Genomic DNA, 72,089 nt, shown 5'->3' on the forward strand with positions numbered 1-72,089 from the left:
TACTGCATTTTTACGTGTAAGTCCTCCTTTTGCTTGGTCTTTGTTCCGATGCTTGTTTTCTGTGTTATATGTTTTACATTCAAGTGGCTTCGGGTTACATGCAAGCTAGCAGATGCCCGCTCATATCCTTTGACTTTAGTCTCTGCATACTTTGTTTCACCTTGCGATGGACTGCTGCAGATGCTTCGAGTCACCCCAGGCAATCCAGCACCGTGAGCTTAATACGATCAGTGTTTTTTTTAGGCATTTGCGTTTATGCGTTTGATAATGTCAGCTTTATGCTGCTTATGCCGAAAACATTGCACAATATAGCTGTCAAGTGCCAATTTTTATGTTTAGGAATTAGAGGAATGGAATGGAACGATTGAGCCATTCCAGGAGTGAGAATGGGGACAGTGTCCCCATTCCTAGGAGTCGAAAGGAATTGAATTATCGGAAACTCTAAATCCCAGAATGGAATTCGAATGGAAGGGGGGTGCCCATTCCGCAACACTGGTGTCAACTGCCTTGTGCTTGCCGCTTCTGAGAAAGCGCATGCAGCGCGTCTTTTGAGTGCTCGCGGAAATTCCTATAGACACGTTCAGATCTCTGTGTTGTACTTCACGATGCTCTCCTCCTAGACGAACCCGACAGAGAAGCAGGGGGTTCAGCGCTATATTGAAAGCGCAGTCGTTGTTTCTTGGCGCATAACTCTGAATATATCATTTTGATATTCGTGATCTCGGAGACCCATTGAAACGATTTAAGTGTGTTTGTTTTTATTAACTACAAAATAGCTTTAGTTTTACTATAAAGGAGCTGTGCAACAGTTTCATTGCTTTGCTTAAATAATTTAAGAGTCAGTGTCTCGACCTTTCCGAAGTAAAGAACAAAAAAAAAAAAACGCTTTTGCCTACATGTTCTAGTTTTTATTTTAAAAATGGACAAATGTTGGGGTTTTTGGTACCTCTCAACTCCTTCGCCACCTTCCGAATCACGCGCGCTGTGACGTTGCAGTGCTATTGCATTGAAGGTGTTCCTTATTTTTTAATGACACGCAATGATGAGAATTTGTGCGTCAATACTGCATGTTAGAAAAACTGCAGGCTCTGAGTTGTACTGCATTAGCTAAATTTTATGATAGAATATGTTGATGACTGGATTTCACACGAAAAGTGCAGCGCTCATGTATGACGGAAAAGAGTTACCGGCCAAAACAACATAAATAATGCGCAGCTCTCAGAATAAGGTAATACATAAGCATCCGATGCATGTAAAGGGAGTATTAAGTTCTAATAATTTATGTGTAATCATTATCGAGCTGAATTAATCGTAACCAGTGAGATACGCCCACGGGCTCGGCGGGAATCTAACAACTTATCATGCGATCCGCAGTGTGACGCCTGTCCTCGGGTGTGTTTTTTTATTTTTATTAAATAAGTTTATATTGGTACACACCAGCCACATGACCCGGTTAGTGGTTGCATGCTACACTACTTAGGCAAGCGCGCAACTAAAGATAAAAAAACACGAAAAAACTTGCACCCACCCTAATTCTAACATTTCTGGAGCCAGGGCCGCCTCGTGTTGCGGGACACGACGTTTTTGTTTTTAAATTGTTGTATTATCTTGAGGCAGGCCTGGTTGACATTATCCGAGTGTCCACTCTCCTCTATCCCGAAATATCTGCCACGCTGTTTTTCGCACAGTAGCCGCCTCCAAATGCAGTGTCGGGCACAACCTTGGCGCGTGGAGAACCATCGCAACCAACAACTCAAACTACTCTGTCCAATCCTCGTCAAAATAAAAAAATAAAAACTTCAAAGATTACCAGCTTGGCGTAATGTTACACAAAAAAATGTAGCGAAAATCTGACCAGAAACAGAAGGCGCCCTTATAGTCCAGAAGTACATGATTGTCACGCGCTCACCACGGAAACTGCAGTTGGTTCCGCGATTGGATGGTAGAAACCCTTGTTTTTAATTAAGTTTTCACTAGCATGGTTTTGTGTAAACAATGATAAAGGAGTTTTTGGTTTTGAAAAAGACAGGGAGGCTGGGCAATATCCTGAGGACATCTTTTCCGTCGTTTATTCAAACTATTTTTGTACAAAGGAGTTGCAAACATGCTGCTAACGGTGTCCCAGTAGAATTTTTCGATATTCCCACGAGAACCATTGATTCTAAAAATGTTATTGCCTAGCCAATTTTATTGTAGAACCGTAAGCACATAGCTACTCTCGATAGCCCCAATGTGCCAATTACCCAGTGGCTAAGGTGCGCGCCCCCAAGGCTCTGGAATGACCACCGCGTAATTTTATCCTTTAAGCTTCAGAAGAAGATAGACAAACTTACTCATTTCACTTTGAGGGCCAAATTTACCAAAGAAAACCCCGCAGCCTTGATGTTACGAAGATCTGTGCGCTTCGTTTTCTTCATTGGCGACTACCAAACAAATGTTGCGAAGAGCTGATGTTCTTAGGAAACTGTGCTGGCATCGATTGGAATAGCCTGGGCCGCGTGAATCAAACCAGGAAAGGAAAGTGACGAAAATAATCCCTGGACAGCCAAGAACCATCGTCGGACCCTGACAACAGCGAGTACCTGTGGTGCACGGCATTTATTTTTGTGTTGGCGTTCGTTTTATAAAGTCGGTTCTATGAGGCATGTGTTCAATTTCCATTATTTTACCCATGCGGAAGAATCGTCCACTATATACGTTTTGAATATCTGAAAGCTAAACCTGCCTGCGAGTTAGAATCGGGGGCGTTTTAGAATCGTGAAAACACTGTAAAACCTGTTTTACTATGACACAGGATCACATAGTAAAATGTATCGTGCTTATCGCACCATAAAAAGCCAAGTTGCCGTGTCCGCAATCCGCGGTATTAATTCCCGTTTTATCTGGGTTGTAGCGGATAGCTCAGTGTCTTGCCTCCTTTTTTTATAAATATTTGCTGCCGAATCTTCAAAGATGGCCCACCTCATTGTTTTCCCAATTTATATCCTTATTTTGGGTTGGCGTCCTTACAGGATTTTACGGAAGTTGGTTCGCAGATGACCGTCCGGGCCAAGTCATGTTTAGTCCAGCGGTGCTCAGAGGCGAGGCTGCACCACACACCATGCCAGGTTTTATGTTGATTATGTCACGGGGGTGGCATATGAAATCCCCCTTACGTGCGGAAAGTCCCATGTAGGACAAGAAAGAAGATCTGCGAATGGGGATTGAGTAAGGGAGCACTCGCAAGCTCTAAAGACGAACAATGGGGCCCACTTGTCTAAGCACTGCAGGAAATATACGCTTGAGCCCCGTCTTTCTGAGACAACGATCCTGGATAAGGGAAAGTACCAAAAAGCGCGCGAGGGTTTGGAAGCATACTTTACCAGGAAAAGGACACGTATTGCGTAAGCCACACCTCTATTACAATGGCGCCTGTATGTGTGTCTTCGTTATGTGTCCGTTGTCTTTTGCGCCTGACAGCGTTCTTTAAAACGTACACCAACTAGACCAATTACAAGTTATTTTTAGTCCAGCATACTTAGTCCGCAAGTCACCGTCGGTGCCCGCAGCTGACACCCGAATGACAACGTGTAGCTCTTTATGGGGACTCGCGACATCACGGGGTGGGTCATAACGCTGGGTCATAACGCTGACACTGGATGCCATTAAATATGCTGACATTGTACGAAATCATTTTAGAGCTTTTGTGTATTGTAAAACTAAGACTGTAATGACGCATAATTATTAACTGTGGCTAGTACAATTTCATTCAAATACAAGGCACGAGAGAGACATCTTCGCTGTATTTGTTGTCCAGCTGCGTAGAAAAAAAAACTCTTTGCCATATTTAAATTCGTGGTAAATTCGTAATTTTATCGAACATTTATTTTCCTAATGAATCGCTCATATCCTTTTTTTTAGTTTTTGATACAATGATGCAAGTCATGTGTTTTGATCAGAGTATATTTATTTACGAGTGCCGCTTTAAAGAGTAATATGTGTATGTACATACAACTAGGTTTTATTTAATTATCCAAAGACAAACGATGAACCGAAACTCATTTTCTCAATCTGTTGAAAGTGCTGCGTAGAATAAACAAGGAATATCAATCCGCGACGATTCAAGTATTGAACGAGATGAAAATTTGAGAAAAAAATGGTCTCGTGAAAGATAGGAATAAAAATTTTTCGCTAAGTGAGACATGAATATTTGAGGATCAGTGCTTAAATCAAAAATATGAGAATGAAGAAGTTTATAACGGAAGGAATATTTCCGCGTATGCACCTAGCTAGGTAGGGAGCGCGCTTGGCTCCCGCGCAGATGGCCGGGGTTCGTATCCCGCCTCCGTTTGTGGTTTTTCTTTTCTTTACGTTAGTAAAATACTTCAGAACAATCAGAACCGTGTTTATACTTAGACTGTATACTTCCAAAACAAACGAGGTAGAATGTTTTAAGCCCTCAGAGGAGGATCAAATGAAGCCGCGCCGCTCCGAACGAAGTGTCTTTCGCTAGCGCTCCATCCTACCGCTACGCCGACATCGACGCCCGCGACGCCGTTATTTCATCTTTTGTTTGACACAAATGGGCCACATTAAACCTTTAGTTTCTTCATTTCATCCCTGCCTGGTCGTGTGTCGTTCGTGACATTCTGGAGGCGATGCGGGATAACGCACCCTTTGTACGGCCTCTCTCGTACACCACCGAACAGTCCTTAGCCAAGTCCCACCCCAAGCCCGGCGAGAAGATCGCTCTTTAGTAACCCGAATATTCATACACATCCTACCTACTCTCAGCCTTCGGCATGGTGTCTTTTTCGAGGAAGAGCTTTAAGGCCGTCAAGGGGCCGTGGCTCCTGGTTGTGCGACAAGATCTACGTGAAGAAATCTTCGAGGACTGCCTCGATGATCCCACTTCTGGACACCTCGGCTACAGTCGGACGCTCGCACGCATTCGCGAGAAGTGCTACTGGCCGAGGCTCCCGAAGTTCGTCCGCCATTACACCCGGACCTGTCAAGAGAGCCAACGTGGAAAGGCACCGCCCACACAACCTGCGGGACTCCTTCAGTCAATGGCACCACAAGAGGCTCCACCCCAGCAGATTGGCATGGATTTACTCCGTTTCCTCCCTACTTCGACGTCGGGGAACCGGCGGATTATCGTTGCGACAGACTATCTGACACGAAACGCCGAGATGAAGGTCCTTCCTTTCGGGGCTGCTGTGGAACTGGCCAAGTTCTTCATCGAATCTAATGATTTCCGGCACGGCGCTCAAAAAGTTATGATAACCGACCGCGGTTCCGCTTTTCTGGCTCAGCTAATTCAAGAGATCCTTTGTTTAAGCCACTCTAGACGTCGCAGGACGACTGCATATCATCCACAGACAAATGCCTTGACTGAAAAACTCAACAAGCCGATCGCTGACATAATTTGTATTTACGTAGACATGAAGCACATAATTTAGGGTGAAGTACTACAGTATTTTGGGTTTGCTACAATACGACGGTTCTAGAAACAGCGGGAATTACGTTGTCCAAACTGGTACACAGCCGAAGGGTTACCACGATGCTCGGCGCCATGCTACCTCGCATGTCAACCGACTAGGGCAATGACAACGCTGAACTGTGCCATGTTTACCAATAGGCAGTTTTAGAATTGCGTAACCGCAGGCTCCCATACGGTGCGGCATTGCAACCGGAAGCTGGCGCTGCACCTTTCAGCACACGGCAGGAAATTTGCCGTGCCTCTCGGTATTCTGCGGCAACGCTATTCTAAAACTGTCTATTAACGCCATCGGCATGTTTGGGGGTTCTATTCATTTTTGATTACAAAAAAAGTATTCAAATATACAGTATATACCGTGTTTTTCCCAGCATTGTGAGCATGCGGGTTAAATGCGGGTTTAATGCGGGTTTAATACTAATTAAACAAGAAAAAAAAACGCTGGATTGTTCTACCTTTTTGTAACACACAGCTTACAGGTAAGGCGTTCTGAATACGTGCCCGATAAATATAAATACTTAATTAAAAAAAATTAATTTAATGTTTTTCGAATGATTATGCTATAGATTGAACTGCTCGATTAAAGAGGCACCAGTCATTGGTGGGGAATGTAAATCATGAATGGAGGCAATACTTTTTATAAGACGGACGACTGACGCATCTTCAAAGATTAAATGCATACTTAACTTTTCTTGTTTCTTAAGAAACGTTAAACTACCTTTATATGTGCAAAATCATAATGGTTTAATTTGCAGATTAAGATATTTATGATTATCATGTTTCGCTTACCTTGAAATAAAAAAAAAACATCGCAGATATGTACGATGTTCCACTAAGATAAGTAGATGGATTAAGCAAAAAATTTATTTGGGTAATGCCTTCCACGCCATCCGCAGAGAATGGAAGTCCTCCATAACCCTGACAACGCACAAATTTTATTTCACGAAAGTTTGAATGAAACACAAATTATAACTGTGTCGTTATTTTTTTTTTAAATTCTACTATATACTTTATATTTCCTACACCTGAATCACTCAACTTTCCTTCTCCACTGTTCATACTTCGGTATAATTAAAGAAAATAATACAAGCCACAATTTTCTAAGGGCGCTAGCTGGACTGTCATTCATCATCGTGACCTTATGACGCCGACACCGGTCACAAACTTGTGCCCAGTTCAAAGTACAGGGTCTCACAAAAGAAAATTACACATTCTTTCTTGTCGGAAAAATAAACTAGCCATCGCCGAACGCTCATTCTCCGCCCAAAGGTAGCGCTAGAAGTCATAACCAGATGCCAAAGTTTCAGCCCGATCCGATACCTTAATAAAAAGTTATAAGTGATTTTCTAAAAATTTCAATGGGAAAATGGCGGCCGACAGAGTTTTTGAATACACGGGGCTCTATGGGCACCAGAAACCGCAAACGAGCGAAAGTGGGCTCCATTTTTCTATTGAAATTTTCAGAAAATCACTGATAACTTTAAAATAAGCTATCGGATCGGGCCGAAACTTTGGCATCTGGTTGTGACCATTAGCGCTACCTTTGGGCGGAGAATGGGTGTTCGGCGATGCCTAGTTTAAATTGAGGTAAAAAAGAATGCGTACATTTTTTTTTGTGACAGCCTGTATGTTGCGCATTTATCTGTCACATGTAAGCATAGCTTATCAAGTATGCACTGGGAAAACTAATTACTCCGGGGCTTATGGCCCGGTCACCACACCCTGTTCGCGCAAATTGCTACCGTGCCCCCGTCGGTCGACCCATCAAGGTCCCGAAAGCGGTTAGCGAGCGTCCAAGTCATCTTCAGGCAGGCGCAAATCTGTGCGACGCCTGGAACGAGAGTGTTAAGGGACTCGCTCAATGAAGCCTCATTACGCTTTCGGAGGTGGTCGACGACGAAGAATGCCAAGTGAGAGGCCTGAGCGAGCAACTTATCTTAAGTATAGTAATGTCAACTAAAACTCGCTTTCTCTCCCTCTCTACGACTATAGTTACTTCTCTCTTAATAGACGCTGCAGAGGCAGACATAAAAATATATGAAATTTAATACCTTTTTGTGTGTAAGTGAAGCGGAACGAAATCAGGCAGCGCGTACCAGCGAGGAGTGCCTGGAAGATGGCTTCTCTTATTAAGTCGCGGTGTAAGCGGAGAAGCTAGCTTTCAGTGGTGTCATGGCTGCTTGGGTGTAGTCTCCGATTTCATGGAGCAGCAGATGTGATTGGGCACAAATTACCAGCTGGGGCCCAGTGATTTTAGTAGAAAACCGAAGCCTGAAAATTGTACGAAACGCTTATGCTAATTTATTGCGTCAAAATTGAAACTAGTAACACTTCATAAATTGAGTTCCAACGAAAGCGAAGCTAAATGTTACCTTTTAAAAAGTAACACTTTATCGAAACCTAACTTGAGATCCCACTTATTGACAAATCTTTTGGTTGTTTGAATTTTGTTGTAAAACCTTCTAGTTTTTACTTTTTCGCTGAACAAAGACAGTGGAGATATCAAATGTTCTCGACCTAGGCAATATGGTGTTCATATGATGCTTGAATATAAGAACCTTTCCAGCACTTTAATTTTATTTCCACGTCATTCACAGGCGTACTGCAAATATTAAAACGAATACGTTCACGCCTTACTACAAGAATAAAAGCGGAAATGTTTCTAGCGTTCTAAGCTCCGACAATGTTGATGATGAAGACCCAATGATGCGACGCCCAAATAAAGAAATAAAATTTAAAAAGTAAAAACGAAGGCGAAACATTTTATTTTCTTACAAACACTTCTAGCTTAAGAAGTTGCGAAGACAATAATATAAATCTTGCATGCCATTAGTTTCTGCTGCCCTTTGATGATCCATAGCAGCACAAACGCCCACTGTCATTGACAAAAACAATTTCTTTTTTTACTTTTTTTCAGACACCTTCGCCAAGAACATAGGCGGATGAAGAAGCGTTAATGGACTACGATTCAGGTAAACAAAGTTTCATAACCACAGACTGTCTTTGTATTTATTTCATGGACAGTGTTAAAACCTCCACATAGCAAAACTAAAAAAGAAAAAACAGAAATTTTTATGTTAGAAAGCTCTCAAATTTAGCCATCTTTTCACGTTAATGTAAAGAAACGAGTTCGTACATTCGACGTTACTTTTATACGTATATATTTTTATAATAGCCATCAGCAAGGGCCCTTAGTGTTTGTTAGAGGTATGGATTTGTAAATTATGTATCCGAAATACAAAGAAAAATGCAAAGACACTTAAGGTGAAGCAAAGAAAACATAAGAGCCTTAAAAATGCGATAATGCGAAGCTATAATGTCCTGTAGGATGTTACTTACATTGGCACTGAACAACATGTAAAATTATCAATTGCTTTTATATAAAAATTTAGCTTCTCTGGCCTAGTTACATCTCCAGAGAGTTCCGTTGTGGAGACGGAATATAACAATTTTAATTCGTGTAAACATGTACTAATATATTCAGAGTGTTTCTCTTTGAGCTTAACGCATTTCTTAAAAAAAATGGAAGGCCGCGAAAGCTGCACTAATGCGGTTTGTGCAGGTGTGTTTACGGCCAGGCGGACGTGGTATAGGGAGCTAATTGTAACGACCAGTCAGCTAAGTGACTAAAATATGTTAATTAATATTTTAATTAATAAAAATAAACTTATGTTTCTAATTAGAAATTTGCTGAGTTTTCAAGGACCACTCAATTAGTAAATATTAGAAAGACTTGGAGCACGTGGGAACGACGATGGAGTGCTACAGTTACCCCTCGAGCAGCAGGAGCAAGGCTACGAGTGCGATAACACACTGGTAGCCTTACAAGGTTAATGATACTGCTAGTGCATTAGCTACACTTAGCGAAATTAAAACAAAAAACACGTAAATAATTGAGCAAGCATTTGGAGCCTATTTCATTGCTAGAAGTTTCTGTTATGGCAATATATATAATAATAAAAAATGTATTCATCAGGCTCGAATTTTTACCTCTTATTCTTTTAAGCCTGCTGTATTTATTTTTCTTACCTAAAAATAGGGATGGCGCGGTTACATGAACTACATAAAACAACAACTTAAAATGACAAAAGCACGCTTGTCGTTCCCTAATTCTGCGACTATGTGCAACAATACTTTTTACACTGACGTCAAAATATATCCCATCTTCCGTAAGCTTCACGTTTCTTAAAGGGATGGTGAACCGAAATTCGGATTTCGAAAAAACGAGGCAGGGATGTAGGCGGGACGCTACAATCCTTACAACACTACTCGTAAGGTGATATCTCGAATGGACGGCCCTATTTTCGGAAAAAAAGGTCGAGATTGAACCAGGCCGATTAGGCGCGTGACGTCAAGACACCTTGTTTCCTCCTCTCTTCGCTTCGCTCCCTCAAGGCGGCGAAGCGGGGAAGACGCGAGGCCGTTCCCTCTCCTTCTCGGAGAAACATGACGTCAACGTTTCTGCCCAATGAGCCTCCGTTTTTGAAAAATACGGTCATCCGTTCGAGAAATCGCTGTATGAGTGATGCTTTCGTGTTTGTAGCATCCCGTCGCACGCTTTTGCTGCTTGCTTTGGGGAATGCAGATTTCGGTTCAGCGTCCCTTTAAAGCATGAGTGGTAATAACCTTTCTCAATATTTAAGGTCACTAAAAACAAAGGTTATATTGAAATTAAAAATAAGCTGTTACGGAAATGATTTTGCATTGTTTATTTCATGATCTATGCTGGGACAAGTCGGTACTTCTGATCTGTATTGCTTACAAAATGATAATCACTACACACGCAGATATCACAGGCGTTTGTGATTCAGGCAAGGTTTTCCTAATAGAACCGAAAAACGAATAACATTGAAGAATACCTAGTTTCGCCCCATACCCAGAGAGACCAGCAATTGGAGAGGAGCAATACGAATACTAATAGAACACATGTAAGAGTATTTGGATGTCACCCGCAGCGCAGTTTGCATTCGAAGAATTGTTAAAACAGTTTGTGCAATGGTTGTTTTCACCTGCGGTGTAACGCAGATAATGTTTGAAGCTCCCAGACACAGGCAAAACGCTTGCCATAAAAAGAAAAAAAAACGGTTTCTGCTTCACTTTCAAATCACGGCGGAACCGTTGCGATCTTATAGGTGAAGTAGTAAACGTAGACGCATTCGTTGTATTTAAGATCAAATGTTTTAGAAGTTGTGTATCTAAGAGTTTCAAATGAACAGGTAATAGGTCTCATGGCAGTCAAACGACCGCTTATTGTATTTTATTTTTGATAGAGCTATAATTTTTTTTCTGTGGCCTAATCTATCTTACTCATTTTGATTTGGTGCTGTAACCATTAAGAGGTGTTTCTCCAATTTGAACACAAGCAATGTTGCTCATATTGAAACAAAAGTGTCACCCGAAAACCGGAAACAAATACTTTTATTCCGCACATATCCTGGCAATAAGGATCCAAAATACGATAGCACTATCTTTAGCTCATGGCTTTTTCGTAAATTTGAGAAAGAAGTCTAAGGACAAAATTAGTTTGCTAACTTCTTGTCTGGACGCAATTTCCAAGAAAAAGAAAAGAAGAAAATGTAAAAGTGTTAGAAAAGCACATAATAAAATCAAAATGCCAGGTTTAGGACAGGGAAAGTAAGCGTGGGGAAGGTATGGCAGGATTAGCCGTTGCGTTGCAGTGCCAAGATGATCAATCATCCTCGATTATTTATGTTATGGAGATCGGACCTCGCTCCGCGTGAACCTGTTAGGTGATCTCGACACATCTCAAGTGACAGTCCCTGATACATATTTAACAGCAGTCAACGATCCTTATGGGATGCGATATCGATCGATCCCCTTGTACTCGAAAGCAAAATAAAGGATAACATTGTAAAGCACGAGACATTAAGGCTCCGTTGCTTCGGAAATTGGGGCTTTAGAGTTGACATTACCACGAATTATTCTCATTGAAAGCCCTTGCGGTTGCCTTGTGCTGCAGTTAGTGCGGTTGTGTCCAAAGGGACCAGTCGTTAACTTGTCAATACCGGGCGCACGATGCCTACATTTTTTTAAACATAATTATAAAAGGATTATGTTTTCGTCTAATTTAAAATATTATGAAAATGAAGGTACCGCATCAATGGAGCTGAATTATAAGTTTCGTTGAACATTCAACAGAGACTTCGGCATTAATATTTGGCCGTAACATTCTCAACAGAATATTAACGGTGATAGAAAACCGTGCTTATCTTATGTTACAGATTCACGCCTGTGCATTTACGATGCCGGGTCTTCTTGGGTGGTCTGTACATTGTTTCTAGCGGATGCCCTTTCTCGCTCGTTTTGCCTTTACTTTTGAAGCCTCCTACGTTTTCCGTCGATTCCCCTTTTCTGTTAGGGTCAATATAATAAAATCAAAATCCTGAGTTTTATTTTTTTTTTCTTCTGACGCGAGGCAATGCCCTTCTGTACGTCAGACACTTTGACAAAACACAACTTGGTTCACAGCAAAATAAATAAATAAATAGTATAACTATAAGACACAACATTTTTTTCGAAAGAAAAGAAATCAATATTTGAAGTGGGTAGGGCAATCCGCAGATTTCGGAAGCCGTTTTGCTTTTGTTTTGTTTTCTTTCATACGATCAATGCTGCAGGCTCCCGCGCTGCTTGCACCAGCGGCACCCTACTAACCCAGGTCGAATCGATCGTTTCAAAATTTATTTTCTAAGCTCTTTTAGAAAAACTTTGCCTGGAGATTGCTTTTTCTGAAGAATGCGAATATTGACGGGAATGACCCCCACCCTTCCTTGCACTAACTTGAAAAAGAACGACGTCTGCCATTACTCCGTTTAACTAATATTCACGTAGAGTAGAAGTCGTTGTATACATTTCGGGGGCTTGGCGAGGAAGGACACAAGACGTCGGCCCTTTCCGCGTTTTATAAAATAGAAAACACCGTAAGAATGTTATTTGGAAACAATTCTAAAAGCGCTATTTTATGTAGGGGCTCTAAAAAGACGCTGTCGTACATTCTCCACGCAAAAGAAAATATGTACATGCACTTAAAAGCGTAAATGTTTCGCAAAAACATGCATTACCAAAGGGTTAGGACAGCATCGCTCTAGGCAACGTTAAAATTCTTACACTCCGAAACTCCACTGTAATAAGTTGCTACACGTGGTATGAAATATCAGCAGCACAAATTATGGTTTGTTTCCTTAGAAACGAAGCCCACAATTTGCAGTAAGACTGGTTCAGTGGGGTTTATTACACTAAAAATATAGCGCTTACAACAAATCGCCATATCAGTGCGCAAAAAAAAAAGAAGCTATTTAAGAGTTAAAAGCAAAAAACAGTGGCAGAGACGACAAAAACCCTCTCTGAACTCAACCCTCAACAAGGGGGACAAAGGACAAACACAGATCTCCAACACAGCTAGGGGACTGCAGTGGTGGGAGACTTCAAAAATCTGTCTGTTCCTGCTGCTGAACCATAAACCTCTCGTTATTCTTGTCCAACTCGCTTGCGCGTTTGAATTAATTGCATCATCATGAAAATGGTAGCAGTTTAAAAGCTACGTCTCACCTCTGTTAAACTCATGTAAAAAACCACACAAAAAAAACTCGTTTTTTCAGAACAAAAACACGTGAAATATCTCTTTACTTACCTTGCAGTTCATAAAGTTCCTTTTTTTACAGTCTTGAACATTTTTAAAATAAGACAAAAAAACGGTTTTTAATTTTTAGTTTCTTTGTTTAAAATAGGCGATTTATTTTATACGGAAAGTGCTAAGTAGAGACATCGGGCGCTGTCAAAACGGGTTAGAAATCACGGCGATGCGACCAAGTATTTTGTTTTGTGAAAGTAGTTACAGCATTAAAAAATTATAAAGAGAGAGAAACCAGATGATGCGAAAGGGCAGCCTTACATAAACTAACTTTGACATAGTTGAAGTGAGATCATTTGTGGCAGCAAATCCTGGTGACATAAAATATATACGCAAAAAATACAAAGAAAACGAAAAGAACGAACACAATTTTGGCCCAACCGTATTTGAAGAATTCCATTCATTGCACAATGAAAAAAGTGATAAGCATCAGAATGCATGTCCTCTGCGTCACAAAGATTTGTAATCAGTTGCGGCTTCGTAGCTTTCTGTGACCATGCAATACTAAATACGATTATTTACATGGCATAACACGGTTAGGGCAAAGAAGCGATCACCTTATCTTTTCATGAATCAAAAGGTTGTTATTAAAATGAATATTGCTCGTTTCCAACATTGAATGAATGAATGTTCGTTTCCAACATTAACGTAAGCTGTAAATATTTCCGCAAGTCAATACACTTCTGAGAAAATATCTGAAAAAAACGCCTATTACATGGTGTGCTAGCACTGTTGCGCAGCGTACGCAATAGTTGAAGCAGATTAGAGAGTAGTTTAATTAAAACACATGAAGCAAATAGAACTCCTCGAAAAGTGTCTCATAAACCACGTTTTAGAGGCGAGAATTGGTAAGGTTAAACGTATTTCGTAGTCAGAACATCGAACAGCCTTCCGTGTTGGTTGTTTCTGTTGATCCAGGTATTCCTGCCTCAGCGGTGACCATGAGGTGAAACACGTATCCCGCAGTGGTCGCTTTCAATGCGGACTGAGTTAGATATTTAGGTAGTCTACGGTGGTGTCTGAAATGATGAAAAATTAATCTTGGTTTTTTAAACTCGGAAATCGCCGTTTAGGTTACAGGGAAATCCACAATCTGTTGTGTTCTCAAACAGGGTTAGTATTGATCTATCTAAATATTGATTTACCCTAAGCACATAGGGGCGTTGTAGAGAAGTGTGAGTATATTAAATTTATATAAATTATCACAAGCCAAAAATTATTACTGGGATGCAATTAATTCGCCAACTAACGTATTTTATGAAATTCATATAAAAAATCGCCCTTTTCCCGTGCTTTCGTGGGAAAGGCAGTAAAAACACAGAACGTGACGTGTTAATGAGGATGTGGTGTGAGGGGCCGACAAAGAGAGAGAGAAAACGGAAGAAGTAAACGGTTGAAGATTATCGTGTGCAACGCCGCACGCGGACCTTGATGGGAAATCTGGAGGTGCCGGGAAAGTGCAGTTTTACTTGTAGAGAGTCGTCTGCTTGGTTGAGGACCTAGGGGCACACATCGAAGGCTCAGTGCCCACGGCTGACCTCGCAACCGTTGCTGTTTTACTTGTTAACGTCATCTCTCAAAGCCTGCTTCAGTGTGAGACGCAGAAAACGGATCCTGCGGAAAATGGAACAGTTCGAACACGGCAGCACCGTAGAGAGCCCAGTTTACACAAAATTTCCTACTGCTCGATCGGTGTCAAGTTAATTATGCGCCCCATTTGCAACACGAGCCGCGAGGAAGTGGCAAAGGAATTGGTCATCTGCGAGCCCTCTCCGCCTTTCCGCCTCCCGCTAGCGACCAATCTCCGCAAGAGGAGGCCACATTGGTAGGGGGCTTTCGCCATTTCGTTGCAAACGCTCCCGATAGGTTTGTGATGGAGCATCTGTTCAATCTAAATTTTCTAGGGCACCGAGCAGATCCCTGGCGCCTGCTCGCGGCAAAAGAGAACAAAACATTCGAACTATCTCACCCCGTTAGGCCAAAGGGAGCAGGAGCACGTCTTCTGTAGTGTAGGCTTTTCTTTCTCTGCTTTTCTGTCTCTCTCTCTCTCTCTCTATTTTGCCCTTTCTCTGGAGAAGCCTGGAGCACGGTAGTTTGACGGAGCAGAGCGCCACTGTGTCTGAGCACGTGACGTTTCAGTCCCTCCGGTAGTGACACGGAGGCACTCGAGTAAAGTGTTCGACGGCACTGGAGTGCAATGAAACGTGCGCTGTGTCAGCGATCGCCTGGCAGTCAACCTGTCAACTTCCGTTGCATGGCGCTCAACCGGATATGTTTAAATGCCAGCCATTCCACACATTCTGTGTTAAAACAATTAGTATAAACATGTTCATAAGGGGTGCTGGAAGGTAATCTCTATTCTGAGAGGTGTTCAGACTGAACAAGTATGATGTTTTGAAATGGCATAATAACCATTTTCTGTGGTCATTGAGCACTGTTATATATAGAGGCTGTCTAGCAATCATTGCGTAAGGAATGTAGCAATATTTTATTTTACTCAAGCTGAGGTGAGAGGCATATATTTGCGTATGTAATATTTACAAAATGATGCATGGGTGTTTATTGATTGACTTAAGGTGTCGTTGTCATTACAAACACAAAAATGCCAGGGTCAATTTTACAGAAATAATAAAATTATATTTTATTAAAAAAGGTATCTTCGACGATTTCAGAGCCAAATGATTTTCCTCAAGGTAACCCATCCTACTATAATCTGTGTAGTTGAATTTCACCATTATTATATAATATATATATATATTGTTGAAGAATCAGTTCTCAATTCATGAAACTCCATTTTGGGAGAGTCTTAGCATGCTCTCTTTAGACAGAAAAAATATTTAGCATATGAGCAAATAGTTCAAATTCATGGTACATTAAACAAAAGCCAATAGTGGTGAACGAAGTTCTGCTACCGAGACTCAGAACTATAAAGACTGCTGCCTCTTACCCACGTTCTCGCCATACACTCATCGCAAGAGCTTGCCCCTGATTTTGACCACTGGTGCAAATGTTAAATTTTCTTGCGTGCTATTGAACAAAGCGGAACATCTAAGGCAAGGATGGTGATTTTTTTTGCGAGAAATGCCGCTTTGTTAGAAATTCCGATATTTTTTCTAAAAAAGACACTAGCTTAAACAATATTTACTCTAACTTGTATTTAGGTTGGTTTTACAAAACACCGCGGAGCCGCAGTTCATTAGCCCGATGTTTTACTTAGAGATATTTTGAATGGAAAATTGCTAACTTTTAATCTATCAAGATAAGCAATTACAATACGTGTGTTTTATCCCAAGGCAACGTGCCGTAGTCTTTTCAATGTCTTTACGAATAAGAAACAAATTGAGTTCAAATATTCTAGGTTGATTAAGCACAAAATAAATGAACGGGAAATGAAAAAGTGCTATTATTTGTGTTTCTTTTTGGTTTTGTGTGTGGGGGGGGGGGTTGTTTTGCTCATTAACGAAACAAGCAGGAAAATAGCTTAACGTTGGGCTGCCACTTAAAGCACGACAGGAGGTTACTTTCTGAGTTCTTCCTTCCTAGCTTCCACCACCTTCTCTACCTGTTTGAGATAACCGCTAAGGCTTGTGGGCAAGAGGTTGTCGAGCAAGCAATGCTATATAGTCACTTACAAGAATAGAGGGAACGTTAAAGCATCCAAAGTGTACTACAAACTCAAGTTCAGATGCGTTTTGCCTTATGCCGACTTCATAATTAACTTATGAGGACGTTGACTCTGCGATAAAGGAACTAGCTCTATATATTTTGTAAGGTGGAATTCCTTCATTCCTAGTTAAAGGGTGCTGCGACATTTTGCTTTCAGCGTAAGAACATATCTTTAACTTATCTCTAAACCTAGTACTTTTCCTTTGGCATGGAAGAATGCCTTGATTGTGTCTGTACGTAGGACTGTACGCGCCATAAATGCTGGCAATTACGGATTTTTTTTTTTTTTTTGTTTTCTGCCTTTTCTAAAGTCTCGAAACTTTTTTTTAAGCATCTCATTTTTTATTTTAAGATTGTGCTCAATCCGAGTTAGCATGAATTCTGTCGTGGTCGCTCAGTACAAGTAATATTGTAACTTTAAAGGAATTCGCAAAGCCAATAATTGAGTCCAGTAGACAAGTTGACGTAATTTATTTTAATAGTTGTAAAGCATTCGACCTTCTGGATTGCAGTTTATTGTTAATTAAGTTATCTAAGCTTGGTCTGGCCTCTGGCTTTCTTGGCTGGTTTGGAAGCTATCTATGTTGTCGTTTAAGAGTGTACCTTAATTAATATGGGCGAATATCGTTCCCCAGTCTCGGGTAATTTAAAGAAGTTGTAATGCGCCACGTGTCGAACCTTGCACTGTTACTTTCCAACAATATTGCTAATGACCTTGGCAGCTCAAAAGTGTCTCCGTTCGCCGATGACGTAAAAAAATTCCGTATTATTTGCACGTAAATGGACTGTAGGCCCCTGCTGCTTAATATTGATGCTCTAAACATTTGGTGCAAGAATGATAGGTTGTCTTCGAATTTCGTAAGAACTAAGCATCAGTCGCTTTCGCGCAACCCTGCGATTACTGTTCATTCTAGTCAATAACACAGCCCTAATATAGCAAGGTCTTTGGTTGTGCGCGATCTTAGAGTGGGGATTGATTCTCGCCTGTTTTTCACTGCTGACGTTGAAAAAAATCATCAATGATTCCCCACGTTTGTTGGGCGAAATCTCTCGTATTATGCGACAATTGAATAGGTATTCTTGTGTATTGGTGAGCTTTTTGGTTCGTTAGTTTTTGTAAAGGACGGAAATCTTTTCAACCGTTTGGAATTCCAAAAATGTAAATCAAACGTTTGACTTGGGATATTTCCTGGGACGCTCTGTCAGGCTCGTTTATGATTGCCATGCCGAACCTTAATTTTATTATGATCATTAGAGTCTTTGGAAACTTTATACGCTTGCCTTTTTCCGTAAGGTGGTTAGTCCAGGATATGCGTTTTTCTTCGCAAATAAACCAATGCTGCAATTGAAGCATTTTTCTACTTAGCAATAGTTTATTTAAAGGTTCCTCAGCGTCACACAGCGCTCTTTTGTCCAGGATTTATCACGCGTATAATAGGTCCAACAATACATAACTTGACTCCTATGCTTCTTTTTAAATGTTAAAAAAGTCTTACTCTTGTGTGCAAACTAGGATGTGACAATGTTGGTATATTTACTGGACTCGGGCCAGTGAACCGCATTTATGTCTAGCAGCTGTTTAGATACACGCCTTAAAAACATGATTGATTGTTAAAAAAAAGGTGAAAACGACAGAGAAACGCATCAATTGTCCCGCCTCCGGCGCGAGCTTCTTATATTTGTCAATGCTTGGGCGCCTCGTGCACCCCGAGTTTACGCGCGTAGCTAAAGTACGACCGAAAGCGGAAAGCACGTGCTGTTGGCAGGCATTCGAAAGACACGGTCTGCCGTACTTACTGTTTATGTAACTACAGCTATTGTTCTGCGGGTAGAATCAATGTTTTCACAATATTTATTTCTGAGCTCTTGCTTTCTCTTTCTCCTTCTCCTGCTCCTCTCTCTCTCTTTCCCTCTTTCTCTCTTTCTAATAAAAATATTCTATGTAGTTTATATATATGTCACCAAATCATCTGCAAATATAGGTTAGCATACTAAAATTTAACATTGCAAACTTTGAGAACTTGTCTTTCATTAATTGGAGGCATACTAAAATTTAACATTGCAAACTTTGAGAACTTGTCTTTCATTAATTGGAGTAAGAATTTCAAGTAGAGAGTTCTTTCACTTATCTCACGTTTGATTCATTGGTAAGCGCTAGGAAAAAAGTATTGTATAAAATATTTATATCTAACGGACTGTCAAGTTCTGTCAGTGATGTTTGGCTATTTTTCATTTATTTTTATTTTTTGCTATACTAGTTGCTTTTGGGGCTGCGTGCATAATTAGTGCAAAATGTCAAACTAAACCTGAAAGGTGAAAAACTTGTCTTATTTTGTGCACGTACTGTCCGGCTGGGATTACATTGTTTTTAATCTTCTAAACAGGCTGACAAATTAAGGTGGCCACATCTACTCCCTGCACTTTGGTAATGTACGAGAAAGCGATCAAATTTTAGTCCCTTCGGAGAACTAGAACTGTAATGAAAACACCTAATCTACATTAAAATATGAATCCCGGAACGATTTCGGAAACGCTAATAGTAGGCACATGTCTCTAATGACCAGGTAGATGCTACTGTAAGCTCTGTAATCAAATAAGGTAATGACGCGGCATGTCTCCCATCATTATGCCGTTCTTCTGACCACCCCCTTACATTAATACTCGTTCGAGAGTTCATTCGTCATAGCATGACGTACCAATATGAAGAGAAGTTGGGTTTCATTGTTGCTTTTAATGGGCGTACGAGCCCGAAATAAGTAACTTATAATTTTGAAAAAAAAAAAAAAAAAAGTTCAGCTTTATGTTTTGAGAGAGATTTGTGCGTTCCATTTTCTCACTCATATATATGGACACACCCTGGATTTAATTGGTGGTGGGAATTACTACTATTAAACCTGTTTTTCTAGTTCTGCATTTGTTAACCATCTTCCATCCAAGAAAATGTTGTTGTCTTCGTCCGTTTTTTTGTATTGTTGCCCATCTCAGGGTCTTCAAGATGTCGATTCATTACCATCTCGCTTGCACTCGATCACTACTTATATATATGCTCTCTTATAACAACAGTGTAGACACTATAAACACACAAAAGACGTTCACTAAAGAATTCGAGAGCGCGAATGTAAAGTGACGTGTAGTTCAAGGGTAATTAGCACCCAAAATTTGCATTTCTGAAGGATTTTCCTTTAACATATATATATATATATATATATATATATATATATATATATATATATATATATATCAATAAAAGGCGTGTTCAGATACCGTAAAATATTTCGAGAAAATTACAAAAATTAATTGGAAGTGCAGGAAACGCGTATTTGCACAGGACAGTAAAATATTGGTTTCGCGGCTGGCAGTTGGCATGCGTGAAACAATCCTCCTCACACATAACTTGTATTTACATTTTCCTATCAAGCCTGAGTGCGTTAGAGTGAAGTACCAGGAATGCAGTAGCAAAACTACTATGTAATATTAATGTGGATGGCTGAGCGTGTTGGTGTCTATAGTACAATAACACAAAAGGAGTACGAAGACAATACAAACAACGCGGGCTTTAGGCTTACAACAGCACGTTTTGGTGCAAATCGAGAGCCTGTCTTCTCTGCCATGCCTGTTTTTCGTTATCGTAATATTAACATTATTATTTTTTTCTTAAACCCTCTTAATAATGTAAATTAATAATAATAGCGAAAACATTGCTTAGCCGCCTTGTAGTCTCTTTTCTGCAACGAAGTGCGCTACTTCGAATTAGGCTCCGCAACAAGCGACATGGCAGTTTTATACTGTGGAATTGACTATTTTCAGTTTCAAAAAACAAATTAATATAGTATACAAACGTCTGTCTGTGCGTTGGCACCCCATAAAATTGTAAAAAATATATACATTGAAAAAAGTATGTCTAGTTGAGACTGATGACAAAGAATATCATTACTTTATCAATAACTTGAACTAAACGAGACAAAAAAAAACAGTCGCCTCTTAGATCAATCAAAATTTAAGTAAATGTGTTTTGGAGCTCACACAAGAAGTATTTATAAGGATGCGCTCTTTTTTAGCGTGTCACACAAACCTACTACGATGTAAAAGTAATCCACAAGAGACTAACCTGCGTATATCATGGGAGGCGAATTTTATGCATTGCTAAACAATTTTGATGTCAATGTTACTGCCATTTAACCGCACATCCTCACGGCGCAGCGGTAACCATTTATTTGCGTTAAAATCCATTACATATGTTCTAAAAGCTCAAACAATGTTCTAATAAAGACTGAAAGTATTTATTTCATAGAAGTAGAGGCTCTGATTGCCAACCAGTTTTCGAGTCCATGTGATACGAAGGTTTGCTCGTTTTTCTTATAACTTTTATAGAATACGATTCGTCATTAGCACTAAATCGCTTTAACCCCTGCCGTCCGAAGAGTGGTAAGAAGAGATTGTGATCTCAGCCCAGCGAAAATCACTAACAGAATTTGACGGTTATAGGCAATGTCGGAAACGCTACCAAAGAGTGACGAAATACGTTACTCGTGACTCGCAAACTGAAGGAACGCGTTACCGATCTACGTTACCTCAAAATAAAAAGAACGCGTTAGCGATACCAAATGTAACGCACGTCACTTTTGCGTTGATTTAAATTTATAAATAGTCAATGTCGGCGTTGTTTTTCTTGTTTTTTTATGTTGTTTTTTTGCGGCAGCGTATTTTACAGTGACAAAGAGCGGGGACATTAAGGTTTTTCAAAAGTGGGAGTCTTTGCGTGGGGTAGAGACAGAAATAATTGTATAAGAATGTGGAATGAGTGCAGTAATTAAGGACACTGAGCATATAATTTGTTTCAGCTAAAGTTCAGGCGCAGCAAGCCGACGCTACGAGCTGATGGGACCAATCAAGCAGTGTCCAAAGTGCGAGACATTTTACCTTTATTGTATATGATTGGTTCAGCGATGATAGAGCACATACAGAAACACTACAAACGCCATGATGTTGCCCTTTTGGCTCTGTCTGATTGGTTCCATCAGCTCGTAGCGTCGGCTGCCCGTGAACTTAAACACCGACGACCGGACTCGAGATTCTGCAAGGCAGAATATCGTCCTCACCAAGGGGGAGGTAGAAACAGGGAACGGCGAACAGGGTAGAAGGGGGAGAGGAGGAAGCGAGGGAAAAGTGGAAAGCGCGAACTGGTCGTCGGTCTTTAAAGTGAAACGAGGTATATATACGCAAAAAAAATTGGCGTGTTTTTTTCGGTTTTGGGAAAACGTAACAAGTAACGTAACTGCGTTACCCGTCACATGAAATAAGTAACCTAAGTACGTTACCCGTTAGTATTTTGAAAAATTAACGAGTACGTTACTACGTTACTGAAAAAGTAACGCGCTACCGGTTAGGACGTTACTTGTAAAGCGTTACCGCTAGTACTGGTTATGCGTGACCACACTTCTGCCCTCACCACATTGCCTCACCGCGAAAATTTAACACTCTTGGAACAAACCGCGAAGCAGTCGTAACTAGCAATGCCCTTTTGCGTATTAGGTACATTGTGTAGGTATATCACCTCTTCGGTCATTTGGATGCGAGACACTCAACGTAATAATTTTCGGGTGAACTGTCTGAAGACTAAATTAGTGGGATTTTGATATTTCTTTCTGCTTACAAACCGACGAGCAGCCGAAAAAAAAATGTTTTTTTTCTTATTTTTTTTTAATTGAGAAAGGGGAAGACCCTCCTCCTTTCTGCGGGACTCGCACAAAGACCCGCTCCTGTGAGAAAAGGAGAAAAGATTGCTAAAGGGAATCGAGGGAACGATATTGGGAACCGTTTTTTTTTTCCGCCAGAAGATGGTGCTGTAGGTCGGCCTTTAAGATTTTTTTTTCCGGTATATAGATTACTTTTCTCGTTTCAGGTAAGAAAGCACTACACTTACCATGCGAATAATTGCTCTTCAGGAAATGTAACAAAATGGCAGTTTCATGTTATTAGTGATAAAACTTTAAAAAAGTGAAAGCCGTTTACCTCTCCCTGTAACGCGGAATTGGAGCGCAGCTCTTGAGGAGAAGGAGGGGAGGGTACTGAGGGCCACGTGTTGTCGGGGGGGGGGGGGGGTCACGTGACCCCCCCCCCCGAGGGCACGTGAGCTTGGTGGGGTCACGTGGGGGCAAACACGTGCCCCCCCTCAGAGGTCACGTGACCTCGGGGTGTCACGTGACTCCCCAGGTCACGTGACCCCCCGGGTCACGTGACCAAAATTTTTCCGCTAGATTTAGCGGGGAAAATTTTCCGCTAGATTTAGCGGGGAAATTTTTTCCGCTAGATTTAGCGGGGAAATTTTTCCGCTAGATTTAGCGGGAAAAATTTCCGCTAGATTTTGCGGCGAAATTTTCTCCGCTAGAGTTAGCGGGGAAATTTTTTCCGCTAGATTTAGCGGGGAAATTGTTCCGCTAGATTTAGCGGGGAAATTTTTCGCTAGATTTAGCGGGGAAATTTTTCCGCTAGATTTGGCAGGGAAATTTACCCATAATGCACCGCGCGGTTACGCCGACGGCGACGGCGACGCCGCTCAAGCCGGAAACAGGCCCCTAAGCGCTGCGCTCTAAAAGTAAATGAAGAAGTTCCTAAAAATAATGAGATAGGGGTGGAATTCTACCCTATTTTTGTCCTGTGAACTTCAAATATCACGAGAATATGACACGAACGCGTTGATAGACGCCAGAAAAACCGAAAAACCAACCCCTAGCTGTGACATCAGACCCGGATGTTTCAACTGCCTTGAGCGTGCTCCTTGCGAGAGAACGCGTGCTGCGTTTTTGACTGCTCCGGTAAAGCTTACGGAAGTCGCCTAAGTGTTGAGATAATGTTTAATACGTCACAATTCCCTCCTTCCAAAGAACGCGCCGGAAAGGAGGATTTCAGTGCTATATTGAAAGCACTGCTGTGGCTAGCTGGAGCGACAATCTGAAATGTAATGTCGACGTTCGTGTTCCTGAAGGTTAACTGGAGATGATTTAAACGTTTTTTTCTTAACTACAGAACAAATTCAGTTTTCCTTCAAATGTTATTCACTGCTAAACTAAACTTCTCATAAATATATCATGCATACGCGTGAAGTATGCAGACCCAAAAACCTGTGACCCAAAAGGTACTGTGACCTACTTTATCGAGAGACAATCACGCCAATAAAAAAGGGCTTAAAGAAATAGAGACATCGTCGAGACTTCTGTAATAAGTGGATCAAGACTAGGAGGCATAATATTAAGTGACGTATAGCTCCGGCGACATTATCTAATTACAGGGTTAAAGAAACACTGCTTATATCAAACTGCGCTTTTCATGGTCTATGTTGAAACGCTAAGCACAGGCCTAGGTTTCTCGGTACTAAATCGATTATCAATATTTCAAGCGATCTCCCCTAACACCAGAGTCCGGTACATTCTATCTTGCGTTTCCTGCCCAGGCAACATTAAAACAAAAAAGTGACTTACCGAATTCTTAACTTACTGGGCTGAGCGAAAAACAAAAGAAAAAGAAAAAAGCTTCCCAATATTGTGCAGTCACTGTAAAAAGAAAAATAGTCTGTAGAAGGAATATTTTTTGCTTTCCTTTTCCTTCGCATGGTCGACAAGAAGATCCGCTCTTTTGTGTGTGTGTGTGCGTGTGAAGGAAGACTTGCTGTTTTAATTTGGGGACACATAGATTATTATTTTGTTAGGCTTCGTTTAATGCAGCTTCCAATTTTGGTTGCATAAATTATCTCTGGACCTGTAAGAGGCAGCACGCAAAAGCATAAACCGTGATTCGATTGAATTTATTAGTCCCGTGTGTCTCTCAGTTCTGGTCGCTCCTTTCACGTTCCAGCGGAACCATATGTTTTACTAACCGTACCGTCTATTTCACCGAAAAGGAAGATAGGCGTCGAGAGTCTGCATATTGTGAAGTTGGGCTTTTTCTTTTTTTCGTTATACCCCTCTGGAGCAAGCGGCATGTCTTGCGCTGATTGTAGTCGTAGTCTTTTCTTGTTTTTCGAGTTACTTTGAGTTAGTGGTTCTCTTCTTCGTAGAAGCTGACCTTCTGCAGATAATGCATTTTAGCACCTTGATGAGAAAGTACCACCAGCTATGCACAGTTCTGGAAATGGTGACTGCTATACTCGATTCAATACCTGGTAGCATTCGTAAATTTTAATCAGACTTTTGTTGCCTTTGTTGTATAACACGTTGTGCAACGTCCTTTGGTCTCTAGAACAAATAGGTAATGCACTAATCACCGAGGGCAATAATATTCTGCTATATTGACTTATGAATCGTTTAATGGTGGACTTCATAGCAAGGCAATTTTTGTGCCACTTAAGATTCTCAGGGTTCGAAATCTTTCTAAACAAGTTTTTTGGCACCCCTTATGACTATTTCGGCCGTGCCACTAGATTGAGCCGTGGTAGCTCTTACCGTCAAGTTCTTCCTTCATTGTGGCAACCCTTGGCTCCCAAACGGCGAACTATCACCACTTCAAATCTTCACAGAGAGGCTATGTAGTTACGAAACTATTTAAGAACGTTTTTACTTGGATGTTGTGAAGCATTTATGTTTTCAGCCACCATATAAAATGAAAAAAAAAATGCCGTGGTTATCTAGTGCCTTCTTAAATGAGCGCCGTATGGTTGCATTGGCATTGCAGGGATGAGAAATCGAATCTGGACTTCTTTAAACTGTAGATCTGACATCTGCTGTACATGTCGTACTCGTGTTTGGTACCAACAGTGATTCTGGCTCATGGATGATTCTTTGGAGCTTTATTCTATCGTCTTCTGTTTAATTCCATTTCATTTTACAGCGATAGCTGCCTATGGATTCTTCCCACCACTGGAAAAGACGTCCGTTCTTGCAGTAGCTTATGTTGTTGATGCTGTATTTGGCGATCTAGGGCGTCCATTGCTTGGGCCCACTGCGTGCAAAGCGGAGACGTCACCACTAAGCAAAGCAACAGCTTTAACAAGCCGCTCTATACATTGATATTTTATAGAACCTGATGCCCACTGCACGCGCTCTCTGTGGAAGCAAAATATTGTTCGGTGCACACGTGTATTAAGCTGCATAAATTTCCGTAGAACTACGTGTGGGGGGCACAAGAAATAAGAGGGGGGGGGGTGATATAAGTGAGCCCATGCCTTGTTGACTCGTGTTATATGTGTTGTTTGTGACAGCTGGAGATACATCCACAGAGTCGCACCGTATGACGATGGCGGGTGCGCAAGAAATGAATGCCCGTTGCTTGGAGTCCCGTATACAGTTTTGCAGCCCTCCGCGCCGTCTTCTTCGAGTCGTATACATGGAATTGCGTGCGAAGTAAGTCGACGGACAAAACCTGGGCGCGCTTTGAGCCATTTGAAACACACAATGCGAAGCTTTTTTTGTTTATTTTTGTCGATAAAAGGATCCGACGACGCCTCCGTGGCGCCGCAATAGCATGTTTGCAGCGTCGTTGGTGTAAGGCGGTGAGAAAAGTGCGTCGTCACGCATGAAAGCTGGAAGCTCGCAGGTTCTTTGTTTGCTTATTTACGCGTTCAAAATAACTTCAAATTTATTTTGACGTGCGTGACGTCACTTTTTTTACCGAGTTTTCGTGACATTCCGGGACCACGTTTTCGTGACATCGACTTACCAAATTTGCGCCCCTTCAAAACCTATTTTGACGTGCGTGGCGTCACTTTCGTGACCAAGTTTTTGTGACATGCTGTGACCAAGCTTCCGTGCCATCAACTTGGCGACTTTTCAACCCCTTCCAAATGTTTTTGGTTTGACGTGCGTGACGTCAGTTCTGTGACCATGTTTTCGCGACATCAACTTCCCAAGTTTGCACTCCTTCCAACTTTTTTTTTTTTTTTTGACGTGCGTGATGTTATTTCTGTGACCAAGTTTTCGTGACACTGACTTCCAAACTATGCTCTCCTTCGAAGTCCGAAGAAAGACATAGTTCAACGTAAAAATAGCAGATAACGAAGTTCCGCTGTCACACCGTCAATCACAAAAGCTCGTGCCGGGGGACGCGCTTTCACGCGCTGCGAAAAAAAAAAATAATAATAAGGGCGTTTGGAACAAGTTTGGTCAGATTTCTACATTTTCCTGAACACTTTTGTTCACACATCCTACGGTGAGTGAACGCGACGACGATGACCAACGATGTTTTCGTGACGTGTCGGAGCAATCGCTATGACTGTACTGTAGACTAACACAGGACTGCTAAATTTGTTTGTAGTTTTATTTTGACGTATAATGCACGAATTAAGCAAAAACATAGGATTGAGGTTACACAATATCAACTGCAAAATAGTAAAAATCACCATGTGTCTATTGTATATTACATAACCTGGTTTCAACCACCAGCTCCGCGCTGCAAGCATTTCAAACGAAACATTTAACATAAATAGCGTTTGGTTCTGACTTTTTCCGCCCACAGGAAAACCGACTTCTGCCATAAATCGCTCCAATAAGCAAGAGGATATTAAGTGCCTTCGCTCTTAAACGGCAATAAAAGAGTACGGGTTTGTAAACTGACTGACCGAGTAGAAAAATGTAAGCGTAGTTGATCGCTGATCGTCACCAAATGACCTACATGAAACCTCGAGGGAACCCAGCCCTCGATAAAAATGCGCCATTTTGGTTCATTAAAACGGTACGTGACTCTACGAACCGCGGACTGAAGCGATACTTTAGGACGTGCGTAACGAGCTTTTCAGCCTCATTCCTTTCGTCACTCTCCAAATAGACAGCGGCCAGATTAAATTGGTCAAACTTCAGGAGCTCCCCCCCTTTTCCGTCTAGATAATGAAACTTGGCTTGACGTGCCTCACGGGGGCTTGGGGGACCTTAATCGTACCACGACAGTGACCCTAGGCATACGAATTTTCTTATCAATTCTATCATGAATAGATAGGCTTTATTTTTTCCCGAAGATTTTATAAATCCGTATGCTTATCTGAGAGCATACTTTAAAAATATAGTGAGCCGCCGTCGCTAAATTTTGTATTCTACCCAGTTATCCTAGGAAAACGAAAAAGGAGGGAAGCAGTCTTCCATAGCAGATCGAATTGCAAAAGGCTGTAGAAGAATGTGTACTTGGTACAGTATTTTTGTTGGATTTCTTATGCGCCTTCGCGAGTCTTACGCCTTTTGGGGAGCGGTAATGAGAATTTATGGGACCGGTTAATTGGAGGCACTTTGGGCTGTAACCATTAATATTAATGACACGTGGAGGCTTAACCAGAGGCTAACCATGTCATTGTATTTTTTGTTAATGATATATTTTTATTGACTTTTATTGACTCAAACCTTTTATTGACTTGCGTTCAGGCCTCGGTAAAAAAAAACCACAAAAAAAACAACAACTAAAGAACAACTTTGTTTCTTTCATAATTCCTATGCCATGTACTGTCATTTTGCATTTAGAAATTTCGTGACAATTTGCGTTCTCAAACATTTATCTTGGTTGTCGTTATAATGACCAAATTGAAAACAGCATTTTTCACAAATTATTTAGAACTGTTATTCACGCAGTAAATCAACTGTATTCTTATTCACGCGGTAAAGAGTAAAACGGTACTGTGAGTCTAAGATATTGTATTTTAGACCGCGTGCAACCGGAAATCTTGACCCCGTCTAAGACATTGTCAATAAAAAATATATTTCATCGACCGGTCCTAAAATTAAGCCTCTTGGATCATGGAATGGGTGAAGTAACGTCCATTTACACTTAACTTTATATTTAGAGATTTTTTAAATATTTTTTGTGACGTTTTCTGGGTCTTTAACATTAACCGAATGTAATATTCGTGTACTTTAGTCTATGTTTTTAATGCCTGCCATAAAATTGTGTCCAAAATCCAAAATAACCTATTCAGAGAAGATTATGTTTGGTCACTTACTTGCGAAACGCGCTGGTAGCCAATCGCTGCAGACAAGAGGAGAATCCTAGCGAATGACGATAATTAAGGTCTGAACATACGATGTCCGTAGAAAAAATAAGCAAGCGCTCCCACCCTTTGATTTCGCCTCTGCACGACACCACACTTTACAAATACAGTGCTCTCTCAAGTACCTGGAAGAGCTGAGTGGCTTGATCTACATTATGTTTAGACCTAAACAGATAGTCTGCGCTGTGGCACTTGGCATGGCGAAGCGTTGGGTTCAATATAGTAGCGGTAAATTAGACGCTTCAGATTTCATAGCGTGAAGTATCTGAGCTCGGTAATTTTCTCCGACCGTTCGGTTGTTCAGGTTGTTCGCAGTAATTGACCTCATGCGTACGAAAGTGAAACAGCATGATCTTGTTTTCATTCAGTCTGCACGTTTACAGGGTGCACTGCATATGAATTGCCACAAGTACCCGTCGGGCAACGACAATCGGCGCTCAATAGTAGTTCCTTGTTAAACTCGCCATTTTATGGGAGAATACTTTCGTGACGTTTCAAAAGTGGAGCGTGCAACTACACAGTTTTATACGGCATTGAAGATCCGAAAGTTCAGAGTGGGCAGATACCCTCACGGCTATTTCCCCAGGAAGTTATTGCCAAGTTTGGCCTAGTCAAAAAACCATAATTTAGGAAACACGAGTAAACTGATTAGTATGCCCCAGATATCTTTTTTCTTAGACAAACATGTGCATATCCAAATGAAATCGTACCGTATATCTTACGATGGCGGCGACAAGGCGACTGCCCCGTACGCTTGATCACCCTGATGGAGGATGCACGACAGGTTTTCATATGAATGCATATTTGGAGGTTCACTAACTGTACCTGCCTTGAAGAATCTCAATGTTAATATTACAAACAAAGGTACGGCTCATGGAGGTGTTCATAAGCAACGACACACGTCTCTTTCAGTAAACTTCACCAACCCTGTTGAAGTTTTAAAATACACTCTCGGGAAGTCCTGCTAAATAGTGAACTGCCTCGCGATGCGTCCCAATTAGCCCATACGACAGTTATTAATTTTTTTTTTGTTGGGGGGGGGGGCAACTTATCCGGTGAAATGTAGAGCAGAGCAGGATAGGTTTCGATGCCTATGGGGGTTCAGTCACAAATATTGTGTCCACTCCTCGTTGGCAATCAAACTGCACCTCTTGTTGCTTTCATGGACTGCTGCATAGCACATCCTGCGTTAGAAAAGCCATTCCGTTGAAACTCTTGTAACATAAAGCTTGCGGTGGATGCATCTGTGTATCCGTCAATTAAGGTGTATGAGAGAAACTGTGACGACACAAACCGAGCAAGTTAACATTTTCAATCTGGCTTTTTTACCCACATTCCTTCTTTTTCCTTTACATTATTGGCATCAATGAATATAGCAACAAAATGAAAAATGGAAAATGAGTTTTCTGATTAGAGTTATCATTTATATATTTATTTTAAATTGCTGTCAAATTTGGGTACATCGTTCTGGTGGGACAACGGAAGAACGTTTGTCATCATTCGATCGAGGCCTTCGGTTCTTCATGAGCTAATTTTAATGCGGCCTCGCCGGTAAAAAAAGAAAAAGGAACCATACATTTGCATGAGCGAAGGGCTACTTCAAGGATGCACCAGATTAATTTGTATCACTATATGTTAGGTTAGGAGCAAGTTGACGCTATCTCACACCACAGTCTGTTACAATATAAGGAGCACGGGAGGGGCGCGTCCTTTACGATTACAGGAAGAAATGGCATTACAATTTCAACGCACCTTTTGTCTGACATTAGAAAAAGCAAACGTCATCGTTCAGGGACCTTTTTTTAAGATTAGGGGCCATTAAAACACGTCCTTCTGCCTCTTGCCGAATGAGCATATGCACATTGGTGAACCGTTCTTGTTTTTTGTAAGCAGCGAACTTTCTACTGTTCTTACGCTGCCACAGACTATATCTTCAAGCTCGAGACGTACAAAGGATTGATATTCGTCTCCGCTCCTATACATGCCTACGCACCAACATCTCTGCAACTCATGCAGTGAACCAGTCACTGCGATCTGCGGTGCGTGCTTGTGGAATAAAAATGTCCAAAAGGCCGTTCAGCTCAAAAACTAACTCTTCGTAGATTAAGTAAAGTGAATTCAGCCCCACGTTTTACTCCTCTATTGTCTACAAGTTTTTAGAGTGGAACTATATTTGTTTTGTACTTCATTTCCTTAGCGCGGTTTGTAAATTCCAATTATTGGCTTTCCTTGTGCCCTGCGAAAGAGCAAACATACAGTGCTCACAAAACTTATACGACACACTGAGTTAGGCCTTATTTGGAGGGAGCGTTACCCTACGGTATTCGAAGAACTACTCCATTATCTAGCGCTCATTACAACAGCCGGGGCAGGGGAGGCCGTCACTGAAACTCGAAATCGTAGCTTAAAAGTAGACCACGTATTTTCGGTGAACGTATGCGGAATAGGGGTGCGAGAGTGTGGTGAAAAGCGTAAATTAGCCGTAAGGCAAAACTGCTTCTCCGGTCGAGCCTTGATGTTGGAACTTGGACGAGAGGCCTTTCCTGTTTGGGCAGTTCAGTTCAGTGCTACGTCATAAATAAGTTCATTGGATGCTGTCAGGATAGTGCTGCCTTGGGCACAGTTTAAGCGCGTCAAGCACTGTGTGTGCCCACCAAACTTGTACGGAACGCACGGCAACAATAGAGTGCACTGGTGCGACTAGATGAAGTCCCTTGGTATAGAAATTAAAGAGAAGATGCAAGCGAGCGGGTGAACTTTCAACAATATAAAAACCGAGATGTAGGACAAAAGGAGAAGAAAAAAGGGGACAACACATGATTGGATTGTTTAATATTTTTGAAAACCGGACACGACGGACGACGAAAAAGGGGATAACACATAAAACGTGTGAAACGCAGCCAATGAACTGCAGAGGCTGCGTTTTAGACGTTTTGTGTGGTTTTCCCTTTTAGATGCGGAGCATCTCTTGCTCGGGTCTATGTCCCGCGGCGTCGTAGTCCGCACTCGCACTACGCATGCGCAACTCTCCTCCTTCCCTCTCTCCAATAGCTGCGCGGTACTCTCTCCGCTCTCTCTCTCTACCAGCTGCGTGCACTTCGCGTGCGTTCGCTTCTACTCACACCGCGCGCGCATGCGCAACTCTCCTCCTCTAGTCTCCTCTTCTTCAAGTGTGAATATAAGCAGCGTTCAGTTCACCGCTGTTGGCTCCACTTCACTCCGTTCTTCCGATGAAGTGTGATGGAAGCAACAGTCCCGTCAGTAAGTGGGTTGGCGCAAGCAAGCGTCAGCACCACCCCACAAACTAACAGCAACGCTACGTCCACTGACGACAAAGCTGCGCAGCGAAGGGCACGCGACGCTGAGCGCAAACGCTTGAAGCGAGCAGCCGACCCTGAACTACGGCAACGAGAAGCGGCGTCCATTCGTCAACGTCGAGCGGCGGATGCTGAACTACGAGAACGTGAAGCAGCGGCGGTTCGAGAGCGTCGAACAGCAAAACCTGAGGTTCGGGACTGTGAAGTTCAACGTAAACGTACGAAGCAAGCGGCGGAACCCGACCTTCGAGAACGGGAAGCCGCGTTGGTTCGTGAACGTCGAGCAGCAGAGCCTGAGGTTCGGGACCGTGAAGTTCAACGTAAACGTACGAAGCGAGCGGCGGAACCCGACCTTCGAGAACGGGAAGCCGCGTTGGTTCGTGAACGTCGAGCAGCAGAACCTGAGATTCGGGACCGTGAAGTTCAACAACGTTACTTACACCGTTAATAACACCGTTAACAACGATCCGCTATGCTCCACATTACCCCCCGGTTCCCCTCGGGAAGATGGTGTAATTTTTTCGTTGTCTGCGGTCTCCGGTTGTTCAAAAATCTGTAACATCAGCCAGCTTGCCTGCCTACTCACTCTATCTTCACTCTGGATTGTTTAATTCCTTGCGGTCATCGAGAATTTCCGCGGCCGTTCATCCATGCAGTGTATAGGATGCGGCACGCACGCAGATAGCAAATCACTTTGCCAGAGGAAATGAGTTTGGCAAATCGGGAAGCGTTGATAAGGTTACGCAACTAGTATGTTTAGAAGCGAAATGTAAAAAGAGTTAAATGCAAATATACTTTTAAATAACTGCACATCAATGTTATTATCAGAATATTTCTTGGGTGTTAGATGAATCTTAAGAGTCTCCATTTTTATTTAAAAAAAAGCCAAATACCGACTTTCTGACTGTGCAGTCTCTGATATAATTAGGTATATAAATTCACGGTGGTGCAGTGCATTCTTAATGTTTTTTTAAAAATATTTTGTTCCTCTCTCAAATTTTTATACCGGGATGTTTTTTGCCATTCGCTCCTGAACAGATCGAAAGATTGAATACGTTTGGCTCGGCGCCCTTCTCAATCCGCTTTGCATTTCTCGGGAATATCTCAAATACATCCTATTCCTGGCACCACCCCTGGTAAATTGTATACCCTTAGTACCGCTTTTTGCTCGATTCCTAGAGTGCGCGCACGTGATCCTGGCGAATCCCCAGTTTCCTTACTTTTATTTAATCATTCTTGAAACCTTCATGTTCTTTATATTGACATGTTTCCGCATATAGTTCACCATCTCAGAAATGGTCCTTCACTGTTGGAGTTAGCTATCCAATCTTTATAATGGGCTTGTTCGGATAACCATTCTTAGTTTGGTAAACCGAATAGGTTTAGAGATTGCACTCTGAGCCTGAGCTTACAGCGCTGAATCGTGAGTCCGGCCCGTGCTTAATGTGGCTTTGGAAAATTTAAATGTTAGAAAAAATAATTACTCATTGCGCATAAGAAGAAACAGACGTCGAAGCAGAAACTGCATTGTACACTTCGGATCATCTGCCAATTTCGTAAACGTTACAATTGAATACAGCACCGTTCGAATTCTCGCTGCCTTCAATATATTTTGACAGCGACAATGGCGAGAGAGTACACATCATTTCTCCCTCATTCACTTCGGCTTAAAAAAATGGCAGTCTAAAAGGCTGAAGAAATGTGTTTAGAAACTCCACTCTCTTAATCGAATACTTAAAAACCTTGCTCCCAGTGGCCACCAGGTTATCATGTGGAAAGTCAGTTATTCTTACCGACACTCGCCTCAGAAAATGTGTGACGTGCGTATGAGGACGGTGCGCTTACTTAACGGCAACAAACAGCGACCGCGAATAAAATTGGAGGAAGAGCGCGGCTATCTAGTGGATCACTAACAAAGCTAAAACCTCATAACCAAGCAGACTCAAACCAAACCATTGCCCTCTAAAGGAGCGAGAAAATAACCTCTTAGAAAGCCTGCTCACCGTACTTGAGGAGAAAACTAAAGCGGTCTTCATTCACAGGAAGTTTTAATCAGGACATGGTTAATGTTGTTAGTGCGTCAGTTTATGGCTACGCTGAATCATTACGGTGAAAAACGGAATGTCTTCTCACTGAAGGGCTGATCATATTCACGGATTTCCCGGAAATGCCCGTGGATCATATTCACAAATTCACGGGCATTTCTGAGAAAAAAAAAACTGTTTTTCGGCCCGCGTAAATGAACTATGCATCTCAAAATGCTCGAACTCCGCTAAATTGTGACGCTAGCAGTTGGGATAGGACGCCAAAGTTTGAGAACATGACGTTACCTGAATAAAAAAACATATGACAAAGGCAAAAGCTCTCTATAAGCCGACATCTGCCGAAGCCTACTATCCTCAAAACAAGAACTGACATTGTATACGCATGTGTGATTTATATCAGCAAAAAACACTCTCAGCAAAAAGAAAAAAAAATGTTTTTTCTTACAAATTTTTTATTTTACAATGAAATAGATGCAGCAATAAAACGGAGCGCCAAATATGTGTCAAGATCTTGAATTTTTTATCTTTTATTGGTTGACATCCCGATTAACATAGTGTTGAACGTCTTCCTGATGTTCTGTAATAACTAACCATACAACAATCTAATTAATTTTCAGCTGTTTTCTTACACTGTAACATTTGTTTGTTATTTCTCTTTAGAATCAGAAGGCAATGTGAAGTAACTTATAAACCTCACCTCTCCGAGGATACTAAAATCATCCCCAAGAGCCGGTACACAAACAACGCAATATTAGGTTAATTTATACTTGTGCACGCTCATTTTAAGCCTTGATTATTAGAGTTTTCCTACGGCAAACCTTAACGCCTTGTATTTGTTGCATGAGACGTGAGTGACTGTTGAACTAATAAAGAATATATAACAGGTCTGGTAGTATGCATGTTTTTCTAAATATGCAACACTCGCACTTTTATATTCGTGTAGTACCGTAGTGGTTGGAGCTTTTTCAATATTTCGGCCGTACAACGTGTGAACGCCCATATTACCTAAATCTCAGAAATTCACTTTAGTTGGGTTGCAGCAGCAGCGGTTTTGTCGGCCTCCGTGCAAAGGTGTGTCCAACCCAAATTTGGACGCCTAATGCGATCATACTTTTCCAAGGCAATCAAGATGAAACGACGGGCAATCATACTTCAGGTAAGCTTAACCTTTTACCTCCTTTAAAAAAAATTCGTTATTATTTGAAGTTTTGATTTGTTCCTTGTTTACATAAAGAAATTTTCACACTTTAGAGCGAGTGCTTTAAGAACCCCTGCTGCTTCACTCAATAGACGAATGCACTGTTTTGCCGATGGCATCATGCTTGTAGAATTTGTTTTATAGCATGTGCTAATCCTGTTTGCAGCGCGAGCGTTCTGGTTCCTGTATTCCTGACAATGCTCGCATGTCCTAAATATGAACTTGCAGCTGTAGAATATTCTAAAGCGGGACAGCTGCTTAGCCATCGGGGGTGGAGTTGGAGATCAGGTACTTTGTTTTAGCCCGTCAGTGATCGGCTTTACAGGCCTTGTGGACAAAGTTCACTATTTATTTTATGCACATTCGGCACGGACGCCGAGACCAGGATGGTTATTCAGAGACACACTGCCTTACGCTAAGTCTCGGGAATGATGGGGAAAGCAGCTATTCCGCATTATAAAAAAGTAAGCTAAGAGACGTAAAATAATTGAGTTGCGTGTAGCTTATAGATCCTCAATAAAATGGTCAGCCTTCTGCGTACCCATGCTAGAAATAGTCGGCAATGTGATAATCACTCTGTCGTTTTTTTTGTTTTTTTTGTGCGGTAAAAACAAGAAATAGTGTATCTGGAGTTAATAAATTGACTCAATGGGCTGACGGGGTTGAATTCCGATAAACGCTGTAATGTCTAGATCGAGACTTCACATAATATTACTTCGCGCTGCGTGCCTAAAAAATGCACAACTTGTCTAACTCGAAAATTTGTGTAAGGCGCGACATTCACTGGGGGGAATTTGACGTTCCGAGCTATTTTAGTTGAATAAAGAAAGGTTTGATTAATCTGATTTTATGGAAATATTTCTTTTTTTTTTGTTTGGAAGTATTGTTCAAAATGTTTGCCCTTTGTGTGTTAATTATGTATTCATTTGGATTTTCGATGTTAAAATATAGTTATTCCTTATTTCTAACAAGCCAGCATTACTATAGATTAAGCTTTAAAATATTGCAAGTACTACAGTCTTGGCGGAATTATCAAATTAGTTTCTTACAATACATACTATCTTACAGTTTGTTATATTGATGCACCTTTGGAATATTTATGAAGTAATCTAACGTTGCGACACACAATCAGTGAAACATCAAGACCAATCGCAATTAACAAACTTGACTGCATCTGATATGCGTATATATTCAATGTGTCTGCTTTTAGGTCGTACAAAGTGTTGTTGATTCCTACATAGTGTGAAGGAATGAGTGCTTTTAAAATAAAAACATACCCCTCAACTAATTCATTTATTCTGCGGAACGCTGCTTCATGAAACAAATTTAGTTGTAAAATTTCTGAAGTTCAAAACATTAAGCTGCTTATAATGAAGTCGGGGCTGATTCCATCGTTACTGGCTCTTGGTTATTTTCTTGTTTGATCCTATGATCTCGTAGGCAACCGAATATTAATAGTTTGCTTGATGCGGGTAGCGTCATTTTACTTCAAAGATTTCTAAGATTATACTGGCTAAATATTGGTGTTTGCATGCGAGGTAGTCTTCGCCCTATCACAGGGAAATTATAGTGAAAGTGAATAATTTATTCTCAATAATTAAAAGCAACCGGTGTTTTCTGGGACCTCCTTGGTATTTAAATTCGTTTATGTTGATGATTTTCATTTTTTAAAATTTGTATAGACATCTGCAAAGAATCGCATGATTTGCTTAGACTAATATGCAAATATTGGTGTAGTGTGCTTTTCGACGAATAATATACACCTCCTTTAAAATCTGCAGTCACTTTGTTTGGCAAAATTATGATTGAATTCATAAATGATAGTGTTACATTTCTATTTGGTTCCAAAAAATGTATTTTTCGTGCTTTCTAGAGTGTCGTTGAATTCATGAGAGAAAATAGTTTCCAGCTGACATCTTGCCAGTTTTGTAGTTCTGGTAGATATATACAAACAACATTTCCAAACCCATAGCAAAAAAAAAAGTTTTGTATGTTTTTGAAGCGATAATTAATATCGACAGGGTGTAGTATTTGCATATGAGCAAGAAAAGGCGCAAACAAATACGCAAGAGAAGGCGAAATAAAAAAAAACAACTTATATATGAGCAAGAGAAGGCAAGAAAAATATAAACTTGCATGTTTCATGTGAATAGACTTGTGCAGAATTTTAACACTGATTGGCTCATATAAATGTATACACGATTCAACTTTTTAACCACCCATGGTATGCATTAAACATATTTTAATGGGTGCAGATCATAGTTCATGGTCGAGCTTGAATTCGCGTTTCAATGTTTTAAGTTCGCAACACCTGAAGATAAATTTCGCTTAATTTATCTGTGAAATTTATCCTTAAAAATTGTAAAAACGCTTTTGTGGCATTTATTATAATAAGGATTCCTTTACATTTCCTAGAAAAAATAGGTTCTAATTTTCGAGATTTAAATCTCTGTTATCAACTCCGCTTCCACGTCATGAAATTACATTTGTTTAGTTCTACATAAAAAAAAAATCATTGTAGATGTGCCACTTTCCGGAACCATACCTAAGAGTATTGACCAGAAAAAAAAAAGTGCACTGATTTTTAAAGCAACTTACTTGAAACAACTTATGAACTCTTTTATGAATAATGTATGGAACTGCATGCTTATCGTCTGGTGCTTCAAATTTTAAACACGTTGGACCAATGCATGAATATCAGCTTTACGGCAGAAAGTATTCCGTAACCTACGTAGCAATCACAACAACGAGGAGTAGGTACCTTTAGGCGTTAGTTAGAAATGCGCTATAAAGTGCATCTCCGTTTTTAGCGCACCCCTCCTGATATTAAGGAAGGTTATGTGCAATCATTAAGGTCACCGAACTTAGTTGTGCGAGTAAAATAAACGCATAAAGACACACCAAGCTGAATGCTGGCCAGACAAAGTGCAGAACAAAGTTAACCTTTTCGTTCTGCGTTATTTTTTTAAATATACGTGGCGTTTATTTTAATTTGAACGGATCTCATATTAAAAATAGAGTTTAGATTTAGAGGAGTGCCGTCTTTACCAGTCTCGGTAAACTTTAGATTAGGGGATAATCGTCGCTGAAAGTTGAAGAATTAACTGAGATATTTTGTTAATTTTTTCATTATAGCATTTAAGGGTTATGTTAGAAGCCCATTATTGAAGGCAATAGACCCTTTCCTAAAGTCAGTGTAACCACTCACTGCAGAGTCAAACCACCCTCTCAAATGGCGGCGCTACAGAGCTTCTCCACACCAGAAGAAGCGAACGTCTTCGAAACCAAAGAGTAGAAATGAGAAAAGATGTTGGTCCTTTTACGTCACCTTCGATTCACGAAGTGGAGGGTGCTTGATTTAGCCGAGCATGATCTCTTATGACCGCCATTAGAGGGGCAATATTTGAGCTTTCGGGATTGCCACAAGGTGGCTGACTTTTGAAAAGGGTCTATTACTTTTAGAGGGCAGACAAGTTGAAAGAATTTGCGAGAAAGTAATGATATCCGATATATTATTCGATAGATTTTCACGACTTTTTTCACGCAGGTTAAGAATCGCGCGCAAAAGGAGCGCACCAAGCCTTGCCCATAATCACGCTTTGAAGAGTGATGTAGCCGTTGCAGTCGCGTCGTCACCTGGGTCGTCGGCGTACCCACCGAGGACGCGCTGCCGAGATAGTGACATCTAAGCGTCATTGCGGGCAGAGCTGCCGGTGCGTTTTTTGCGTGCACATTTTAAAACGGTTTAACAAACGTGAAAATGTATCAATAGATGCCTTAAAAATCAATATATTTTTGCAAATCTATTCAGTTTGTCTGCGCTCTCATTGTTATTACAGTCAATATTGCAATTGCAAGGTGACCTCTAAGACAAATAAAATAAAAGGCAATTAACGAATTTTAGCTGAAAATGGTACACGTCTAACTCACCCCCCCCCCCCCCCCCATTTTCATATATGTTCGCATTAAAGTCAAACATCCAGTATAATTCTTAATATTTGCATATTAGGTCGAAGTCATGGGGCAGTCCTATATTTGCTTATAACGTGATTAATCTTTTTATTTTACGCAGGGCCAGGCGTCGGCTTCTCCCAAGGCGACAACAACACACCGCCGAAGGAAGAGAGTGGCGTGCCTCTCGCTGAGAACATCACGGGGCTTCTCAACTTAACGAGCCGCGAGGCACCAATTCAGTTCACCCTACCTCTACTGGGCTATGCCATGCCATTTCTTCTCGTAATCACCATCATCGCCAACACCCTCGTGGTGGTGGTACTCTCGCAAAGGCACATGCGCACTCCAACCAACATCGTTCTCTTGGGAATGGCCATCTGCGACATGATGACGCTACTCGTGCCTTCGCCATGGTACTTCTATATTTACTCGCTAGGAAACTACGACGGCATCCTCAAGCCTGCGCCTGCCTGTTACGCCTACAACAGCATGCATGAAGTGATCCCCAACTTTTTCCACACCGCCTCCATCTGGCTAACCTTGTTGCTGGCGGGCCAGCGGTACATCTACGTTTGTCACCCAACAACAGCCAGGAACTGGTGCACTGTGCCCAACGTGATGCGCGTCATCGTATGGATCATGACGCTCGCCCTGGCGCATCAGCTGCCTAGGTTTTTCGACAGGATATACGAAGATGTTCAATTCCGCTGGGAAGGACAAGTTCTCTGGGGATGCAACATGCGCACGGCTCCGTGGGTCGAGTACATATTCGCCGAGCACGCCTACTACATCTTGTACTACGCGTTCAAGGTCATCTTTGTAAACACAGGACCCTGCACCGCTCTGGTTTTACTCAACATGCTGCTGTTTCGGGCTCTCAAGAAAGCGCAGGAGAAGAGGCTCCGGTTGTTCCAGGAAAACCGCAAGAGCGAATGCAAAAGGCTGAGAGACAGCAACTGCACTACCATGATGCTTATAGTCGTGGTCACCGTGTTTCTTCTTGTTGAGATCCCACTCGCTGTCACTGTGCTCTTGCATGTGTTCATCAACACGCTGGACGTGCACCCTGTCTCTTACGATTCCCTGAATATTATCATTTTATTCACGAACTTTTTCATTATGCTCAGTTATCCGGTAAACTTTGCCATCTACTGTGGCATGAGTCGGCAGTTTCGAGAAACCTTCAAGGACTTGTTCATGATGGGTTCAGTCGTAAGCAGGCGCGAAGGCTCCTCTCGGTACTCAATGATGAACGGCATACGACCATCAAACACTGAGACTCTATTATAGTGTTACAAATCAGATACCTCGGGTTTCAAGTTAAGTTTACTAAATATTCAATGAACGCATTCCTAATTTTCTTTGCAGGGAGCTTGATTGTCATCGAATAGATTTTGTTTTAATAGGTGGTGAGAGTTGGACTTGTTCTTCCTTCGTCAAGTATTTGTCAGGCTCAGCGGACATTAGATGAGGGGATTACCCTCACAGCAAGTTGACTACTTAACTAAGTTTTCTAAATTACCGTTTTAGTTATTGACTTTTAGGGTCATGTTGGAATTGCAGCATTGAGGACAATTACTATAAGAGGCCACACAAATCTAAAAAAATAGCCAAACGTAATGGTGTTTTAGTAATTAATCAATAAATCTGGGCGTTTTCTCGCCCGGTTTAAAAATTGTTCTAAAAACTAGAGTCGCAAGCCTTGCCCACAGTGACGCTTGGAAGAGTGACGTCTCCTTTGAATCACGTCGTTACTATATGGGCAGTGTCTCCTTGGCGGGTGCGCCAACTACAGAAATGATGACGTGAACTAAACAACTACATCACTCTTCCAAGCGTTACGGTAGGCAGGGCTTGATGCGCTCTTTTCGTGCGCTATTTTTAAAACGGCAAGGAAAAAAACGCGAAGATTGACTCAATAATATCTAAAAGAAAAATTACGCTTCCGTACGCTCTTCAAATTTGTTTAGCCTCTAATCGTAATTGCTTTCAGTGCAGCAATTCCAACATGACAATTAAAAATAAAACCAATAATTACAACAAGTTTATTTAAAGACTTTAGTTAGTTAGTCCAATTACCCTGACATTAATCCTTTCAACTAACATCTGCCGAGCCCGATAAATTCATGTTAAAAACAAAACGCGTTGAACTCTCACCCCTATAAAAACAAACAAATATGGTCTAATTAAGATCAAACACCCCGAATAGCCCCATTTTCATGTATCATCTAGATTAGGGCTTTACGTTTACTTTTTAAACCACAGATGAGTAATATAATAAATAATCATCACTCTTCCTTTGTAAAGCATTGTAAAGCATTTGTAAAGGTATCGGTTCGAATTTCTCAAGAAATAATAATCATGAACAGGGCTTCTAAAAAGTACAAACATCTATCTTTGTTAACACGTGGTTAACATTAACTACTGCGTATTTTTATATTCAACAGAACTGAAATCATGTTGCTACTAAACTTCAATCGTCACGCGTAATTATATTGTAATATGTAATTATACGATATTACATCGTATAATTAAGTTGTAATATTGACATAGGTCTCTGCAAAGCATAATCCTAGAACCTCAGTTCCAAAGCAAGCGCGAAGTTGTGTTAAACAGCAATTCGTTTGAAAGCACACAGGGACGATTTCTCATTTAAACCAAATACTATTACGTAAGGATTCCAAAACAGATTATGCAGAGAACTATACTACGCTAAAGTGGCACAGTTCAAGGACCTACTACGTAGTATTTGTGTGTGCATATATGTTTAAGCCCTATTCGCTTTTCTTCAATAAATAATTCTAGGATGTGCCTAGGAGAGTGTTCAGGAAGACAAACATACTTTTCTTTTAATCTAACAAACGTTGAACAACCATATACACCTGCACAAACGGCCCAACTCATATTTTACTTTTCGTACTTATCGTCATAATGCGAAGTAACACAAAACAAAACGAACATCACTTCTTACTCCTCAATATATATTCTAGTGTTAGTGATACCGATAAAACACCCCTTGCTTAACATAAAATGTTTGTTTTACATGAACAATCGGAAGGTACCTTCATAGCATCATCATTCATTTTTATATCTAAACAACACGACAAGCGGCAATCGTACCTGGAAATATCTGTACAGAGTATACATTTCTATTGAGAAAACATTGTATATTGTGGTTAATTGTTTGATAAGTAGTGTATTGTTTAGCAAAAGTCAAATGTTTGACTTCTTCTGCAGTCTGTATGTATTTTTAAGCTGCCTTTTTGTTCTTTTTTGTGTGTGATCACATCAGTAAGCACAAGGCAGCAGGACCGGCTGTTTCCGTCAGTGTTTGCTTCATATGTTGTCGTGTGATATATTTGTCGCTGAGGAAAAATTGTGACTTTTGCGTTCATACCTCAATTATTACTGGTAATTTTATTAATGTAATATAGTGTTTAACATGATTCTCCAAACACTATTTGTAAACAAGTGCTTCAATTTTTGCTTGAAGTTAATTGCAAAATAGGAAAGAAAAATCGGCCCAGTGTAATTAATGTTATCTCATACTTTATAGTTTTTTTTATATTTTAAAAATTATTTTAATTAAAGATTCGCAAAACTAACGTTCCGCCGGCAAATCCTTCCTAGGATTAAAGTTTGGAATGACTAACCCTTTTCGGTGCTTTTTTTTGCGCGTTCTTCATTCTAATCATCTGTGTAAAAGTGCCACATATTCTGACAAGGTATGACGACTGATATACTCTAGCTTTTATATATACCACCCTATACACCTACGAGCTTATAAAATGATATCCTGTTGGTGATCTTTTTACACAGATATTTTGGTCGATTTTAACTCTATTTGAAGAGTACTTCTGGTGTTTTGACTTTTATTAGGACCCGAAATGTACACCTTTCTAAACTATATTTTTAATAATATAATATCTATCTGGAAGATGATTATTCTGCTAATGAATATTTTAGTCTATCGAATCTTTCTATTGAGTCATTTGCAAATCCGGTTCTGACGTATGCCAAACTGATCAAATTCACACACGAAGACCCCGGGACAATACAAGCATTAGCTTTCTTTGACAACCATTAAAATTAACGAAAAAAAGCTTCGAATTTGAGTGTGTGCAACTTCAGCCCTGTAGAAATTAGGGTAGCTGGACGCATTAAAAAATTAACTGCAGAATACTGAAGAGCGTGCACTTTTATTTGGAGGTATTTTGAGATTTCCTTCGGCACCTCCAGCATAGTAATGTCAGGTTTCACGGTTGATAGGCATTTTTTATGCTTATACTTCGGAATACAAAACACAATGTAAGAACAGTTATTGCATGCTCTTCCTTTGGCAGAAATAATTGTGCTAACACCCAACCCTTCCTGTTGTTTTTGAAATAGGAATGAAATTAAGTGCGCACAAAACGTAACCCTGATGATATAAACCCGAGACTGGCGCATAAGAGGAAGAAATAGAGACATTGCCTGCCCCTGTTACGTTTTTCTGCACTGTAAAAAAAATATTTCTCCTATCCTCGTCTCGGGTTAATATCATCATGGCAGACTTCCACCAGCTCGCCCGCGCACTGCCTGTAATTCGAATAGGTAAAGATGTAAATGTCTTGACTCTTAAGTGTTTTATTTACTCTAGAATATCAGACAAGAATAGTAAACGTTATTTTTTTCAATTATTAACTCGACCTCACCAGAAAAATACATATTTGAAAGTGCTTTTGACAAATCTATCAGTTAATATGGAGTTGGTTGTATTCTCAACTTTAAAAAAACCTGTAAAATTTGTTTATATTGTGAGGGATTTCACAAGGTGTGGTTTCGGTGTTTTCAATGTTTTCTTGCACGCGATGTTGTTGATGTGTGCACAGCACAACAAAATGTACGCAACATTTCATGCACAATTATATTTCTTGCATCCCTAACGCGTACGCTACGTATCTGGGCACATAGTAGTTTATAACGAACGGTCTTGCACAACCCGTGAATAGAACACCATGAACGGAAAAATGTACAACAGACTCTGCATGTTCCGCGAGTTGATTGTTTCCGCTCTTTATTCTTGGCACATATCAATAAAACTATTTTGATGACCAAGTCGTTGTTTCAATTAGATTATACACTATTCATATACCATTTCTAAGATTCTCTTTATGTTGAATACTGTGGCAATGTACCGGCATACAGGCTGTTTAATTTTAATTCGAACAAAATTAAAAAAAAAATGAGTGATAGGCGAGTTCTGTCTTCTTCATCATGTGTTTATCAGGCTCGGCGGACATTAAATGAGGGTAAACCGTCACGGTGAGTTGACTAAGGAACTAAGCTTCCTTGATTAACTTTTAATTATTTGTTAAAGGGGTGGTGCTGCAATTGCAGTTTTGACGACAATTACTGTAAAGGCCAGGCCGATTTAAAGCATTTAGAAAATAGATGTTAATATATTAATCGACAATTTTTCGCGTTTTCCCCCGACACAAGAGGCGACATAACCTAAACGACTACGCCACTCTTCCAAGTGTGAATATGGGCAGGAATTTATGCGCCCTTTTTGCGTGCGATTTTTAAATCGGGGGAACAACGCGAACATGTATCAGTTAATATCTAAAACATATTACATTTTTGCATTTCTTTAAAGTGATTTGGCTTCTAATGGTAATTGCAGTCAATACTGCAATTCTAACATGGCCCCTAAAACCAACAATCAAGAGGTGAACAAAGCAATTTGAGTTTCTTAGTCAAATAAACAGGACGATTATCCCCCGATTTAATGTACGCCGGGCCGGGTATGGTGAAGATATGGTGAAGACGGCACTCGCCTAACTCACACACTTTTTTTAATCTGTTCGAACTAAAATCAAAACCCTCTATGAGCAAGGACAGCAGCGTTCAAGCGAAGGCCGCAGAGACGTCGTGCAGAGAACACTTGGTGCGCTAAGCTATTAACAAGGTTTGAATGGACACCCAGAATTTGCATCATCACAATATGTCAAACGGATTCATATTATGTCGAAAGTATCCCACACAATAAAATATGCTATAGTCTTACATCTCTTGTAACATAACACACCCAAATACTTCAGTTCGACGTACAACACACTGACGTTGAATTGACTGTACAAACTTTCACGAGCGGCTTAATAGCCGAGTTCTACCACTTATCAAAAATGCTAATGTAGGTGTGAGCGACCTAAAAAAAAAAGTAATTGATGATTCCTCGGCCCTACTGCAAAACCCCAAGAAAAAATCACGTAGTCTTTGAAGCTACTTTAGCACTTCAATGTGTTATATCGCACCGTCATCAAGCCTCTCGTAAAAGTTGGGGCCGTCAGTTCTACGTAAGTGAGCTTTACGGTGAACTGAAGGTATGGGTTGTTGTGTAAAGGGTGTAATAGCTACACCTTTTCTGAATTAATAATATCAAGATTAATTGTTTAATACTTTGTAGCCAGTAACAGGTACATTGGCTATTTTAATAAGTTGTAGCACTCGGCTATCAAGTCGCTCGTGAAAGTTGGTAGTATAAATTCGAAGTCAGTGCAATGGACGTCGAACTGAAGTTGTGGGGTGTATTATGCGACAGAAGGTGTAATGGCATTACCCCTTTTTTAGATTGGCGACGTTTTACCTTTTGTGGCTACAAATTCGTCTGAACCAACTCATATTACCACCGGTTGTACCTAAGCGAAAGTACTTAATATATATATACATGTGCACGAAGCGGGGAGAAAGTGAATCTCGAGTAGTTAGCATAAAAGTACGAGAAAGGGAAAGAGAGCTTGCGAAAAATAGGGCCACAAGTGGGGAATCGAACCCGCAACCTTCGCCTTTCTGGGGCGACGCTTTCATGAATTAAATTAAAATTAACTAAAATTAATTTTCATTAAATTAAAAAAGCCACGGGTCTCAAGCACGCGGCCCGCCGGGCAACCGGCTACGAGCACCCGTATACATTTTTCAAGCGCTAGAAATGGCATGCGCTGCAAAGATCTCATGTCGCCGAACCATTTCCGCCGGACGCGTAGCTCTGCATTTATAACGTATCACATAGTTTGTGCTATTTTGTTCTCATTTGCCTGGTGTTTCAGTTTAATATTTACTTCCGAGCTTTCTTCGCTCAAGAAGGGACCTCGGCAGCGCGAACTCTCGCTCAGCGGGAGAGAAATAGATAACCTGCGAGTTTGAGATTGCCGCCTTCAATTATAATCACTATAAATACGACATTTTTTTCTTCCAAATGGCTGCGATATAAACCTTTAGTAAAGGGACTAATTGAGTGGGAATAATTTCCCAGTGAACTGGGCAACGGCAAAGATAGCGTGCTTGCTCTCGGTCTGTAAAAAATGCCAGCACGTCGGCGGGGTGGGGCCATTTTAATTAGCGTTACTTCGCAGTATTATATCAGGTACGGGACCAAATTAGTGCAGTGAACGAATCAAAGCAAAATATGTCACTGCCAAACTGCGAGTTTACAAAAGAAAAAAAAAAAAGCAGCGAGCTCGAGGGCTTTTTAGAAAATCTCTCAGACCCCCCCCCCCTCCCCCGAAAGGTCAAGGGCCTTACGTTTGCCCTTGACCTTCCTGAAGTGGGCTATTTGCCCCCTTCCAGCCCCCCCTCCCACACACACACACACACATACACTCGAAAGAGTTTGCGCCCACTTTATTAGACCATCCCGGCACTCGTTTCGGCGGACTCATTTTTTGATCAGCTCTGTGTGTAATGTAAATTTCGAATTCGCTTAACTGGGCCAGCCATATATTATGCAAATGAACATGCTCACATGATATTTCAGGCTCCGGCGCCGGCACGGAATGCTAATAAAATACTCAATTTTTGTCACAATCGCACAGTGTATCATGGTAAACATTAATTGGCATGGGAGATTGGGCCGTTTGAAATGGTCGTTGTTTTTATGTATGAGAGTATATTTCGGGCGCAAAGGGTGCAGACCGTTTTCTTTTTTTAATATAGTTTTCATAATAAGCGTTTGAAAACCGGTCTGTTATAATCTCGGAATTACAAGTGCAAGGCCTGTCATATATTCATTCCTTCATTTTAGTCCGTTACAGAAAGAATCACATAGGCAGTCAATCTTGAATTAATTCAGAGTTCTAACTCCTTAAAAATATCCCGCGGAACATTACCAAAAAGACGGAGTCACAGCAGAGGCTCTCTCAAGCAACGAAAATAAAAAAAAATACATCCTTTCAGTTTTGATCTGGATGAGAAGTGTACCGTAGTGCTAGTCGTGTTTTACTACTGCGTGACTCACGTTACAGGGTCAAGGCTAACAGTCGTACTTCACTGGCAAAATTATTATTCTGCAGCGTACAGACACCAGACACCCATCGCAGCTGACTCAATTTCCCTAGTCTAAACGTTTACACCACACAGTGGCCTTAACCGTGATATCAGATTTACTGAAATGCATTTTTGTGTAGTGCGGTGAAATTAGCTAGCCTTTGAAATTATGTCAGCGAAAACAACCTGCAGACAAAGCGCAGATTCGGTTGTTTTCATGTCTGCTGGAGTACCGCGCGCGTCCATAGGTGATGTAAGGCCTCACTCTTATCGAGATAAAGCAATTGTACGATTCGAAACAAGTCGTCCTTAAAACGTTGTTGGAGCGATTGAACTTCCCCTTTGACGTTTGAAAATAGCTTTATGGTACGCGCTTGCGAAATATGCCGTCACAGCGGCGCCGAACCCCACACACATTACCATTAAAGTTTCCTCAGTTGAAAAATTATACCTTATGAGTGCTAATTATTTTTCATGACTATAATCACTGAGAGATTAAAAAGCGCAGGAAGTGTCGATCCCGAGCAACTTATTAACGCTCCTCAGTTATTAATATTGCGGCCTTAGCCGTAAGACCATCCAATAACAAACTACGAAGCACGAAGCTTTAACCTAATGTGCCGAACCCTGCGTTTTCAAGCTATCAGGTGTCATAGACCTATAGGCACAGAAAGCTTAAGTAAAATCTGGGCGTAGTGAGCCCCCAACATATTATTATCGCTCGACAGCCAATATAATTGCAGTATTAGACAAACAAAAAAACCCGGAGAACGATTTTTTAGATCGTGAAAGCCAGTACGATATTTATAACCTTTAAATTCAGCACTGCCCGAACAAATCGTGAGTATACATTAAATATGTGTTTCTTTTCATCAAATTATGTAACCTAATTTAGGTTGCTTCTTTATCAACACAGTTCGAGAATTCCGTTGAAGGGAGCTATCAGGTTCAAAAACAATGTACGTAGGTAGTCCTTGGACGGCATAAAAAATGCTGTCTCTACTTTGGTCATCTTGTATATTCTACTCCACTGGGCGTTTTATGGCGAAAGTTGTTAAGCGTTATTTTACTAAAAAATGTTAAAAAGCCACATTAATGTTACAAATAGTTCTATAATTAATGGCAATTACACTTCTCTAGTAGCTCCATTACTGACCAGCTGAAGCGCTGCAGTCTCGCACAAATTCCGTAATGCACAAATTGTAGTTTTAATATCGCCGTATTAAAACATTTTTTTTTATTTTATTGGGCAATTTATAGTGGCACTATTAGTGGCCCGTAGACGGCACGCCCCTAAGGTAGGCCATGTTTCAAAACACCATCAAATTATGCGTGTATACCCATAGCTAAAGTATAACAAATAAATGAAAAAAGAGGGTTGCGAAGTAGATTATGTTTTGGGTTGGAAGACTTCACACAAACTGTAGCGTAATATATTCAGGTTTTATTTGTGAGCTTTGTATGAAAGACCTTTTTACAAATTCCAAATCAGGAACTACCGTTACTTTGTTTAACTTGTTTGCGAAAACAACCAGAAACTACACGCTCCGTACCAAATAATGTGAGCGAAAATATCTGGCCGCGAGACAAAAGTCCTTTTCATCTGCTTTTTGACTGCGAATTAGACGATTCAAACATATATCGAAAAATATTAAAACATACATAGAAAGAAATCAGACAGAGTTTTGGTTAAACACTCTCGCAGATTTAGAACGTGAGTGTAAACATGAAACAAACACAAGTACTTCAAATGAGCAGACGTTGCAGAGTTTAATCTCTTTGAAACCATTTTAACAAGATTTTACTGGAGAATTAAGGTTCCTTCTGAAAAACGTTTTCTTCGATCGCGTCTTTTTTTTTTTCGGTATGTATACTGGCATACTTGCGCTCTAAACGTTCAAGATCAAAAGTAAAATGTACGAAACTTTGTATTTTATCTTCTGAAATCATATAAATTAAGGTCAATTTTTTTCTCGTATTCCGTGGGCCTTTACTTTAAATTCAGGTTTCCATTCTCCAGGCTAACAAATTACGCTCGTTTCATTGCTCTGGAGCCCTTTTTATAAGATCCGCCAGGCGTACTAATGTACCTTCCGCAATCTTCTTTTCTTTGTGCAGGCCTCATAAGCCCGATGGAAAGCAACCTCTCTGCCGAGTTCAACCTGAGCAGTCTGATCCCTCACGCGGAGGAGGTGCCGATGCTGGTCAACCTGACGAACCGGGGGCCTCCAATCGAATTCGCTTTGCCATTGCTGGGCTACGCCATGCCGGCTCTACTTGTGGTCACCATCATCGCCAACACGTTCGTTGTGGTGGTGCTGGCCCAGAGGCATATGCGCACGCCCACCAACATAGTGCTCCTGGGAATGGCCATATGTGATATGATGACCTTGCTGATTCCATCGCCTTGGTTCTTCTACATCTACACCCTGGGAAACTACGCTAATGTGCTTGGACCGGCGGCCACCTGCTACGCCTACAACAGCATGAACGAAGTCATTCCCAACTCTTTCCATACAGCGTCAGTATGGTTAACTCTGGTCCTGGCTGGTCAGCGTTACTTCTACGTCTGTCATCCAACGATTGCCGTCACCTGGTGCACCGTTCCACGCGTGCTACGAACTGTCTGCTGGGTGGCGTTTGTGGCCTTCGCCCATCAGTTGCCACGTTTCTTTGACACTGTCTTCGTTGACGTGCGCTTCTGGTGGCAAGGCGAGGCGCACTGGGGTTGCCAGATGCTCGTGGCCGAGTGGGTGACTCAGATTGTTACAGCAAAAGTCTACTTCATATTCTATTACGCGTTCAAAGTCATATTTGTGAACATTGGCCCCTGCACAGTCCTGGTCGTTCTGAACATACTCTTATTCAGAGCCCTCAAGCGTGCACAGGAAAAGAGAATGAAGCTACTCAAGGAAAACCGAAAAAGCGAATGCAAGAAGCTCAGGGACAGCAACTGCACTACCATGATGCTCATCGTTGTTGTGACCGTGTTTTTAGCTGTGGAGATCCCTCTTGCTGTCACAATAGTTCTACATGTGCTCATCAACGCGTTCAAAGTCCAGTTCGTGTCGTACTATGTCCTGAACATCACACTACTCTTTACAAATTTCTTTCTCATGTTAAGTTACCCTGTGAACTTTGCCATATACTGCGGCATGAGCAAGCAGTTTAGGAAGACGTTTAAGGATCTTTTTATTATGGGAACGTTCATAAACAGGGCTCAAGGTTCGTCAAGGTACTCACTTGTGAACGGTCCTAGAACCGTGACAAATGAAACTGTTCTCTAAGAGACACTCCGCTTTTCCTTCAGATAGCGGAGTAAAGTTATAAATCATGCGGGTATGGCCGTCTATCTCCGGGAAAAAAAAATGTTACATTGAAAGCCTCAGCAGTGTTGAGTGGCCTTATGGAAAGAGAAGCACTAATTAAGAAAAAGCAATTTTTTCATGAGTGACCACAGTTTTGTATACTACAGTATGGACATTAAAATACACAAGTTAAGTGACTGATGCCTATCAGAGAAGAGAACGAAAATAGGTATAATACTACCATGATTGGTTTTGTAATGAACGCGTCGTAGCCTGCCTTTAGCGGAATTGTTGGCGATAGCTTGAATATTATTTAAGCCTGCTTTCACATTGTATTATTTACTATCTAATAATTTCGAATGTTAGATTACCAAATTATTTCATTTGTTATCTTTTCATTTCACCGTATCGAAACATTTTTAGACACCCTAACTTTTTACAGGACTAGTTCTGGCCTGTTCACTACGTTTCGAGATGGCACTAATATTCAGTTATACGCTTGAATAATGTTCAAGGAAAGTAGGTAGAAATGAACTCAGCACTGTTTTCTCGTTGAGAATGTAAGAAATGACTTATTGTGAACCAAAACTATGGTACTATTAGAGTGAGGTGTTTTCCTAGAGGGCTCATCTTCCGTCACAGCAGCGGCTAACATGACTCTTTTCCAAAGTCAACTTCGTGTTTGCTTTCTTTTTGTTGTTGTCCGGTCCGTTGCGCATTTCCTGTCGCCGTTTTGCAACCTGTCAAAGCAAATTCAGCAGCTTTGTTTTTTTGTTATCTGCTGAGTTGCGGGGCTCATTTGATAGACTGGGAAGCGGCTACAGGACTTTTGGCAACGCGTTCTAAACTATCTTCTGTCATACCACCTCCTGCCCGTTCTGCCACTTGTAGCGTGCACATCAAATGTAGCGGAATGTCTCCACTGCAGTCCTCAATAAAAATTGATCTCACTGCTTTTTGATTATATCAAGTCTCGTTGATCATCTTCTAAATCCAACGTGTTGTGCGGTAAGCGCGCCGAGAGTATGATCGTGTAATACACCTAGTGGACATAAATTGACATATCTCCGGCATCAGAACATAACATAAAATACAAAAACAACTTCCGTATAACCGTCAAAGAAAAAAATAATATTTCGGCCTAGATTTTTCTAGCTGGGACTCTCTGGAAGTGAAGCACAAAAATAAAAGGGTCCTGCACGCGATACAAATCAAAGGTGCAAGCAATGATGATAAAAAATAATGAATTCGGTTAATTTTTGCCGCATATTTTTAGTTCACTTTGATCAGGACCGGCATAATCTGCTCTAAGAAGATTAAGCCATGTCTTTAAATTTTTAGAAATTTATGCAGGATTTGAATGAAACATCCCTTGAACAAAAAGTTTGCAAAAAATAAAATAAATATGTATTATTTATTAAAAGTGGCACTTAGCGTTATCGGATCGACTGTCTGGAGATTTCGCTTAGTCGTCTGCAGTTGCGGGAAATAAATACTTTTTTTTTTATTTCACGGTTCCTTTTATTTCTGACAGTCAATTTGAGACGAAAAAATTGAAACACGTTAACAAATCCCTGGAATGCAAAATTAGAGCTCAACTTTTGACGTATTTTGATTTTGCGACATACCGTGACGGGAGGGCATGCAGGAGGAGGGTGGGAGGGTACAGAAAAGGAGGAAAGGGAAGAGGAGGAGGAGGGGCGAAAAAGGAGGAGGAAGGTGCGGAGGACTATCCTCTTCCTTCATAACCTCACACAGTTTCCTCGCTAAATTTAGCTAGAAAATTGACGCCATGCGACCTCAACACCAATTCAGTGTCCCCGCTAAATTTAGCGGAGAAGATGACGTTACAAAATTTAATGTCCCGTCACCTACGAATAAATTCAGTTTCTCCGCTAGATTTAGCAGGACAATTTATTTCACGTCGCCCCAACACCACTTCAGTTCCTCTCTAATTTTAGCGGGGAAACTTTATTAGTGTTGAGGTCATCAGATGTCAGTTTTACCGCTAAATTTAGGGGGGAAACTTAATGCGCAGTGCTACATTATGGGACGTCCCAGACCTAGACACCAATTCAGTTTCTTCGCTAAATTTAGCAGGGAATCGAATTGGTGTAAAGGTCTGTGACGTCCAAAAATGCAACGCGCGCGGTTACGCGAAGGCGACGCCGCGAAACACGGGAACGAGCGCCTAAGAGCTGCGCTTGAAATACGTGTCCAAAATAAATTTACTTTCCCATATACAATGCATGATGAATTAATCAGTCAATCGCCCCTTATAGTTTGTTTACACCTGCAAATTCACGACCGGATCTGTGCCGGCGACGTGCGGAATTCGGAGCCTAGTGGCAAAATCCGCTCGTGACTGGCGGAAAATCTGGATTGGTCCGGGAACCACTTTTCGCGTCATGCTAAGCGTTTCGCCTCACGCAAGCCAATAAGCGTTTGTCGGAAGTTGCGTTGCCAAGTACGTCCTTCCGTTTTTTTTTTTTTTTTTTTTTTTTTTTTTGTTTATAGCAATGGCGTCTTTCACGGCCCGATAAACATTCACCGGCCAGAACGAAAAAGGAGACAGCATGCACTCTCCGTATATTCTCAGCATAGATGAAACGCCATTGCCAACGGACCGCTGCTTGTTTGGTGTGCTCTGCATCTCCTGCTACACAGTAAGTAGCCGCACGGGAAATGGATGGTCGTGATCTTGGAAAATCTTGATTGTATAGCTAACATGATTGCCCATAACTACGTTGTAATCTCCGTCGCCTCTTTAAAAAAAGTCTACCGAATTAATGAAACGTAAGGGCCTTCCGATGCAGCATAATTCGTGTGGCGATTATTCGAGTGCTATATAAAGCAGAATGCACCACTTCGAGACGGCGACTGCGTCTGACACGCTGTAGTTCGGCACCATTCAAACTAACACCGGCTTCAAGGGAACACACTTTCTTCAAATACCACAGTTCTCTACTACACAAGAAATAACAGTGGAACGATGAAGGAACAAAGCGGAATCAACGGATCACCAAAACGATGTCAGCTATTCAGCGGGAAGAGTCCACTTCAAACAAAGGGTCGTGCGTTCATTCGAGGTGCTGGGCGAAGCGGGGAGGGTTTCTTCTTCCTGTTTGCTTTTAGCAATTACATCAACGTTTACAGCTAGGAAAATATTTCACCTGATTAACGCGGGAAGTCAAGGAAGGAGGCAGAGCGCGCGTGCCTTTTTTTTCGCGGTCTTGGGGAGGCACTACCACCAAAGGTGTACCGCTGCTTCTTTGGTTTGGGCTGCATGTGCTGCTACATACTAAGTAGGAAACACGGAATCGTCGCAGTCTCGTCTTCGTCGCACTAAAACTTGAGCATCTTCGCGCGGTTCCTCTTATGTACAAAACGAGCGCGGCGGTGCGCGATCCAGCGTCAACAAGGTGAGTTGAGCCTACTCGAACTAGGCGTATTACGAGCGACACCGAAATCTTGTTGAGAGTGGCCGAGAGCAGCAGACAACAATAAATTTCGCTTAGATGCGACGCATCAAGAGGAAACGGCCGCCGCTGGCAGAGATAGATGTAAATACTTCCTGTTTTCCGCCACCACTGGATTCGCTTCGGTCGCAGCAATTTTTTCGTAAGTGTAAAGTCACCATTACGTACAACCGGCTTACTATATACAGCAACATAATCTACAGCACCGGCATCGATAAAAACATACCTCTAACAGTATCACGGATTCCTTAAAAATTCTATATTTTATGTTCACATTTGAACCCGGGATGGGATACACTAGCTTCGTCGTACCCTATATTTGTAGTCTACAAAACAGCTCAATTTGCTGCATATATGTGCAACCACTTTTTCGTTTGCTTTTACCCCCTTAGTGTTTCAGCGAATAACGACAAAGGAAAATAACATGGATAAGGTAACGCAAAGGTTATGGCTGCTCATGGGAACAAAAGATATTTGTTTAAACTTGATTAAATTCAGTCAGCACTGATTCTTTTTTTTAAATTTTAGTATTTTGTATTTGTATCCCATTAAACTGCATATATGTGGCCAGGTTTGACTCCCGAGTTTCAGCCATGTTAATCAATACTGAGCAGTAATCGAATATAAAGCATAGCTGGAATGCCCTCGGAAGCCAATAGCACCTCAGAAGACGAGAACCGCGCCTTGTCCGAAAGAAAAGCTACCGTATTTAAAAGATAATATCGCTGCTCTACACGCTCAAGCAAATGCACACTCATGAGTGGCGGGCGAAAATCTGAGGCAGATCAGCGGCGATCTGAAAACGTGCTTCGCGAACGGTTTCTGTCTGTCCACCTCGCACGTGTTAGAATTATGGCACACATCAGGCAATCGTGATCCCGCTGCGTTGGCGTAACTTCAGCACCATGTGTCGCCCTTTAGCCGGCCCGGCAATTGCTCGTTTGGGCTCATATTTTTGAGTGCTCACTGTAAGACTGCAGATAATCATGTTCACCAATCGACTTTTTTTTTCATATAAAGACTACACCAATTTACGAAATCCAGGACTACGGTGGGCGTCTGCAAAGGCGTAGCGCACCCCTCTGCTGTCTCCCTCAAGACCCAGATGAGTAGCAGCAGAGGCAGAAAAGGCTGCGCTATCTTCTCCTTCCGGGGCTTTATACTATCGTGTGCTCGGCCAAGTTGTGTTTAGGACCATACAATGCTATTTCTCGAAAACCGATCGATTCTCCCTGGCAAAAGCGGTTATGGAGATGAAGACAACGCGAGACCGAGGTGAAGCTTCCACATTCCATGCTTCCGCTCTGGGGCAACGAGGAAAGGTAAGGAGGTGAAAGTTCACCATATACGCCTTAGGCTTCGACGCAAACATCAAAATTGTTTTTTTAGCATTACAGATCATTCAGTATTTACTTTTTTCTTAACTTTACGGGTCATCCTAACTATTTTGGAAAAAAAAAAATTTGGGTTCTCAGTAACACTTTAATGATTTTACTTAATGAAAGTACAAATAGCAATGCATTTAAAAGGGTTTTGACATGGCATTTCTAAACGCCTGGGTTTATAATCTCATCAAGCACGCCCACTAGAAGAGCTCAAAATGCAATAAGAGTACTTGAAAATCAATCAGAAGTACACATTATTAATTTATATCCGATGAAAGTCAAGTCGCACATTTTTAAGCCATGTGCCTGCCAACTAAAATATTACGTTAGTTTAGCTTAAAGTGGGTGTGACCCGCATGGTAAAGCGTGGGCCTGTTTATTTTACTAGGTCGCTATCACGCCATTAACGCCTCCTCCGTGCAATTCGTGACATTGTCTTTCTAAAGCGAGAAAAACCACAGTTAAAAAAAGCATTTCTTCCCAAGTGCGGAATTGATTCTAAAATTCCTCAGTAAGCCTCGCGCCTTCCCGCCTACATTTAGGTATCGGGCACTTGATTGATTGCTCAGTGGGACGTCGGAGCTAGGGACCGACAGCTATATACAAAAGTCGTATCAGGTGCCGCGGAACAGGGTTCGCCGGAACTTTTGAATAAACCATGAACCTTATATTTTTAAATTAACATAAAGAGTATCTCAATGGAATGTACGTTGCAGTTTGGGCTTCGTTGGAGTAAATGTTTTACGTAGTGGGGAAGAACCTGAAAAGTTTGACTAAAGTAGGTTACTCCAAAACTCTTTCTTAGCTTTGCGCTCTGCCGACTCTCCCTCAAAACAAAACAAACGAACAAACAAAAAAAAAAAGAAGAAGGGGAGGAAGAGCGGGTTGACGAGGTTGAAGTTGACTTTGAGAAGCAAAAGAAGTCCCCCCATTGTGAGCGCAATCTTACTAGTTTTTAATTTTATACCATAGTTGGTGACAGGCTAAGAAGTCAGTAAACGCCTGGCCTCCGGCATAAACTCGTGGTCATTTGTGGAGGTTTCATGCGACTTGCGCCTAAATGTTAGGAAAGGCGGGAAAGCTCGTGATGGGAGCGACGTTTTTAATGAATACTTTGTATGTTGCTGATTGTCGCTTAGGATGTCGCGGATCAAATCCATCGCTTTTTTTACTACGACAGGTTTTTTTTATTGCTCAGGTTGTTCTACTACGAGAAACGAGGGCATCAAATGTGACTGAAACATTTGTGAACATAGCATCATTGAAAATGCTTTTACATTCTGATTAGTTATTATTTGCATCTTTGAAGCTCGAGAAAAAATAAAAAAACATGACTCTTGATATACCGTAACCGTATATAAACACGCTTGAGAGGACCTAAACATTGCGTGGTAGTATAGCAAAAAAAATATCTAAAGCAGAGGTTAGGTATACTCTAGCCTCAAAAAACTCCGTCGCATGAACCAGCAGGGTGTCTAAAACAAAGCGATGAATAAAAAATTTCGATCGTAAGGTTACAACTTGTCTTAGTGAATAAGGCTTCAAATTGTAGGCAGTTAAAAGCCTTATTCAAAAGCAAAAACACAAACATTGGAGCATTTTTGCCAAGACGTTAGAATCCAAGGAGGTATTTTCATATATTTTAATAGCTATGGTATTCCCGGTATACCACAATGTCTTGCAAGCAGCTCAGTTCTTACTACACGTATAAATGGAGTCTAATTTACCCTGAGAGTATATTCTCATTACATTTCGATTAGCTTATTGATACTTTTTTTTTATTAATTTTGAAAATCTTTTGCACTACGTGGGAACTAATTAAAATCTGCATTGATATCTGTTTAATATTTCATGGCACTGTCCCAGTTTTGAAGAAGCTTATATTGTTTGAGCCGTTACAACGACCATTAAAGAAATTGTGATAAAGTTTTCAGAATCCCCTTCATCCAGCTGAATTCTTCCCGTTCCCGACTTGATTAGTAGTTCAATTATAATAATTGAGTTACTCTAATTAACTTGTTTTTGAAGTAACGTTTTAGTGTACTTAATATTTGTGGCTTAATGTAATTGTAGCTGAAATTTTTTCACATGTATCCACAGCAATCGCAAGACTTAAAGTACAATCGCAACTACTTTTTTTAGTATGGCACACTGGAGCATTGCTTTATAGCCACTGAAGGGTGAACTACACTGAGGGTCTGCCTGATTACCCATCGGAAAGCTCGTATAACTTAAAAAAATGCTGAGTAAGCATCAAGGTACAAAACGTGGGTGCATAACTGTGCAGCTGTCAAATCCACAGTGCCGTAATGCCCAGCATAAACTGAGTGTGCCTTCTATTCTCAAAATGCAAAAAAAGTGTAAACCATATGACATCGATTACCATATTGATCCCTTGTGACGATTCCTGTCGGTTGTTCTTATAGTAATTGAGATCTAAGCTTTCATTAAATTTTTACCGGTTAACTAACACTATATTCGTTTTACTTAAAACTGTCGTAAAGTCTAGGTGATGTTGCAAAAAACAACATAACTAATGCGTGTCATACTGAGAACTCAGATCCCATATGATATCACTACTTAAGTAGAGGAAAGAAAAGCAGGAAATGTGACAAATGTACAATGCTGCTTCAGGAATATTTATCGGTGACACAAGAAATAGACACATCTTAATGCGCAAGTATTCTATCGCCTCAGCACCATTGGCGTCGGGTAGCTCTCCAAAGAAAGTTATGAAGAAGTAATTATATGTTACATTCTCATAAAAATGCAACATTCTAATTGAATACTTTTATCATCTTACTATTTTTAATTGGAAACACGTTTTTGGAGAAAAGTAGTTGCGATTCTAATTAAGTTAGTTTTATATAGTAATTTACCAAAGTTATAGGTCGTTTTAGTTCTACTCTATCCTGCCAAATTACTTTTGTTATTCTTATCATTTGTCGTTTCAGTTCTAGATTTGTTCTAAATTAAATATTTCGCCCGGACGTATGCACAAATCAACTTATTTACTTCCTACCTAATTGTGTGAAACAAAAGCACTTCAAAAGTGCAGAGCGACGAAATGAGTTACTGCTGCAATAGTAGTATACTCACATCTTATCTGGCAAGAATTAGACTTGAAACGGCGGCACTGTGCCTGCAAACAGTTACACATTTTCGTTTCCCACCCCGATCCCACAAAATATTACTGAAACAAATTTCCCCCAAGTGATTGCCCCCGACTAACAGCAAAAGAAAAAAAAATATTATAAGAAAAAGCAAAATAAAAAAAAAATCTTGGCAGTTTTCTGGAACAGCAAAGTTTCAAACTTTTCAACTGTTCCGCTTCCTGTCTTCTCTAGACTTTGGTCAATGAGCCGTGGCAGAAATCCACTACTACAACCTCACTTATACCCTCCGTGCGCAACCACCCGACTTTTGGACAGCGAGGCTTGACGCTCGAGTGCTCACACACTTCTCACTTCATGCTGGTCCTTTCGGGGTTGCCTCCATAAACGAAGCCTCTTTTTTTGTGTGTTTCATGCGTATATATAATAATATATCTGTTAGATACATACACATGCCTCACTTATTATCGTTTTGGCCGATAATGACACTTATTTACGTTTTCCTTGCTGTACCCCATATTATTTACCGAAGTTGACTGAGTTGATTGCGTGAAATGCATAATGGTCTTTTTGATGGAACTCATCTTCAAAGTGTCTAGTTCAGTGCATTAATTATGTTTCTCCTTCACCAAATCATGGACGAAAAAAAAAGCATCGCTGGACTCACTGAGAAATCTGTAGAGCCACCGTTAAAAGGGACGGAACATAGATGCGTCTGGGCCCAATGCGTGACGCATTAGGTCCAGGCGAATCTCACCTTATGTTACAGTGAGCGTTGGTATGTTATGCTTCAAGTTTGTGACAAATCAGCTAATTCGTTGAGGCGTCTTAATATCAACTTAAGTTCCTCTAAGTTCTTTCTGTGTGGGTATCTGTGGGCCGGCGTGTGCGTGTGTATGCGTGTGTGTGCGTGTGTGCGAGTACGTGTGCGCGAGTATGTGTGTGTGCGTGTGTGTTTGCGTCTGTTAACCACAGGAAAACTTTTATCTTGCCCTATATTTTATATTCATAATCTAGATAGCTGCATCAGGAGTAAGAGATTTCCGCATAGTTGGTTTCAATATTATCGCTGCAAGAAGGGTTAGTGAAACATATATAAACCGTAAAAGTGAATTAAGTATCGGCATTTGAATGCTCATCTGTGGTTTTGAATAAATTGTGTTAATACGAGAACACATCACAGTTTATTTTTATTTTTTTCTGAGAAGACACGTTGGTGAACAGAAACACCTCAATCACAATAATTAGCGTATATGATGATTACGAAGCTCGGTGCTTCCTTTTGTTATACCTTTTCAAAAATACCATACAAAGCACTAATACGCAAAAAAAAAAAAAAAAAAAAAAAAAAAAAAAAAACGTGGGAAAACCACACGTAACAATTCTTATTCTAAACCGTGACACAGGATGCTGTCGAGCTCGCCATGTCTGGAGTAGATAAGAAGAAGAATGTCTAGAGACCTAACAATAATCACCTAGATAAATGGTACTAATTTTAATTACTGAAGTAGACCTCAAACCAAAATTCGAAAGCACACTGGGATACGACGAGAACTCGGGCTTAATCTTCACGCGCGCCCACTTAGCTAAGGATCAGTGCTTACCCATGACACTCCAGCGTTCCAAGGGCAGATAATCATTACTGATAGCGCCAAGCAACAATGAATGAAACATACCAAGTTTTACAACTCACTGCGTGTAAACATTCTGTTTCAGCGCTAATTGAATTTTCAACGCCGTCCTGTTTTCAGTATTTTAAACCTGTCAGTGTGGCACCACCAGGATATCCACTTATAGTGCCGGGCGACGGGGGGATATACTAGAAACCAGATTACAAGACACTTACAGGTTGAACAAATGGGCACAGGCACAAAACATCAGGGCTTCATAGAACGAGTTTACTGGTGTAGATACGTCTAAGGCTTGCCCCCGTCTGTTTGTTTCCCTAAGTGTCGAAGCAACAGTTTGCGTGTGGTTGGAAGACATCCATTTTGCTCTCACTATAATAAAGTCTAGTTACATTAAGATTGCTTCTACCGAAAGCCTCCACAGATATACTCCAGAAGTGTGGTAAGCTGGGCGAGTTGGTCCTTGTCGTTTTGTGCGCTATTCTGTTCACTATACCTCCACAGTTAACAATTATTGTAGGAGTTCTAAGCGTTGGAATGTAGAAGCGCGAGGCAAATCGAAATGTTAGCGCTACTACATGCTCCATGCGGCGCAATTCACGGGAGCTTAACAGAAGTACGCACATTCCATGGTTTCCGCTAAGGCACTTTTTAAATGCTGTTCAGAGGCTCGTTCATAAATGAGCTCTCCGTCTGCATAAGGACAATCAAAAAGCACCAACTGTGGAGACAGCCGAGACCCTGCACACTGCCGCACACATTTACTTCGCCATGTCCGACGGATTAACTCCTGTGGTAATTCGGCGGACCTACCTCCCGCTAAATTCGGCGGCCTGTGTTCAGGTCACAGGGTGGCGTCCCGCGGCACCATGACGTCACGTGACACTAAATTAACGCTAGATATCATGAAGAACTTCGCCGCTAAATTTAGCGAGAGAAGTTTTCGCTATATTTATCGCAGACATTTTCCCGTTAACTTTAGCGGGCCACGACGTACATCAGACACACACTCTGCATCTGGTGCGAAACCTCGCCATTAACGGCTCTCGCCTTAAAGTGAATATCGACTACAGGGATCCCCCCTAATTGAGGCAGCCGCACAGAGCCAGCTCGCACGTACAAACAACACGCAGACTCAAAACGCCTCAAAAGGATCGCCATTGTTCCCCGAGGAGTTTCCTGGAACTGGAACGTCGGGGAACCCAACTACCGCAGCATTAAGTTCTATCACGCGCCGGCCTCCCTTTTGTCGGGAAAGATTGTGCAACCGGGACGGTCACTGCACTCGTGGGCAATTGAAATGCAGGAACCACCCTTCTTCTCTGTCCCCAGTTGGGCTTTCCGCCGCGCTCATCGAACACTGAGTCCTCCGAGTAACACTTCGTTGCGCTTATGCACACACAGAAGTTTCGTTCGCAAACATTCGTTCACCCCGCAAAGATCACGCAGTATTTCTTCTCGACAATTTTTTTTCGAATGTGAATTCTTTAAAGCATTGCCTTCTCTTCTCTTAGTAGAAATGTTTAAAGAAAAACTGAAGTGGTTCTGTATTTGAGAGAGAGAGAGAGAGAAAAAAGGAACGCCTCCTCTACACGAACATCAAAATTATTATACAGATGGATATACTAAGTGGCTACAACAGCACTTTCACTACAGAGTTGAAGCCTCGCCTTCTTCCCGGCGCTTTCTGTGGGAGGAGGGAGTCGTCAAGTGTTATACGTATATCTCGACATTTCTGCGCCTTCTCCAGGCCTTCCCCGAGCATTCAAAAACGCTGCACGCGTTCCCTCACAAGAGGCACGCGCAATGTAGTTGAATCTTCTGGATATGACGTCACGCCCAGCGGTTGGTTATTTTGTTTTTCTCGCGGTAATTGATACGTTAGGCTCAAGAGCTCGTAATATTTGAATTCACGGGACAAAAATACGCTTAAATTCACCTCTTACTCACTTTTTTGTCCAGTTCTTTAGCTTCCCTTTAAAAAAGAGTTGCCGTTACATTGTTGCCGTCTTTAGCGCGATCGACCCGTGGTCGATATTCGTACGCATAATTCTTACACTTGGTTCACAAATCAAAAAAAAAAAAAACTTTATTCAGTTTTATATTAGTTCTTTAATATATATTTTTTCATTGCAGTTCTCAAAATGGGGCGTCTAAAGTCGAGAAATATTTTCTTTTGTTTAAAAAAAAAAGGAGATTTTGGAACGCCATTAATATTTCCTTGCCGCTGACGTGAAAAGTGTCAGTCCACACATGACGATGCGAAGGCGATAACACAGTGCTGGCATTACCTAGTTAGATAAGCTGAGGCCGCTGCGCGGTCGACTGCAGCTTCAACAGGAGATGCAAAGAAACAGTGATTCAGCTGAGTTTCATTCATCGCTGGATGCGCGCTCTAGAGAACCAGTGTTTTAGGCGTTACAGAAGAAAAAAAAAACTATGATGAAATACGTTACTCGGTATTTGGAAATAAAGCGACGCGCCACAGTAAGAATAACGTAAGAATAAAAGGGTCACATTACCGTTGCCGATAAAAAATAACACACGTCACCTTGCGCTACTTTTCGATAGCGTCTTTCCACCCTGCTGCCTCCTATTGACGGCGACAGCGTTTTCGACACCAAAACAAGTGCCGTGGGCATTTTTTTTTCTTTTTTCTTTTTTTTAAGTGCAATATTGGCATGCAGGAAAGCGAGACACCTTTTTGTAGGTTTGTAGGATGAATGCTAGGGTTTATGTGTTATGGCGCCTAAAAACACAAAGAAAACTCGAAATGTTTTTTTTTTTTTTAAGTTTCAAGAAGATGTTACAAGTAAAGTAACTACGTTATCTTTAATTGGAGATAATTAGCGTAAGTACGTTATCCGTTTCGGTTTTGACAAGGTAACGAGTTTGCTACTGCGGTAACTAAAGCAATAACGCGTAACCGGTAGCGCCGTTACATGTAACGGGTTACCTCCAACACTGTAGGACCATGTAGACACGTGACGACAGCTATAGTCTGGACGCTATGTGTCGTTTACGTTGCCGGTAGGTTTGGCGCCGTTATGCTGCAGCGAATAACAGGGTCTGTTTAAAGGGGCTGTGAAAGGATGTCGGGTTGGAATATTTCTCTGTTTGCAAATGCTTAATGTCACCACAGAAACCCGAGTATGAATCTACTCGCAAGTAACGCCACAGAGCAAGAAGTTTCTATCTCGATCCGTAATTTCAAGAATGGACGCGAACTCCTTTCACTTATTTTCTCTATCGCAAACCTTGCTGACGTTGTTATGAAAATTGTCTGGTTAACGCAGTACGGAGATGACCCTATGGCGACGATAGTCAATTTCTCATATATTTGTCACGAGCACATCATGCCCACTTAATATGGGCTGGTAAAAACTAATGCCCCTGCCTTCGGCGAGCATTCGGGCAGTCGCTCGTGTACAGTGTACTCAACTGTTAAACATAACGCGGGAGCGGTGGCCGGAGAGACTGCATGCGCCGTCTACTGGCTCACTCTGGAAGCTTATGCCGCTGTTGTTTTCTGGAGTTAGACTTTCAGCTCCGAAACAATCACCGATGCGTGACTCGGAGACAAAAAAAAAAAAGATCGCTTTTTTTATTTTTCATTTTTTTAAAAGAAAGTGGCCTTTGTTAGAGAAACTGCAAGATCACCGAGATATGGTAGCCCGGCATAATAAATGCGTAGATGTGACTAAACAAACTGAAAAAAGAAACTAGTAAAAATTTAAAGCGTGGGTGATAAAGAAAGGAGCGAGGAGGTCGTGCGATAATTGTATCGGGGAATGGCGACAATCCCAAGAAGAGCCGGCTTATTCTCTGCCGCATCATTGATTTAATCGCTAGACAGCTCTGGTATCAGTTTCGGCCACAGCTCCCGTGTTATGTTTAACAGTTGAGCACACTGTACATTCAGTGCACTGAGGATAAGAGCCGAACCTAACATTGTCTTTAGTTCAGCATGTACAGTGCTAATCACACTTGTCTATAACGCGCGAGCTGGCGGCTTTCTCCGGGGAGCGCTGGACCGGTGGCATTCGCGAAAACTAAGCTAGTCACGTGGCGCAACATGGAACGGCCCGATCGAGGGGTGTCCTGCCCACTCTATCAGCTTGATAAGCGATAAAAGTAAAGTGCTTCATGATCAACGAGGTAGAGGGGCTTAGAGCGATAAACCGGGGTTCCGGTCTGCACTCGAAAGTGACCCCCATAAGGCGGCTGCCATTGTACGCAAAGTTGACCACTCGTCACATGACCGAACCAAATGCGTGACGTCACAGGAAAGATGGCAGCGCCCATGCAGCGGCTGGCCCCAGCTGGGCCGGAGCTTGTCGGGTGCTTTGTTGGTTCTCGTTCGTCTCGGCGTGTCGATTTCAGACGCAGAAGCCGTCATATGAGGCACGTCGACAGCGACTTCAGAGTTCAGCGTGATGTCTGACGTAGGTACAAGGTGAAAATACGGAGGAGCGGTGTGCATTTCGCTGGTGACCGACGGCAATATTGCCACGGAAGAGACAATCTGCCCTACGTTGCTCGCACCTCGGATTGATTCGGATACCGCAAGGATAAAATTTAAGGCGACGTTTCTGTGCTTTTGTTGACCATCGGAACCTTCGACATCTGCAGTAAAGCGTGTGCAATACATTTGGATACACAGTTTAGCCATTTGGATACACAGTTTAGCGACGGAGATTGCGTGAGTCGTGCTTGGCAGTGTGCAATCGTGGTGTCGCTTTGTTTAAATGCCCGAAGGCTCACTTTGGTTGTGCGGTGCACCGGAGAGATGCTTTGCCGCTTGTAGTTCCCGTGCCGTGCTAAATGATACTGTGCTGCTTCCCAAATTGTTCCGGCGTAGACTGGCACTTTCACGGAGGATAGGTGTGCGGCGCGCCGAAGAGCTGCCCTCAAGCTGGTAGTTCCTGTGCCGTGCTTTAGGTGATGCTGTGCTGCCTACTAAATTGTTCTGGCGTAGACGTGCACCTTCACGGAGCATAGGTGTTGCAGTTGGTATTGATTCCGCTGGTCTGTCGCACGTTTCGTCGACACCAAAGTTTCATCAACACTCGTTACGCGAATTGCAAGCAAGTGTTACCTACCCAGTCCACCCATTCACGCCGCTCTGCGACGGCAGTCTGCAGCGGCTCGTTACCAGAAAAGTTGTCTCACATCGATTTCAGTTCAGCTCGTCCACGGCAGTCGCCAGACCCCGAAGGAGAGGATTTGTTCGAACAGAATGCCACTAAAGCAGTGCAGCTTCTTTAGTGGTCAGGATAGACTCTTTTCTGTCTGTTTTGTTATATTGCCCCGGATGCTTGCTCCAGTCCTATTTTCTATCAATATTTACTATTCTGGAAAGTTCCAGGCCATGCTCAGCTGTCATTGTATGTTCTGGTGGAGGTGCTGCGCACTTTACAAATAGCCCTTCACTGTGTGTACCCTGGCGGCTCCTCAGCCGAGCTGCCCGATAACAAGACACGGGTGGCACATTATCCCGAGTATTAAACCCCCGGCGAGCCGTCAACCAAGTCCTATCCCGAGCCCGGCAGAAATATTGCAAGACGAGCGGGTACCACAAGGACGAAACTCGGAAATACACCACGAAGAACTTGAAACCCAAGCCGGTCGCTGCTACCAGCAAGAACCGCCGGAATTAGGTATTTTGCCAGAAAAAACCGAAGCTGACTAAGCCAACAATGACAAACCTGTAGCAGCAAACCACGTCCGCTCCCACCATCGTTTGCATGCCCGTCGCACCTCGCTTTCCGATGCCCTTTCACGCAAGGTGTACAAGACGTCGAGGGCTAGATTGAACAATATGACCCTGTCGCCCGCCACAGTGGGTAGATGGACAGCCAGCTCCTGCAGAACCTATACTTCTCGTAGAAGAAACTGCGAGGCACTGGTTTGAGAACCACGAATCCTCCTTATCGTCGTGGGAAGTTTGCAAGATCGAGCTGAAGCGCATGTTCATCAGCCAACATTGACGAGAGAGAGCCGAATTTCTGATTCTGTCCAGGACACGGCCCCAAAGAGAGCGTCACCACCTTCGTGGAGGATGTTTTGCTTCTGATCGAGCACCCACGCCAACCCTGATGCTACAGAAGACAAGAAGCTAAGAATCCCATGTTCCTCATGTGAGGGACAACACCTTCAGCAGCCTTGTCCGCAACCCCACAAAACAGTCGAAGGGTTCATATCAATGAAGCTTCCAGCATTGAATGTACACTGCAGGTCCGAGCATGTCACTATCAAAAACTCCCCAGCGTCGCGACACTCGAGTCGTCCAGGCATCCGTGACATCATTCACAACGGTGTCCGGGAGGAAATAAGGAAGCTAGTTCCTACCATCAGTTGCCCGGCTTTTATTCTGATCGCCGAGATTGTTTCAGAAGAAGTTTGACAGGCATTTCAACTGGAGACTTCTTCGAGCGAAGCGGCATCTGACGAAACGAGGGCGACTTATGCAACTAAGTCACAACGACCATCACCGGCTACCTGTTACTATTCAATACCGATTCAACAAGACACCCAATCGCCGAAGCATTCCCAACATCGGGAAGAACCAGTGTAGGTCCGCGCTGAACAAAGTATACACCGAGGAAAACGGAGGTACTGCGAATGGCTGACCGAAAGCCACTCTGCTACCACCGCATGAGGCCGACCATGTCTACTGGAGGTGCCCGTACTAATGAATTCACCTGCAAGGGTTCGTGCCGAACGACCCTCGACCATGTCTCGACGAGCGTCCGGGGAAGATTAGGAATTATCTTCGGCGGTCTTTGTCCCTGGTGCCGACATTACCCCGAAGCTTGTGATCTACTTCATCTGGACGGGAGGTAAGCACGACAAAGCAGGTGAGCGGCAATGCAAGGAGAGTTGATCTGGTGTCGGTTGTCGTCCAAGGACAATACCTAATAATTTGCTGGCACTAATTATCTGTGTCAACGCCACGAAACACACAATTTCCAACTTTGAGGGAGAATACCGCTCAGTGACCTTAAGAAATAGATTGGTTGGTTGCTCTCAAAAGTGGACTGCAAGCATCACGAGACTTCCCTTTGCCGCACAAGACTTGCACAAGTTGTAGTGGTCGTGGGATGCAGAATAAGTCTCCACTACGAAATGGAAGTGAAATGGCTTGGATAGCAAACAAACATTGTTGCCAGCTATCAAGTCAACGGTACAGCAAAAGGCACAGCCACATAACCAATACGTGCCCGAGCTTGCTGCATTGATGCAGAAAACTACCAGGAAAATTTTGCGGATTAGAAGCCAGCCCTGCAGCTTCAGTGCGTCAAATGTCAGTGGGCGCACACGACGTATGATTACAAGACGGCATCAGTCGGTCAAAGTTGCTACTCGACCAAACTGAACACCGACGTGCCAGGAGCGTCATCCCACAACAAGGTCCACAGGTATTACGACTGAATGCCTGACAGGAGGCTGTCGGAGAAACAACTCGTTCTGGAACCATTAACTAAGAATCAATAATTATGTAATCCTGTGGAAATAAACATATTTGATACACTAACCAGATAAACCTATTTCCGCTTGCCTTTACGCCTTGAGAGTTTATACACCAAGAATTGTGTTCACCACACGCGCAGGTCCTTTTGAGGACACTCGCATCTCTGACCCTTCAATATTAATTAATGGGACATACCAGACTGGCAGACTTATTGCATTGGGCTGCACTCATTCCACTTCTCCTGAACACACCTCTGAGCATATACTTTAATCATATGTGTTGATGCATTGTTATATAGCAGGACACTTCCTATATGTATGGCACAATAGACCCTTTGCGGAACCCCATCAAGCAACAGAACTGTTACCATTTTTTTTCGGCGTAAAGCACACAAATGGGCCCCAGTTCACGTTGAATGCTAATGCAGCATTCGAGTCCAATAGGCGCTGAGCCGAGTTCACAGTGATGGCGGACGTAACATTCTTGTCGAACAAATGACCAGAGTATGAAAGCCTGGGGTAATTAGAGTAGTAGCTACTGTAATTCGTTTCATTACAATTTGGCAAACAGCAAAGGCTACTGTCTCGGTGAGCCAATATGCACGTTGGAGAGAGGCACATGACAACATGCCATTCAGAGTGCTCGTCTGCACAGATTTGTCACACACCTTCGCTCTGTATCTATGATTGGCTCGAGGGGGCTTTGGCGGTTGCCCTTTTCCAGGTTACAATGATACGAAGTATAGACGCTTTACAGCAGCTGTGCTTGGGCGCCGCCATAACCGCCCTTCAGTTTTTATTTTCGCTTATATTTTTCACTCTGCTCCATCATTACCACAGGAGGACAGGTTACTGGCATTTTAGATACGACGGTGTCTTTCCCCAGCATTTGCCTTTGTGGAGGCTTCCCAAAGCCCGCTTTAGTGGTTGGATATCTCGGTAAGACAGTAGAAGGTCGGCAATGGCGTCTGTAATCTGGCGCGTGTGTAAAGCGTCTATAGGCAACCCAAACTTTTCAAAAAAGGCTATTGAAGAGACCGAAAGGAACGGTCAACATTTTTCAACAAGACTGCTCTTCAGGCAAGGGATGAACACAAATATGAATCATTTTATCCAGGTAATTAGAACAAGTAAATAATTGACCGACTAATACAATGCAATCTTCATGAAAAAAAGTATTGCTGCAATAAATCCTACGAAAGAGAAAAAAGGTGCAGTTAATTTATGCATACACCAAAACAGTTGTTCTTATTGCAAGTCGAATAGCTTTGAAGCAGGTGCCTGCAACGACTTATCCATCCTCACACTCAATAAAACGTCATCCTCCTAGCTGAAAATAAGTGTGCACTTCGCACTCCCCAAAAAAGGAAGAAAAGCGATCGAATGTAGAATCGTCGATTAGCACAATAAAGATCGCAGGAGCTTCCTCGCTAAAAGTTGCTATGGTTATTCGGTGACGCAGGCCTGAAAAAACTTCTCCTAGGCCCTAACGCGACGTATACCTTTCGCGTCGATTCTCAGACATTCCAACGTTCAAACAAAGCTAAGAGAATGCGAAAATTTTATGCTAAAAGCACTCAAAGTTCTATCGATCCTCGAACAGATCCCGAATCCGAGCACCGGTACGGCGATACGGCTGATGCTGTCTCACAGGTGCTAATATCCAGATGATCCAGAGCGATGTTGCGCTGAAAAGGTATAAAGTCTCATTCCTTCATATTTTCACATTATACCTGCGTCAGCGAGCACGAAAATCCCGAAATCGTCGGAAAGCCGCTGCACATCACGGCTGCCGCCGCACCGAACAAACTCGCATCCGCCAGCTCTGGGCGCTGCCATCTTACCTGTGACGTCACGGCTCTTGTTAGGTCACGTGACGAGTGGTCACATTTGCGTAAAACATGGCGGCAACCGGGGGGGTGCCACTTCGGAACTTCCGGTTTATCACTCTAAGCCCCTCTACCTCGTTGTTCATGATATGCATTTGTTTTTTGGTGACGACATTGTTGATACGCCTTGAAAGTCTAGTTTGTTTATTGTTCGAGCAATGATGTTTGTAAAAAAACGTGCGAGCATCCTTCCGCGTTCGCCGCCAGCTGATAGAGTGGGCAGGACGACGCCCCTCGAGCGGGCCGTTCCATGTTGCGCCACGTGACTATCTTAGTTTCCCGAATGCCACCAGTCTAGCGCTCCCCGGAGAAAGCCGCACGCTCGCGCGTTACAGACAAGTGTGATTAGCACTGTACCTTGAGCTTTGCCAACCCCAGTGTGGGCTATGATAAACTTTAGCAGCGTATAACCGGTACCAGATCATGCAGTCTTTTGCCCTCGCTAGGAGATATGGGATTGAATGCAGCCTATTTCTTCTAAAGTTTTCCGCAACCTCCACTTTTCGTTTTAAAAACAAAATGACGCTTATTCGTAGGTTTCGAACGTCAATGATTTATATTAAGTGGTATTTACTGAAAGTATAAAAACTGTTTCATTGCCCCTTTGAATTGGCCTAGTCTAATTTATTTGCTCCTAAATCAGAATTCCATCCAGGAAGTAAGTCCTAGAAATATTGTCTTCCATCAGAAACATTCTATATTAGTTGAAAACTTTGTACCAATTTCCAGTCGTACATTCTAGACTCAAGTTCGTAAAATGTGTGAAAGGTTGATCAGCAAAAGCGAAGGCGAGCACAAACGGGCGCAATTTCACGAACTTGTCTGGACATCTTTATATCCTTCAGTTACTACGGAGGATGCCAAGGAATATATATACCTTGCGAAGCAGATTGACTTGAAGTAAAATACAAATTTTAAAAATAAGTCAAACTGTTCAAAATCGGAAACTGCGATCACGCACTATTATGTAAATATTGGGTTAGTTTATGGTAGCAAAACGTGAAGTGGCGTCACTGGATCCCTGTACGTGCACGGGCGGTCATAGCACTTCCACTTATCGCTACTCAAGTCAGCTGACTCGTGCTCGAAGCAGGTTGTCTGAAAGCTGCTAAGCGATGTCGTTCATATCATGGTGACGCCATTGCCGCGATTTCAGGATCGTAAAGACTCCTGTCAGTTGCCCGTGCCTCCCGCCGTCCCCGCTCGTTCGCCGCCAGCTGATGACCGCTGGTCAGCGCCACGAGACTCAGCGTCACTCACTGCTGCCACTCTGAGAACTTTGGTATTCCCCGGAACAAAATAGCCACTCGGCAGACAGCTCTCAGCAAAACTGCATGGAACCCTAATCGAGCGGCTGGGGATAAGCAATTACGACTGTTGACGACATACTGTAGAGACGGAACGCGCACAAGCCGCATCGTTATGGCTCATTTACCGCGACTGATTAAATCGGATCGCGTAATAAACGTATTAGAGGAGGACTGAGGCCAAGTCATTTCGAAACCGATGCTGCTTGATTAACTAGATTGACACCCAGCCTAGGTTATACTCCACCATGATGACGTTACCGTAAATACATTATACATTAGGTGAACGGTCTCCACGATAACCGTGCAATAGAAAAAATAATATATATATATATATATATATATATATATATATATATCGCTGGTAAGAACAGGGCGAACGGTTTACACGATAACTGTTTTATGGAAAAATTTAAATAAATAAATAAATAAATCAATATATATATATATATATATATATATATATATATATTGAAGCGTACTACCTGTTCACTTTTGCTTTTACCGAAGTAACTTTTATACTTTGTTTTACCATACGTGCGACTAAAGCCGAAGCTACAAGCGCGAGCGTGTCGTACACACTGAACGAAGTGTTTACTACCCGAGCACGCGTGCTCTGCAGGCCTGCTGAAAGTGGGAAACTCGTCTTTGTAGCTTCTGATACGCTCGCGCTATAAAGTGAAACGAATATGGTTATCGCTAACATAAGTTCAGCTATGTGTTACTTGCAGCAATTGTATTTATATACAAGCAGTGCATGTTATGAAACAATTATTTAAAAAAAAAAGTATATCAAATTATTCGCACCAATGAAAAGTATATTGCAAATTAAACGTAGAAGTGAAAAAATACATAGTTGCTCCGATTATTATTAAAAGTTTATAGAAGTTTTGTTTCGAGAGCGTCTACCACCACGTTGTCTGGTAGTGAATTC

At 41.8% G+C, this 72,089-nt stretch overlaps 2 protein-coding genes across 2 annotated transcripts; both read left to right on the forward strand.

Moving 5' to 3' along the window:
- Nucleotides 1-8,396: 8,396 nt before the first annotated feature.
- Nucleotides 8,397-51,834, forward strand: LOC8032821 (sex peptide receptor). The gene is made up of 2 exons (XM_040209345.3): nucleotides 8,397-8,451; nucleotides 49,692-51,834. Exons 1-2 carry the CDS (start codon nucleotides 8,436-8,438, stop codon nucleotides 50,858-50,860), a joined length of 1,185 nt encoding a protein of 394 aa, XP_040065279.1. The 5' UTR covers nucleotides 8,397-8,435; the 3' UTR covers nucleotides 50,861-51,834.
- On the forward strand, nucleotides 39,404-40,559 carry LOC120839115 (sex peptide receptor). The gene has a single exon (XM_040209346.3). It carries the CDS (start codon nucleotides 39,537-39,539, stop codon nucleotides 40,557-40,559), a length of 1,023 nt encoding a protein of 340 aa, XP_040065280.1. The 5' UTR covers nucleotides 39,404-39,536.
- Nucleotides 51,835-72,089: the final 20,255 nt, after the last annotated feature.

The sequence above is a fragment of the Ixodes scapularis genome, unplaced genomic scaffold (assembly GCF_016920785.2).
Source record: "Ixodes scapularis isolate PalLabHiFi unplaced genomic scaffold, ASM1692078v2 PGA_scaffold0__279_contigs__length_252992795, whole genome shotgun sequence".
Lineage (NCBI taxonomy): Eukaryota > Metazoa > Arthropoda > Arachnida > Ixodida > Ixodidae > Ixodes > Ixodes scapularis.

Coding starts and splice junctions, on each gene's coding strand:
- LOC120839115 (XM_040209346.3), top strand. CDS start 39,537: ATGCCATTTCTTCTCGTAATCACCATCATCGCCAACACCCTCGTGGTG.